Here is a 70977-nt window from a genome sequence, read left to right on the forward strand (position 1 = left end):
ATTGATCACAAACCCCATCTGACTCAATGATAATCTTCATCATCTTCTCATGATAAAGAATCTAAATCCGACGATGGCAATGATGAAGAGGAAGTGGTGGAATTTTTACAGAACTCAAAGCAGTTCTCCTCCATTCTCTCCAACACAAAATGCCCCAACGAGTCCACAGTCTCAACCAAATTCTCTTGGCACAAAAACTCATCGCTGCACGTCCTCTCCACCTCTCTGTCAAAGTCGTGCACGAACACATGGGTCCGTGACCGTGACCCGCCGGCCCTCTTGCTCCTCGCCAGCACGCTCGCCGTGAATATCGCTGACATCCTCCCGGGGGCACTGGGGAAGTACCCACGTGGCCCGTCGACGAGAATCACGTCCCACGGCACGTCGTATATGTGATTCGGCAGGTCGTTGATCCCGAGCACGCATTCCGAGAACAAGAGGTTCTGCACCGGCCTGCAATCGTTCCGGACCTGGGATTTCGTTCCTTGAATGAGCTCCGGCATTTCGGAGACCTTGGTGGAGAACGACACGTCGTAGGCTTCGATTCCCGGGTGGGACTGTTCGAACTTGGACACCAAGAACTCGTTCTCGTCCAAGTAAACCGTGCGGGCGTTGAAGTTGAGCGCGTGCCAGAGGAGGGACTCGTGGGTCAGACCGAAGACTAGAAAATTGCAGCCGGGAGAGCAGCGGGTGAGAGCCGCGGAGATGGAGGTGAGCTCGGCGGAGGACATGTGGGGAGAGCCGGCGGAGGAGTTCGAGGCCGTGGCGGCGTAGTGGAGGAGTGCGTCGGAGATGGGTGGCGGGAGAGGCGCGGTGGTGAAAGCAGAGGTTCTGCTGGTGGGTCTGGATGAGGGGATGGTGGAGCTGAAGAGGGTTACGGTGAAGGCTAAGGTGCATAACGTGGTGACGAAGAGGAGCCAGAGACGGTGAGCGTTTGAGGAGGAGGAGGAGCAGGAGATTGCGCCGTTTTGTTTGTGGATTGAGGAGGGGTGGTGGAGGAGTACGAGCTTTGTGTTGGCGGCGTTGTTGGCCTTCATTTTAGGGGAGACAGAGACGCAGATAGAGAGGGATGAGAGACTATGAGAAAAGATTATTTTCTTTTCTTTTCTTTTTTGTTTTATCTTGTTTTATTGCTCCTTGATTTTCTTGGGAGTTTGAGAGGAATCACGGAAGGGATTGAGAGAGAGAGCCACGAAGACCGAGGGATGAAAGAGATGGAAGCGGTGGCCGTTTGGGGATGACGAGTGGGGCCGGTGTGAGATTGGACAACCATCCTCCACTTTTAAATGAAATGGATCCTATATTTGTTTTTCAATTCCTAATTTAAAATTAATGCATTATATAATTTTTTTAAAAAAATATGTTAATATTAATTTCATGTACATATATAAAACCAAAACGACGTCGATAATTACTTAATGGTTCGGTTGCGGCCTTTGAAGGGGCATTGAGAAAATCTAAGCCCCAGTTGAAACTTAGATTGAGATCACAACAATTAGTTGTCTAAATTGTTCATATTGTCATATATGGAATTTACTTATTCAAATAGGTGATCGGATATTTCAAAATTTATTTGAATATGTAAATTTTATATGTATTCTCTCACATTAACTGCATAAATTACTAGCAATTTAAATATCCGATAAGCATATAAAAAGAAATAATGCAATTAAAAGGAAATGGGGCAGAAATTTAGGAATGTGGAAAGGGGGAGAAAAGGATTGGTGGGAATTAACTTTTTGCTTTATAAGGAGAAGATGGTCGCAGTTTGAGGTAGCTACAGCCTACAGATCAAGGGATGGATGTCTAACCAGATTGGAAAAAAGGAAGACTTGGGTGGTATTTATTTTGTCCTAAAAGGTAGGTTCTCTAATTCTCTTCTCTTCTCACTTGTATCTTACTATCTTGTGCTTGTGCTATTACTATCATCACGTGATATGTTATATGTCATAGTTCATATACACAAAATGGAGTGAATCAAGCCTATTCATTTATGGTGGATTAATGTTGTATTCTATCATACAAAGAATCCAGATACTACCTTGGTTGGTTAAAGGAATTTCATGGCTGGCAAATTTGTATAAGATTCACTAATTCAATACAAAATTAATAGGTAAAAGTTGATGGGTTTGATCTGTTTAATTAAATGGGTCAAGTTACGATTGACTTCTATAATTTTATATTCGTGCCTCGGCATGATCTGAACCAGACACGCGACATTAAGGCTGACAATTTTTTACACGACCCGCGAACTTGATATTAACCCAATACAAAATTATCTCATTAAGATTAAATGGTTTGACCCATTTAATTAAATACAGAAATTTCTTACAAATTGATTCGTATGAAACTCATACAAACCATTTTATAAAAGCGACACATGTCCTATAAGCTATTAAAAAAGTATGTCAAATACACATGCTATTAAATATGTCGAATTAGGATGGACTTATATAATATTATACCAATACTTCAACACGATCTAAACTTAACACACTAAAATGAATTGCCGCCCCTAAATTTCATATAAAGTCCACCCAATGAATGTTGTATGAATCTTTGCATTTCAAAATTGTAGGAGACAAGGATAGAAAAAAAAATTGTACTCTGTCTGTTCTATTGTGTTTTTTTTTTTAGTAGTCTTGTAATAGATGAAAGTTTTTAAAACTAAAAGTATCTATTTACCATTCGGGGTGGTTCAGTGGCCTCAAGGTAATTCTTAGATGGTTGGACATGTATTAGGTGAGAGTTTGACTCTCGAAATAGAAATCTTCAATCCTATTAGTATTTGTCATATTGAAAATGCATGCAGTTCACGCCCAAGTGGAATAATTACTGTTAATCTCTCTTGTTGCCTTTTTTATTAGAAAAAAAAAGTATCTATATGTTTAACTTTAATATTATTTTTTATTTTATTTTTCTAATTTTTTAAATTCACCTATTTTCAAATTTAAATCCATATTTTTTTACCAATCTAAAGGAGGATTAGATATATGTTCCTGGTCTTATCTTGTGGTAAGTTACAATCACTATGAAAGAGGTACCATAGGTTCACACCTTACTCATTGAAAAGGAAAAGAAAGAAAACAACATCAAAGATGTAAATTTGTACTATGAATAGGATTTTAAGAGCAATGAATGATTCGATTTAGGGGAGGCTAATGAAAAGGGACAAGGATCCTAATCATTTCAAATCCATATCATACCTTAAGTTTGTGGGGACTAGTCTTTAATACCAAAATCAAAGTCTCAACAAAATGCATGAGCTAAAAAGAAATCATCGATAAACAGAAACTGGCTATCAAAGTTTTGCTATTTAATTTTGTTAAAATATATTTAAAATATATTATGCTTACCTTCATGAGTGGTAATGCTACTCTTTATACTCATTTCAGTCAGCCACTTTAAAATTAAAAAAAAAAAAAAAAAAAAAAAAAAAAAAACAACAAGGAGAGTTGTAATTTGTTTAAAATTTCTTTAAACCAACAATACATCCAATTAATAATTAATGCAAATTAGCTCTGATTCACCTAACAAGGGCGACAAAGTGTTCATCTGGTTGGGTTGGGTGTGACAACTTTAACCTAAGCAGTGTGAAAAAAAAGGGAGCAAAGTTACCTAGAATACATGGGAGTGGAGAGACCTTAAAAGTTTCAATTTCTCAATCAATGTTGTTAGAGACTACGTACCTAACAAGAGCCCCAATGGTCACTATGGACATGATAAGCACACCCATTCCGCATTTAACGGCCATGGTTGGTACTTTGTAATTTGTATCAACAATTATAAAAGTAAGAGCATGCACGTTGAATAAATTCTTTCAATTTTTTGAACCAAGTGAGAGGAATTTTTAGCTTCCACGTGGATAGACCTACTTTTAACGATTATGGATAAACTTGATTTGTTCATATAGCTATATACATGGATGCAGTGGCACAGTTGGGTAAACTATTTCAATTTTTCAAAAAGGTCTAATTTTTTATTTTTTATTTTTTATATCGTACCAATAATTTTTTTTTTTTATTTAGCCAAAAAATTATTAAAAAACACAACTTTATCACTTCTTTTCACAAAAAAAAATTCAATTTTTTTTTTCTACTTTATATCACATCAATAACTTTTTGAGAATAATTGCACCACTAGTCATTGAAATTAGCATAAATTACAAATCTGTGGTACAAAAAGTTCATAGAGGGTTATTGTGATAAATTATAATTACAAATCAATCTCTGAACCCGTTTTTCGTCTACTAAGTTAAAAGAGTCCGTTAGTAGATTACAATACAAATGATATTTAGAGGTCGTCTCACTATTTATACTACGTGATAAACTAACAGATTCTATTAACTTGGTGGACGAAAAACAGGTTCAGGGAGTGATTCGTAATTATAGTTTACCACAATGACACTCCATTAACTTTTTGTACTACAATGAGTGATTTGTAATTTTGGCCAACCCCAAGGACCAGCAGTGCAATTACCCTCACTTTTTACTACCATTTAAACAAAAATTCTCTACAAATTTTTTTTCCAAACATACCGAGGGTCTCCCAAACTTCGGTCCAAAGGGGTATTGATTAGTCTCTTCCTTATAAATAAATCTATAACTATTATATATAAGTTGAATCATCTTACTTTAGAAAGACAAAATAATATTATAAGGTCATGGATGACGTTACCACAAGTCAACCACCCTCATAAAGAGGAGGTTGCATGCATCTGGGTTGTTCGGAATAGGCGGGCCCCATAGTTTTCAGAAGATATCAAATTGTTATGTAATTCAGACAGTCAATTATAAAAAATTGTCATCTCTAAGTTATAAGATGAGTATTGCCGTAATACTATAGGTTTCAAAATTGTCCATATTTGACTATATGAAATATTGTTTTGTATTAAAAAAAATTATAAATATATATATTTATATAAAAAGTAATACTATATACTATATTTTTATTTCACTCTTATTTTATTTGGCTAATATAAAGTGTTCATCAACCTTTAAATTTCATTTTTATTTTTTAAGTAGTTGCTAATCTAAGGGCTGATGTTCAAACCTTTACAAGGGGTATACAGATGGGAATTGGGAGTGGCCAATTGGCCATTACTTCGTAGCTACTTGTACTAATTTCCATGGATACAATCATCCAATCATCCAGCCTGCTTGCCTGCTTAAAGGGGGTCGGGTCGGGGCCCAACCTTAATGATAATGGGATTGGAGACATTATTGTCCAATTTGTCCTCAAGCCACCGCTGCGTAAATTAACGTTGGTCCCAAAATTATTTCTGTCGCAACTTCTCTTTCCAAATGTGTGTCTGAGTGGGAGCCACAGAGAGAGAGAACACCCTGTCAACTGAAAATCAAAAGTTGTCCTCCGCCTAAAATTGTCGGGAATGTGTTATTCTTACATCGACCCACATTAAATTTGAAACCAATGTATATGGAATTTACATGTATAGTCTTACATCCTATGTGTCTTAGTGTAGAGTTGATATAAAATAATGTGACGTAGAAAAATTATTTCTCAATTGTCCATTCTCACTAAACACTATTTGAGTTCAATTTTGTTTATTAAATTTATTGTGTAAAATAAATTTATATAATTAGTATAAAATATATATAGACTTGAGATTCGATTGTTTAAGAGTTGAGTTAACTAATTTCATTAATTCAAATTATAAAATTTTAACAATAATTAACTAATTAACTCAAATGTTAAGTCATTATTTCTTTTGGTGAAACACACCTATGTTTTACTATTCACTCTGAATCTTTCATTTAAATGCTAATTTTTTTTTTTTTTTAAAAAATATTCCTTTGTTTAAATTGGTATAACAAAATTCCTTCGTTCTTAATTAGCTTTTTCAAGTATTAGAGAGAGGTCAAGGTACAACTCCAGCCATGAGTTTGGGGATGGAATTTCTTTATTGAATAATGTGTGTTTGTGAATATGACTTTTCATCTAAATATCATTAAAAATCTTATATTAGAGAGAGGGGTCAAGGTACAACTCCAGCCATGAGTGTGGGGATGGAATTTATTTTATTGCATAAAATATATTTCTGCCACAATCCAAAGCCAAACCTTAACTTTTTAGGTCCATAACTGGTCTTCTTGGAAAAGTAGAAAGATTGAGATTTTTTTTTATTGTATTTAACGATATATATACAGTGCGACTTTATTTAAATATTTTAAATGTCTTTTTAACATATTTGCTGTATGATAATATATAAACTATCAAATTTATAAATTTTAGGTAAAAGTACACATAACCCCCTCAAACTACCACTTAATTGTCAATGTACCCTCCAAACTACCAATTGTGTCAATGTCCCCCCTTAAACTACCAAAAAATGTTAATGTCCCCTCTAAGACCAACAAAAAGATAAAAATGACCTTAATTTTTTTTGAATAAGACAAAAATGTCATAAATTCAAAAAATTAAAACTAGAACTAAAAAATTAAAAACTAAAAACTAAGGGGTAATTACCTTTTCCCCCCATCAACTACCAGCCATTGTCAACATGCCCCCATGAACTGACACCTCGACCAAAAGAGAGCATCCAACTACCATCGTTACCCACTTTGCCCCCATCCGTCAGAAGATTCCGTTAACTTGGATGGAATATTCCATTTTTTTGCGTTAATTTTTGTTTAATGACCAAAATGCCCTCTACAGTAATTAATAAAAAATATTAAAATTAATATATTTTTTTGTTTTAAAAAAATTAATCTAAGGGTGGCGCCCTTTTTCAGTTTTTTTTTAAAAAAAATATTAATTTTAATATTTTTTATTAATTACTGTAGAGGGCATTTTGGTCTTTGTGTGAATTAGATTGACGGATGGGGGCAAAGTGGGTAACGATGGTAGTTGGATGCTCTCTTTTGGTCGAGGTGTCAGTTCATGGGGGCATGTTGAAAATGGCTGGTAGTTGATGGGGGGAAAAGGTAATTACCCCAAAAACTAAAAATTAAAATTAAAAAAAAAAAAAACAACGAAAAAGGAACAGTTTTTTTTTTAATTATTTTTTTAAGAAAAACAAACAAAAAATAACTGAAATTTATTTTTTTAAAAAATAAAAAATAAAAGAAATGAAAAAAAGAAAAAGAAAAACCAATTTTTATTAAATTAAAAAACGAAAAAGAACAATTTTTTTTTAAAAGAAAAAAAAACGAAAAACAAAAAATAACAGAAATTTATTTATTTTTGTAAAAAATAAAACAAATTAAAAAAAAATCAGTTTTTATTAAAATAAAAAAAAACGAAAAAGAACAATTTTTTTTTAAAAAAAAGAAAAAAAAAAAACGAAAAAAAAAAAACTGATTTTTTTTTTAAATAAAAAATAAAAAACAGTTTTAAATTTTTTATTATTTTTTGGAAGAAATTTTTGTTATTTTATATTTTTTTAGTTTTATTTTATTTTAATAATTTTATAAAGGGCATTTTTGTCATTCGGGGGACATTGACACAATTGGTAGTTTGTGGGGTACATTGACAATGAGGTGGTAGTTTGAAGGGGTTATGTGTACTTTTACCTAAATTTTAATATGGATCATAAAATAAATCATCTCCATTTCACTTAAAATGAAGAGGATGCCAATTTGTCTGTTGAGTCTTTTCTTAATATAAGATCTAGTTAATGCTTGAAACTTTTGAGATTCCATAACTAGATCGAAATTCAAATTGTAATTTCTAGCTACTAAAAGGCATGGGGATCAGCTTTGCATTAGGAACAAATCTACAATCTTCAACTCAAATTTTTTTTAAAAAAATAATAATAATAAATAGAAATGATTGCCCAAAGGTGTAGCCATCAAAGCAACTTTTACAAAAGTTGATATTCTCCACCCATTAAACTTTATCATTTCAATTGCTTAAGATATACTTTTTCCAAACACTATGTTCTTTATTGTTAGTAAAAGCTATTCATAATGTTGAATTGAGTTGGACTGAATCATGATGGAATCTCTAGATTAACTATATGATTATTGAAATGATATGGACCATTATGATGCTCCCATGTCCTACCCTTTGCAAAAGTGGCAGTGAGCCCAAGCTCCTCCGAAACCCTAGCACCGCAGGCTGAGGAGCAAAATAAATTCGTACAACTTGTCGACACGTGTCAATATGTAATTAGAGGATATTAAAATTATATTTTTAGTAACGGCCGTGGCTCTAATCAATATTAAAATACTTTGTGTAGCATCCGGCTATTTTTTAAGATTGTTTTGGGATTTATTAGTAAGGAAGGAGACAAGTAAGAAGCATACACGTGTTTGAACATTTTGCATTTAATACTATAAATTTTCTTAATTTGATATCTTTGAAATTTTCCTAACAAATCCGTTTTACAAATTCAATAATTTCAATGGGCAATCTCTTTGACTTTGATGCATATCTTTTGATGATTTTATCTATGATTTGTTTTTTTATTCATTTTCTCCAATTTTTTTAATCTGTTCGGTTTTGTCGGATTCTAGATCAATCAAACAATTTAGAGTTTTTTTAGCCACCTAATTTTAAAGGTCAAACACGTGATTTTAAATAAATTTGTAAAAAGTGTCTTATTTAAGAGTGTTCGAAAAAATGGACGATTTAAAAATGTGAAGAAAAAAAAATGTGTTTTTGCACAGCATGCAAGAGTTTAAATGCACGATTTTACCAAATACTTAATTATATTTTAAGAATCGTATTTTCAGTAATTGCATTTTGATATCATTGGTTTTAAAACCATTAAACCAAATAAATAAAATAAAATAAAAGGGAGAGGGAGAATAGCTTGGACAATGGACATAGATGACTTTGGTAACCACGTCTTGTGTCGACGTGTCAAAAAAAAAAAAAAAAAGAGTTTGGTAACCAATTAGACAAAAACCTACCTTAAAGTGGAAGGAGGAAAAGGTCTTAAACACGGGTTAAGATGACAGTAAATTTCAATTGGTAATGAGCCGGGCCTCAGAAGGCCCATTGCATATTGGATTCTTTCCAAGTGTAAGGCTTTGTTTATTTGATTATTTTTTTCTCCTTTTTTTTTAAAAAAAAAACTAAAATATTAACAAATAACAGAAAATACAAAACGCTTAAAATTATTTTCGCTCTTATGTCAAACAGAGCACATTTTCAAAAAAAATAAATAAATAAAAAATACGGTCCGAAACTCATTAACAAACGGACCTCACAACTGTTTGCGGCGCGCATTACTTAATCAAGTTGTGATTGTTAATTTGACTAATGGTACTGCAGTTTTTATTCTAATAAGTTGTGGGGCCCACCTTCCCTATGTAGATGGGTCTCGTATTTCAAACTGCCTAGGATAGATGGGTATGCAGCCCCTTCTATTAAGCTGCTCGAATTTCATAAAAATTTAGATAGTCTATTAACCAGAATTTTAAAAGTATTTTGTAGTGAACTCGTCAAAATTTTAACAAATTTTTTTAAAAAATATCACTTCTGTTATTTTAGCTACATCCTTTTTTAAAGCTCTAAATACCAAACTCTTCAAATAAATACTAATTTTTTTTTATTAGTTTTACAAAAATGAAATTAAAAAAATAAAACCCTCTAGTAGATCAGCTGGATTTTAGACGACAAAAGCAGATGCGGCCGGATTATCAACGTTGGGTATCGAATTTTTGACATCGGGAGCATAATTGGCCGGATTATCAACCCTGGGTACCGGATTTTTGAGGGTCGGAGCAAAATCGGCCAGATTGTTGATGTGAAAATTTATTTACTCGCAAGCGCATGAATCATATGTAGCATAGAACATGCAAGTGTGAGGTCGAATCTGCAGGGAAGTGTGTGAAAGAAAAGAAAATCAATTTCTATTTAAATAAATTTTGTTTTAACTTAGAGCCAAATATTTGAAAGATTTGTCAAACAAAAAAAATAAAACTGAATAAAACAATTTATAAAAACACTAAGGTATCGGAATTCACCAAATCAAATCAAACACTCTACTCTTGCATTTTATTCATAAATTCAATTCAATAAACTCGATATTCAAATTCTTGAGTAACAAAGCATGAAAATATTTGAAGAATTCAACCCAACAAATCACAACAATTATCCGTTTTTAATCAAAATCATCTATTGTATCCGGAAATCACAATAGATATCACAATCTCAAAGAAATCAATCGATGTATCCATCGATTGAATTACAACAAACATCAAATAAAATCATCAATCTAAAGAATATGATTGACATCGAATTTGAATATATATATAAAAACATTGAATTTATGAATATCATGACAAGAGCATAGGTGTTATCATTGATGAGATTTCATCCACAACCTTAGTTGAGGATTTTAGCCTCTCATGATTGCAAAACACCAAAAACTCTTGAAATGAAATCGTGAAATAATAAAAGCGAAAAAGATAAAAAGAAGAACAGAAATTTAATAAAAGTAAAAAGAAAACAATAAATTAAAACGAAGGGGAAGAAAGGAAGATCAGATAAGAAATAACAAAAAACAAAAAGATAAGTAACAAAAAAAAGAAGAAGAGAGAAGAACAATTGAAAATTAATTAATTTTAAATTAAGCGATGAATTAAATAACAAAGAAAATAAAGAAGAATGAAAAATTTAAATGAAAAGAACTAAGAACAAAGTAACTTACAAAAGAAAAGAGCTAAGTCAAGTGCTCTGAAGAAAAAAATTGATGCTTTAAGTGATGCCTAGCATGGGGTATTTATAATAGAAAATTAGGTTAAACTTAATTTTTACAAAATGACACCTCTACCCCTCTAAACCCTAATAGGAGAAAAGAACGCTAGGGTTTAGGGTCATATTTTCAAAATGGTACCTCTACTCCTCAAAAACCCTAATAAGAGAAAAAAAAAAAATGCTAGGGTTTGGAGTGTCTGCAGTTGCCAGGAGTAAGGAAATTCGCGTTCTTATATTGCGGGGCACTTATGACGTGGCAGACAATCGAATTAGGAAAATTATATTTCACAATGATTTGTATCATTTTGAATTAGCTTTTCAACGCCACTAATTTCACTTTAATTTGATACTTGAACTGAAAGTTATGATCAAAATACTATGACTTGCGCAGAACTTGAAATTTAATCCAATTCGATTTTCATTTCCAAAATTTGTATTTTTCACTTTAAAAATACGGTTTTCTCTCCATGATCTGCAAAATACCAAAATACAAAAACTAACTAAAAACATTAAAAAATAACAAAGCTAAAGGTTTAACAAATGTGAATTTAGGGGTCCAAATATAGAATATTTGGCACTCATCAATTGTCATGCTGGGTACCTGATTATCAATGCTAGTAACGCCGACGGGAACTGGGTCAGTCACACCGTGGTTCGCCGACGATTTGTTGTACCTTCGCTTGAACAGCTCGCCACACCAGTTCTCCGCGCCCAACCAGCCATCCACATGACCTGTCGAATGGAAGGATCCTACTCCGGTCGTTGCATCTGAGACGGTGATGAATAAGAAAGTAAGAAAAGAGATGGAATAAAAAATTAGAAAAAAGCAAGAGACGATTGACGAAACCCTCGTCTGATGACAATCCTCAATTTGACGATGGTGTTGACGAGTTCGTTGGAGACGAGATTTTGAGCAAAATCATATGATTTTGGTGATTTCGTCTATTTGACGAATTCACTAAGAATGCTCTAATACCCTTATAATAGACATATAACTATTCATCCCACTTCAAATAGGAGCAATGCTTAGGAGAAGCATTTTTTCTGGATTTCATCCGAAAAAAATGGTTCTCCATGGCATTATTGTAATTAAAATATTACAGTAATGCCACTTTTAATTACAATAATGCCATGGAAAAGCATTTTTTCCGGATGAAATCCGGAAGAAATGCTTCTCCTAAGCATTAGCCCTTCAAATAGTGGTCATGAAAGATCCGAAATGCTGTTTTGAAACCATTAAATCAAATAAATAAAATAAAATAAAAGAGAGAGGAAGAATAGCTCTTGGACTCAGATGAGTTTGGTAACCAATTGGACAAAAATTAAACCTACCTTAAATTGGAAGGAGGAAAAGGTCTTAAACACGCGTTAAGATGATAGTAAATTCCAATTAGTAATGAGCCGGGCCTCAGAAGGCCCATTACATATTGGATTCTTTCCAAGTGTAAGGCTTTGTTTATTAGATCTTTTTTTTTCCTCCCTTTTTTTTAGAAGAAAAAACAAAAATATTAACAAATAACGTAAAGCACAAAACGCTTAAAACTATTTCCTCTCTTATGTCAAACAGAGCACAGTTTCAATCCAAAAAAAAAAAAAAATACACTCCAAAACTCACTAACTAACAGACCTCATAACTGTGTGTGTGCACGCATTATTTAATCAAGTTGTGATTGTTAATTTGACTAATGGTACTAGAGCTTCCATTATAAGTCATTTACAAATTAACTTGGTAGTCCCAATTGATGAAATGATAAAGAAAAAAAATTAAATCGGTCAATTTAATTAGTTAGTGACTGACTTGTTAATATATCATATATTCTTAATCATTTCATCAATTAAGGATTGGAGCCATATATCCAATCATTTCGACCATATAAGTTTGTAAGGAGATTGGAGCAAAAAATGTAATACTCCAAGTATTTTCAAGTGTTAGTTGTAGCTTTTTACCCTAAATTGCATAGTTATTTGGAATGTAACATGCATTCTGAACATATATTAATTTAATAAGTTGAATCGAAAAAAAATTCACCATATCCAGTTCCGAGAAAAACTTTATTCTTTACTATATCCATGAATTGTCCAACGCAATATATTTGGAAAAAGTAAATATACAATTATAAAAAATGATATTTAAATTAGAAAAACTAAAAACTTAAAAAAAAAAAAAAAAGGGATGGTTTTCAAACCACCCCAGTAGGCCACCACCCTTTTTAATTTTTTATTCTTTTTCGTTTTTATTTCTTTTTCTATTATTTTATTATTTTTTTATTCGGGTTGAATTTTTGTTGAGTTGGGTTAAAAACGGGCCGGATAAAACCCAATTAGAATTTATATTTAAAAAACCGAACCAAACATATTTTAAAGAATAATAAAAAAATGAATGGTTACCAAAACATGCATAAATTGATACTGATTTAGACGCTAGAAAAGCATATTATAAATTGATTAATGGCATTGATCTTTGCAGAATATTTCAAGACCATTTCCAATAATTTAATTAATGTGTAAGTACTCCTTATGAAAGAACTCAACCACCGAGAGCCCAATTATGAATTTAGATTGCTTCCTGGCCAGCTTCCCTCACATTCAACATGTCACTCTACATTTGCACTTTCTGCAATATGAGATTTTGAAGTATTATTATTATTATTATTATTATTATTATTATTATTATATTTAAGGAAGGGAAGAGGGTGAGCATCTCCATTGAGCTATCTGAAAGCGATGTTTAGCCAAATTTTAACTACAATTAATTCACAAAAACTATCATTTATTAAGCTCTCTTTTCATTTTATATTATAATATTTGTCAAACTTGTAGATTTAAAAAGTTTATTGCGTAGTACTTTTGTAAAGTTGTTAGTTAAACTAAAAATGTGAATTTTTTAACCTGATTTTAGCCAAAAAAAAAATAAATATAGAGTTCACTAGGGATTCTTCAAGAGAATATTTAATTGAAAATAATGAATTTAATTATTTAATTGATATTTTAACACTTTCTTTCATGTATGGACTCAAATTTTTTCTTAATAATAGAGACCAAGCAAGTGAAATATTTAACTAAAAAATGGAAATTAAACTGTAGAGGTAGAGTCCAAAGTCAAAACTTCTCTAATGATGTTATTTTAAACTGTCATTTATTTCAAAAGTTTAAACTAACAAAATAATAATAATAATAATAATAATCATTTAAAAGTAACTTTATATTGTCAATAACTAGTCATAACACCTTCCTTGAACAATGCTCAAATAGTTAATAAGATTGCGTTTGTGATTGCGATTTCGTATGTAATAAGTGTGATTTTAAACTAAATCGCAGAACATATATAATTTAGAAACTGCGTTTTTAAAAATTGTAATTTAAAAACGTAGAAAATTTACTTTTTCAAAAATTGCAGGTAAAATAATGTTTTTTTTTTTAAAACGTAGAATTTTAAAAGCTAAACTATGATTTTGCCAAACGCTTAACTGCGTTTTTAAAAATTATTTTTTTTCAAAACGCACATTTTAAAATTGTTATTTTAAGTCGAACTTTTTAAAATCACAAACTCAAACAAACTCTAAATCGAAAAATTGGGCTCCGGGCCAGTTTTTATATTGCTTTTGGGTTAAATCATATTTTGGTACACGTTCTTAGGGCCATTACCTAACAGTCACTTCAGTTTAAAAAAGTATCAAACGTAGTATTTTGGCCGAGCAGTCTTCTTCGTCAGTCGTCTTCTTCGTCGATCCTTGAAAATCCTTCACGAAAACGAACCCGGCCCGGCCGTTTTCCTCAATGGCGTCGTTTAGGTTGCCGGTGTTGTTGCTACCATAGAGCTTGTTCTTCTTCTCTGGAGGCTTCCTCATGGATTTGACGGAGTTGAGTTCCTGAGAGCGAGTGGACGGCGTCGCTCAGCTTGTCGTGGAGGACGGGGATGGGCTCGGAGAGCTGGTTGGCGGCGACGAAAGGTTGGAGAGGAAGCGCAGATGGCCGAGGTTCGGCGAGAGCCCGCCGGAAAGATTGAACTTGGAGAGGGACGACAGCTCGCTGGCGATTATCGCCTTGTTTTTTTCTTGGCTCTGCTGGAAAGGGCTGTATCGACAGGCAATGAAGTGGAGGAACCATGAATCGGTGAAGTGGCGGTGGCTGTGAGAGTGGACAGGCGCATCTTGTTGATGGACAGTGTTGCAGTGGCGGTGGCCGCGAGTGTTGCAGTGGGCTACAAGTGGGAATTTGGTGAAGAAGAAGAAGGAGGAGAAGAGGGAAGAGGATCCAGCGAGTGCAGTGAGGGTACAGCTGCAAGAGAGTCAGAGAGAGAGAGAGGTGTTTTTTTCTATTAAAATATTGGATTGGGTAGCTTGGGTAACACTGTAGCTACCCAAGGATGAAGATGCATAATCTACTGTGACATACTTTTTTGTAAATTTTTTCAAATATTCCCTATTTTAGGGAATAGAACTACTTATAGGGCATCTATTACAAGTGCTCTTATCGGGCTTCTCAAAAAGAGCATGACCCCAAGCTCACAAGTCACAGCTTCAGGTGGTTTGAGCTCTTTAGTAAAGGAGATCCCCTCCCATTTCCAAATATTGGGTTTGAAGTTAAAACAGAGGATTTCCCTTTGTGTTTTGTACTTGTTTTTTTAGCTTTTGATGCCCATTATGATGAGGGTATAGTAATTAGGACAAGCTGCACTAAAATGATAGCATCATCAACTTCAAGCTGTACAAAGATATGTTCGAAAAGAGAATGTTAAACATGACAATAATATGTTTGTGCTGTGGCTACAAGAAGATCTAAGCCTATGCCCAAACACAGGGTTCGATAATGTTGTCTTAAATAGGCTCACGCATAAGAATTAAGAGATTACATATTTCTATCCAATAACAATTACGATTTACGTGCATAAGAGATAGACTGAAACATAACTTAATCTTGCTTGCTTAATGACCTATACGATCTCAATTCTTCAATTAAAGCGCCCAAATCAGAGTACGATGAGCCTCCTTCTTCAACAGCCCTCCTAGCCATTTCCCCAAACACCTTGGCTCTGCTTCTCATTTCCTCGGCCCTCTCCCCCACCGTGATCTCCTTCACTGCCTTCTCTATGGCTTCCCTTTTGATGCGATCACCCACCAGCCTAACCCATTGCTGAACGCCAACGCCAACTCCAATCTTCAGAACATCGGTAATCAGCTTCTCGTTGTAGAACTGTTCGGCGAAAACCGGCCATGTCACCATTGGCAGCCCAGCGCTGATTCCTTCAAGCGCCGAGTTCCAACCACAGTGAGTCACAAACCCTCCAACTGCTTCGTGATCAAGAATCAAAACCTGGGGTGCCCACCCTCTTATTATCAGTCCCTTACCTGAAGAATTAAAACCATAATGAAATTGAGAGGGAAGGAAGAGAGAAACACAAGAATTACGCCCTACATCTATCGGAATATAGGAAATAGATTGTAACATTACCTTCCATTCTTTTCTCATACCCTTCAGGTAGCCACTCTTCGTTATTTTTTTCTTGCCCGTGATCATTCTTGTCCTTCCTCACAACCCAAATGAATTGCTGCTCAGAAGCCTCAAGGGCTAATGCAATCTCCTGCAACTGAGAAGGTGGGAACTTTGAGACCGTTCCAAAGCATATGTAGACAACGGAATTGGGTTTCTTGGAAGCAAGCCATTTCAAGCACTCATGCTCATCAATGGAGGGTGCGTTAACGTTTCCTCCTCTCTGGGCTTTATCTTCAGCATTCTTATTGCAAAGAGAAAGCGGGCCTATATGCCAGGCCTTCCTTCCTATAACCTTCCTGTAATGATCAACATAACGCGGTTCGAGCTCGTAAAAGCTATTAACAATCATCCCAAAGCTTCGCTTTTCCGCTTCTCCAGCTCTACCTAGCAACCTTGTTAAGGTGTTCTCCATTCCTAGCCGTAGATGATCCGCGAGTTGCATTCTTGTCAACTTGATTTGGTCCGGCAGGCCGGGCAGGACAAAAGGCTCTGTGTCGGAGGAGACAGATTTGTGAGGTTCGTGTTGTTTTATGCTTTCCATAGCGCACATGGAGACGAAGCTAGTTCCGTGGAAGACCAACCTCGGGATTCCGAACTTGGATGCTGTATCCGTGGCCCACGGGAAGAACATGTCGGCGACGAGGGCGCGCGGGCGTAGTTCCTGTATGAGATCTTCGAGAGGTTGTTGGAGCAAGGAAAGGGCGTCGAAGAATTTGCGGTGGAGCTCTTGGTTGGTGACTGAATCCAGATTCTCGAGGCCTTCCGGGAGGCCGACCTCTTTTGCGGGGAATTTGATGAATTCGAGGGTGATTTTGGAGGGAGAGTTTTGGGTGCTCTCGATGGTTTTGGTAAAGAGAGGGGCGTTGTGAGGGGTGGTGACTATGGTGGTCTTCACGCCTCTGGCTGCAAAGAGCCTGACCATGTCTAAGGTTGGTAAGATATGGCCTTGTGCCATTAGAGGGAAGAATAGAACATGAAGCTGATCAATTTCAGTATCCATGGCGCCTAGCTAGCTACAACAATACTGGAGTTGCGTTGAAGGAGAAACTGGAAAGCGTGGTTTGAGGATCAGGGAAAAAGTAACGGCAGCTGCTTTTAGACGATTGATAAAGCAGCAAAGACTAAAGAGTGGCTGGAATATATGCGGAGGAGATATATAGTTGGACCTTAGTTGCTGCACTACAACACCCCTCACGTGAGGGTGAGCTCACTGCACATGTTGTGCTGGTATAGTAAAAATAACATTTTCCTTTATAATTTACAACTTTTGACTGTTGTATAATTTTGCGATAACTTTGATTAATTGTTAAATTTATTTTTCTATGTGTAAGCCCTAAATATTCAATATATTCAATTGTTAATCTTAAAAAAATGTCGTTAGAGTTGTGCAAAAATTGTGTAAGAGTTGTGCAAGAAACATTACTCATTTTCAAAATGTCTTACACAAGGGTAGCTCAATCAAATTGAGACTACGCCTCATGAAACGAAGGTCGCTAGTTCGAATCCTCCCTTCCCCTCCTGTGTGGACATGTCAAAAAAAAAAAAATTAAAATGTCTCAATAACAGATATTCTGTTAGGTGTTGATCAGAATTTAATGGAATTTACAAAAATACCTATGCCTGAATCTTTGAAATTTTTTATAATTTTTTCTTTTAAAAATTAAACTCATAGGTATTTTAAAAATTTTGGTAGGATTTAACAGCAAAACCTAACGGAGTACCTATTATTGAAACGCTTGGAAAATTGGATCCCTTAGTTTGAGACATTTTGAAATTTACTACCCTTAAGTCAAATAGGCCGATAGTTTGGTACTCTTAAGTTAAGTTCTCCCTATAATTTTTGTACAATTTTAACAATTCTTTTTAATCAATTACTGGATATGTAGGACATACATGCATGAAAACAAATTCAATAGTTAGTTTGAAAAAAAATTGTTAGAGTTGATTAAGATTTGTACAAAAATTATAAATGTATCATATTTATATGATAAATAATCCACTTACATCTCTAAATCACAAATAATTAAAATAAAATAAAATAAAACATTTGCCTGCTCCAACACTTCTTCTTATTAGAGCGTTCTTAGACTTACAGGCCTAACGAACCAAGAGGTGGCACCTAATTTTCTCTGAAAAGGACAATTTACCTATCGTTTTTATTAAATATTTCACATTTTAACACTTTTTTTTATTATTTTTTTTTTTCCTTCTATTAGTTTAAATTTTTAAAATAAAATGTGATCTAGGAATGTATGATATATATGTATGTATTTCTTCACAAATTTCTGACAGGGTGAAAGAGATTCATGCATTTTGTGAAACAAATTTGGAATAAAATTCACCTTTGAAGACCGGTTTACAAGAAAAGAGTATCCAAAAACTTATATATACATGGTTAAAATTAAAGTTAAGCTACGTAAAACACTTATAATTGTAATATACAATCAAGCTCCGAAGCCGGTGTTTACGGTAGCTCACTTTTTTTACATTGATCTGATAGTAGTTTTTTTGTGCTTATTCTGTGACTCAACTACAAAATTAAAACCCATTTGATTCTAAAACTATTCTGATACGAAATAATACAAACTTTAAATGAAAATTACCTTTAAAAACCAACTTACAAAGGAAAAATACCCAAAAATTTATATAAACGTAATTAAAATTATTATTAAGCCACTTAGGATGGTAACATTTTCTGACTCAAGAATTACATATTGAGTTTTAAGTTCAAGACCTCACCCTCTTTTCTTCAAGTGTCGGTCATGAAAGCAAGATTTTTGTAATTCTTACTGACATTTTTATTTCTTTTTCTCCAATTATCCGTGAAATCGAGGTTTAGTCAACCTCTATAGCGCTTCCTCAACGGCTTCCTTGTCGTTTGTTGTGGAAATTAGGTTTGGGGAAAACGGTTGTTGGGAGACGGTAAACAAACTGGCTTTTTTATTAAAAAAATAATCTTTTTAATCAAAAAGTAATTTTTTATGTGACATTAGATGTTACTTTTGAAAGGGGACTTGGCAAAAGTCTCTCTTCAACCTGGAGAGAGAGAGAAAAGACCTTTTCCCCTTCCTCCATAAACTTCTCCCTTACTTTTTGATTAAAAAAATAATTTTTTTAATCAAAAAGTAATTTTTGATGTGACATTAGAAGTTACTTTCAAAAGGGAACCCAGTAAAAGTCTCTCTTCAACCCGGAGAGAGAGAGAGAGAGAGAAAAGACCTTTTCCCCTTTCTCTAGAAACTTCTCCCTTCTGGTACTTGTTGCTTGCCGGGGAAGGGAGGTTTCAAGCCTCCCTCCTCCCGGTTTTTGCTTCTTCTCTTAGCCCTTTTTAGGTTAGAGAGGTTTTGTTCCTTCTTGGTTTTCTCCAGCGGAGACTAGAGTCTCCCAGCCTCTAGGGCTGTTTGGAGTTTTGAGTCCTCCCGGGCTTGTTCCGGTGGTGGTTTTTAGTCCTTCTAGTCCGTTTGGACTATGGAGGTTTGTGTAGTCTTTTAGTTTCTTTTTAGTTTTCTTTGGTGTTGGCAGGAAAACATTTCAGAGAGGCGTCGGAGGGGGAGAGTCCGCCGATCGTGTCGTTGGAGGTAGAACTTGGCCGGGGTTTCAGTTTTTATCAATCTCTGAGGCCAGATCTGCTCTGTTTCGTAGCCCTCTAGTTGACACGAGCCCCCTAGCCTTGCTCATCTCCGTCCTCTGGTTCAGACGCTGTCTTCTACGGCCATAAAGCTCAGCGGTGATCGGCGCGTGGTATCCAAGCGTCAGGGTACACACTTTGGGCCGCGCGTGATGGCCACGTTTCGTATTTTTGCCGTGTCTGGTGGTGCCCAGGGGTTTTCTTGTTTTAGGCTGTCTTCGGTGGTGTTTCCTTTGACGACAATTCCTGCTTTGGGTGTTTTTTTGGTTTTGACAGATTGTATTAAACAGATTGCTTTGGATTTAATTTAGCCTGGTCATTACTTTTAAGCACAGGTTTGTGACCGACTCCATAGTGCAAGTAGAAGATCATATCTCAACGTAGAGACACATTTCTGTTGGTTAGGCTTATTGGAAACAGCTGTTGGTATAATCTGTGTTATGGGTAACTGTAATGGGGTACTTGTATTATAAGTCCCTGTAATCTGTATCTTTGTTACCCTTTGGATGTTATTAATGAAACCATTACACTCTCCCTTCAAAAAAGAAGAAGTTACTTTTGATTAAAAAAACTCTATTTTAATGAAAAGGGGACAACCGTCCCCTGCCAATCACTCCTCTAGGTTTGGTCCCCCTGCAAAATGTGTTTATTTTCACACCTAAAAGCTTGCCTATCACTAATCAGTCTAATCCCAAGTTAAACAAAGTCCAATTTGAAGTTCTCCCTTTGCTAGAGGACAATATTCACTTGACACCTTCATTGGTCCACCGCGACAACTTTTGAAACTCTTTTGGTGTGTTTGGGTATTGAATTTTTGAAATTAGAATTGAATTCTTATTCTCTTTACAAATTTCAAGGAAAAAAAATGTGTTGGGGTATTGAATTTTTAGATTGAAAAATATTATTTTTTAATTGTAAGAAATGATTGGAAGTTTGAAAAGTTGTGTATAATGATTGGTATTGTAAAAAATTGTGTGGAATAATAATTTATTATATATTGATTGTTTAATTAAAAAATAAATAAATAATTTTTTTTAAAAAAACATAATTAAAATTAAAAAAAAAAAGATGCAAGGGGGTGGCGCGCAGCCACCCCCAAGGGTCGAGGGAGGCCGTGTGGCCACCCCCAAGGGTCGGGGGTTGCCGAGAGGCCACCCTTAGTGGTCGGGGGTGGCGCGCGGCAACCCCTGGCCACCCCTAGGATCTTAGAGTTGTCGCGCGGCCACCCACAAGGGTCGGGGGTTGCTGAGAGGCCACCCCCAGTGGTCGGGGGTGGCGCGCAGCAACCCCCGGCCACTTCTGGGGGTGGCGCGAGGCCACCCCCGGCCACCTATGGGTGTAGCTGCCAACTAGCGGCCACACCTCTGTTTTTTTTTTTTTTTTTTAATTTTTTTATTGATTTAATTTTTTATTATTTTATTAATTAAATGTGGGATCCACACATTTTTGGGGACAACTTATCCTGCGCGTGGGTCCCATTCTACAAATCAGACTCATTATTATGTCAGTCTTGAATTGAAACACAACTCGGTTGAAATTCGAGCTTTTGGACGGGTAGGCGGGTTTTTCCTAAAATCTGAATAGAATAATGATTTCTGAATCGAAACAAACCATTCCATTCTTGTCGATGCCTTGATGAGAACGCTATCCCATACCCAAGCATTTCCCATATCATAATTGAAGTCAACAAACGGCTTCCCCACTATTCACAAACTTGGAGGCCACGGAAGTGCTTCATTTCCTTGGGCAGTTGACTGATTGATGTAGGGATCTAGGTAGATTTTATTTTAATTTTTCTTGTATATTTTAAAAATTAAGGGAATTTTTATAATTTTGTATTTTTGGCACTCAATTTGTTCATTGAATAATTCGTATTCACACGTCGCGTCAAGTTTAGATCGTATTAAAACGTGTATAAGAGTATATATGCCAATCTTAATCCGGTTTATTTAATTAAACGGTTATACCCATCAACTATAACTTGTCAATTTCACAAATCGGGTAAAAAAATATCAGCCATACTTTTTACCTCTTAGATTTTAACAAAATGCTTTTATTCCAATTTGTGAAATGAGTTACCTTCAATCCATCTTTGTCCGGCCAGCAATCTCAGGACTGACATAATCGAATTGGTTGAGGGAAACGAAACCAAGCAACCATTTCTTGTTGAGTTGGTTTCGACAAGCACATAAGGCCTAATTACGTTAGCATCATATCGAATAGAGACTCGATAAAATAGACATGTTCATAAGATTCAAATATAAAAATATATGAATGGTAGGTTCAAGTCCATCATATCCTAGCATAGTTAAATGGGAATTTACAAAAATAACTTAGTTTTATTGGGGAAGTTTAAATCTTTTGCAAAAACCCAACTGAAAAAGTAGTAGCATACACAAAGTCAAAGAAAATAACTCAAACAGATAATAAGCTGGCAAAAAAGAAACCCAAGTGCCAGGAAAAATATGTCATAGGGATAAATATATTAAGTGAAAAACTAGTTGTTCTCGGTTGCTTCACCAGCAATGGCGTGTGATCTGAGGTCGTCAATTAAGGCATTCAAATCAGAGTAAGAGGATCCCCCTTCTTCAACAGCCCTGTTTGCCATCTTCCCAAGCTCTCTTGCTCTGCTTCTCATTTCCTCTGCTTCTTCCCCAACCATTATTCGAAGCAGCGCCTTCTCTATGGCTTCCCTCCTTATGCTATCTCCAAAAAATCTGGCCCATTGTTGAACGCCAACACCAACTCCTATTCTCAAAACTTGGGTCACTAACTTCTCATTGAAAAACTGCTCGGCAGCCACCGGCCATGTAACCATGGGCACGCCGGCAGCCACTCCTTCCAGCGTCGAATTCCACCCACAATGAGTCACAAATCCTCCAACTGCTTTGTGATCAAGAATCAACACCTGGGGCGCCCAGCCTCTTATAATCAGACCCTTACCTTCCACTCTTTTCTCAAACCCTTCAGGCAGCCACTCTTCTTTTCCTCCATCACTCTTTTCTTTCTTCACAACCCAGATGAACTGCTGCTGAGAAGCCTCCAGACCCATTGCAATCTCCATTAGCTGAGAATCATTGAAGTTTGCCATACTCCCAAAACATACATAAACAACAGAATTGGGTTCCTTGGAATTAAGCCATTCCAAACACTCGTGGCCGTGAATGGAGGCTTCCTTTCCCCTTTGTACTTTATCTTCAGTCTCCTTATTGCAAAGTGAAACCGGGCCTATATGCCATGCCTTCCTTCCAAGGACCTTCCTGTAATAATCTGCATAAGCCGGCTCAAGCTCATAGAAGCTGTTAAAAATAGCCCCATAACTTGTCAGCTCTGCTTCTATAGCTTGTTTAAACAAATTCGTAAAACCCGTTTCAACGTTTCGTGTAAATAAATCCGGCAGCTGCTTTCTTGTCAACTTGATCTCATCAGGGAAGTTGGGGATGATAAATGGCTCTGAATCTGATGATGGAATATTTTTGTGGGGTTCGTATAGCCTAAGACATTCACAGGTAGATACAGAGAAAAAACTGGTTGCATGGAAAATAAGCCTTGGTATGCCGAATTTCCCAGCAAGATCGGTAGTCCACGGGAACAACGCGCTGGCCACAAGGCAATCAGGGCGATGTTCTTGAAGAAGTTTTCCGAGTGGGTTCTCCAGCATGGCGGCAGCCTTCATGAATTTCTTCCGCAAATCAGGTGAAGTAACCATGTTGTAGCTCTCGCATCCTTTGGGTAAACCAACCTGGACAGAAGGGAATTCGATGATTAGAACATCCAGTTTGAACCCCAAAGTTTTGCTTTTTTCGATTGTTTTGGAGACCAGGGAAGCATGGAGAGGAGTGGTGATTATGCTTATTTTCAAACCTTGCGAAGCAAATAGCTTGGCCATGTCTATGGCTGGGATCATGTGGCCTGGGGCCAAGTATGGAAAGAAAAACAGGTGAAGCTGGCGCCATTCACTATCCATTGGCGTTGCTAGAGAAACTTGTTCAACTATAGAACTACAGAGAATGGTGACGAAGAAGAACAAGTAGATAAGAACGAAAACATAGTCTAAAAGGCTAATTAATGACTAGACATTGGATGTATATGTTGACCACTTGATGCAAAATAGGGTATATATAGGCTTGTCTTTGGCTCTAATTCGTCCAGAAAAATATTAAAGTAAATGGCTTAGATTAAACAAGATATGCAGCAGCCGTACCAAAATTATATATATATATATTAAAATTTTGGGACGGCTAGTGCCCCAATTTCCAATGAGTTCGTCTATACGGAGGACGAGGGTCAGACCCTCGTCCGACCCTCGTCCTACGTGGCACTATAATTTTTTTTTTTTTTTTTTTTTTTTTTTTTTATTCTTTGATTAAAAAAAAAAAAAAAAAAAAACGAAAACTATGGTGTATAGAAAACGCATCTGCCATTTTCTTCCCCCCATTTTCAGAAAACTTTCATCCCAAAATTTCAAAATCCACTCAAAACTCACCCCATCTCACCGCCCACTGCAGTTCGCCGGCCACTGCTCTTCACAGCCCACCAGCTCCGGCCACTTCCCAAATCTTCCCCTCTCCACCGTACAAAACTCACCCCATCTCCAACGCCCACTGCAGTTCGCCGGCCGCTGCTCTTCCCCTCTCCACCGTCCAACGGACCGGCCGCCGCCCACCAAGACGACAGGCCCACCCGACCGACAACGTCTCCCAGCTCTCTCTCTCTGATTTATTCATGGATTTTTTTTTTTTGGGTATGGGTAGGTAAGAAATGGGTTTGTTTATGGTTATTGATGGTTGGGATTTGGTTTTTTTCTTGTTTGAATTTTTTTTTATCCCCTTTTCTCTAAAATTCGTGCTTTTTTTTTTGCCCATTTAGTCACTGTTCAAAATGGGTGTTTGAGAGGAGTGATTTTGTTTAATTTGGTGTTTGGGATTGTTTATTTTTTGAAATGTTTGGACCTAAACTTTGATATAGTTTCTGAGTATATTTGAAGACTGCAATTTTCACTTCAAATGTTCTATGATTGGCTTGTATTTGAGGTGTCGGTTTGTTGAATTTACTAGGCAAGTGTTTGATAGAATGCCAAAGTGGGAGTGAGCAATCAAAGATGGGCTTAATGTTGAATGGGATTTATTTGAGAGAATGCCTGCTGGAGACAAGGCAAATGAGATTAGGATTGAAAACTAGGCAAATGAGTGCAGAATCTCTTTTGTTCCTTTCTCTGATTTTGAAGAGAGGGAAGGGAATCCAACTTCATTCTGGTTCTGGTCACCATATTGTCCTTTTACTTTTACTTTTTTTTTTTTATTTTACTTTCATGTTTGTAACAAAGGTTCTAAATTTGGGAATAAGCTTCCCCTCTGGGTTTGTACAGTTGCAGTCAAGAAAAATGGGGAGAGGGGTGTTATTTGCTTTATTCTATCTTTATTTTGTACAATTGCAGTCAAGAAAAAATGAGCTCATGGAGCTGTTCCACTATGAAGTGGGGAAAAAGTTAGAGCAGATTTGAACATTTGGTGGGCCATTCGAAATCATCATATCAAATATGCCATGATGATAATAAATTCCTTGCTTTCCAAATGGGTGTAATTTCTTTTGACTATTAGTATGAATTTGTTGATAATCAAAAGGCCCTTGTAATAATTTTGTTTGAGACCAAACTAGTATCAGAGAGGAATTGTGGACCCTGTGCTGCTAAAATATTGCATATGCAGCTTGGAAGCACTCACTCTTCTTTGCTTATTAGAATATCAAGCCTATATACATGTCTTCCATTTTGCTAGCCAATCTCTTTCCAAACAAGAAAACAACTACCATTGATGATCTCTATGCATAAATGGTAGGATGTACATTAACATAATCTTAGGGATGGTGACTCAAAAAATTTCTCATCAATTCACCTGTATTTTACCCGAACAAGTAGTCAAACTCTGAGTGACATGTAAAGAAGAGTTTGAATCAAAGCAAGTACTTGGTCTTCTGATTTCGAATAAAGGCTCCATCGAGATCATTTTGACCCACATCAATATAGCAGCTAGCAGGAAAGCCTTTATTCATCTAAAATTCCATAGACTGATTCCAATGAAGTACAATTCCATCTTCTTCACATCATCCTGTTCTTCCACATTCAAAAGAAAAAAGAAAAATGGTCGATCCTAACCAAGTTGGAAAGACACAAGCCATTGAAGCCAACCAGATGATTGGTAATTCACCTACAACTATCAATCTGTAAGAATATTGAGACCCAAAAACAATGAGCACTCACTCCATCGGAACATGGATGTATCATCTCAATCTTGCTCTAAAACAAAAATCTCACTTAGAAAATGACAATATACTCTAAAAGTCTGAAACTATTCACAACACTTGTCACTAAATTACATATTACTAGAACATATTACAAACAACACTAGGTTATGTCCACAAATTCCTTCATCCCTAGCCATTCCATAACTGCAAAAAAAAAAAAAAAAAAAAAAAAAAGAAAAAAAAAAAAGCATTAAAATAGACAACAAGCTTTTCCTCATCACTTACAATTAAATAAGTGTTCTATATATATGCTCCCCATACAAAATATCAATATGACAATAGAGAATATCAATAATAATAATATTCTTGTTATGGATTAGAAAATAAATGCATAAAAGTTTTGAAAGTACAAGCATATAATATTCTCCTAGATCCTAACTCCTCAACTTTACAATCTAATATCCAATAGCTTGTTCTTCATTTACCGCTTGCTCCATTGCTTCCACCAAAAGATTAAGACCCTCGGCTGGATTATTTTTCCTGGCACAAGACCAACACGACTTAGAAACTAAGTTAATTACACAAAAAATACTACTCAAGTCAGTTAAAATTTTACATTTTCCTGTTGTTCCTCTTTTTTTGCATCTACCTCTCTTTCAATTGAACATATTGACTGTGAATTCATGAAGCTCTGAAACAAATATTACTCAATATTAAATACTTTTAAAGGAGATGTCATTTAAAAGGTAATATTAAATATTACTCAGATTGAGTTCCATCAATACCTGTGTAACTATACTATTTTGAGTTCCAATTACTTGGTCTTGTTGTACATCAGTTACACAAGCTAACAGATCTTCACATGTGTCAAGTTCATCAACTAACGATCTTTGACATATCTTCAACTCATAAAATATTCAAACATGTTAGATAAAATATTAAATACTACTCAAATATGTGCAAATAATGGATACTATGCATAGACATAAAACCTAAAATAGCTCAAGTACAATGAATACCTTCTTCTTCTTTTTTCACCTGTTGATTGGGATTTGTATCACTCTGTTTCTTCTTGTTTCCTCCTGCCTTTTTGACAACCGCTTTTTCAACTGCAGACATCGTCCTATTTGATACTCGCTTCCCTTTAATTCGAGCCACGTGAGGACTATGAATCTCCACCGCCGTACAATCAATGGCCAAACTACCGGTTGTAGATGCACTTGGGAGTAATTGGAAAGGTGGACTTGGTACACAACTTAAATCACTAAATTTCTTAGTTAGCACATCAATATCATTCTTCAATTCCGTGTAATGGTCCACGTTTGGTGCTGCGATTGCAGCTAACGCACACATATATTTGCACAATTCAGCATATCGATCTGCACTAGGGTTGCCACTCAAAGGATCATAACTACTTTTGATTAACTTATATGGCTGCTTCAAATCCTTCCTCCATCGTTTTAAAAAATATTTTTCTGGCAACAACAAAACATCATCAAGTTTGCTAAGTACAGATATGACATGTCTGCACAAAATTCCTCTTGATTCAAACAAACAACAACTGCAATTCACTTCACATGAAGGTTCACTATAGTAAACGGTAAAGCATAATTTCTTCATGTAGGAGCTATTAATTTGTACTCGTTCAATCACTTGATATGCACAAATTCCACATTCACTTTTTAGAAGAGAGCAATCACAATACATCAACTCCCTTATCTCATCCTGAACTTCTTTAAACTTGTTATGCGTGTAAAGTTCTTGAAATTGCTTCTCAAAGGAAAATCTGCTCACACACTGAATCGTGGAATTAAAAGAATTGAAATCAGCAACATTCTCACTCTCAACCCTCTTTCGCAAAGCGTTATCGTATTGATCCGCAAATTCCTTCAAAGAGGTTGATGAGTGCACATAACCATCAAAAAATGAATTTATACTTTCACTCCTTTGTGTGGTAATCATGCCGGCCCAAAATACACTTTTCAAATATGCCGGTACCCAGAAAGTTCGTTCCTTGTATAAATCACGCAGCCATGCATTATCCTCCAAATTATAACTCTTAAGTAAATTCTGCCAGCTTGCATCAAACTCATCACATGTCTGAGAATCATACACACAACTTCGTATGGCACTCTTAATGGCATTGTACTGTGAATGTGATCCAAATTTCTCTGGAAGTTTTTTCAATATATGCCATAAACAAAATCTATGTCGGGCATTCGGGAAGACCTTATTAATTGCATTTTTCATAGCCCTATCTTGATCTGTAATAATTGCCATTGGCGCTCGGCCCTTCATGCATTTCAACCATGCCTCAAACAACCATACAAATGTCGTTGTGTCCTCACTTGAGATTAATGCCGCCCCAAAAAGTATTGATTGACCATGATGATTTACTCCAACAAAAGGAGCAAATGGCATATCGTACTTATTCGTCAAGTATGTTGTATCAAATGTAACCACATCCCCGAAAACTTCATACGATGCCCTACTTCGTGCATCAGCCCAAAACACATTTTTCATCCTACATTCATCATCCATGTCAATATCAAAGTAGAAATCATCATTAGCTTTCCGCATTCTACAAAAGTAGTCATACAATGCTGCAGCACCTCCTGTGCCAAGGCGTAGATGTCTTGCCTTTGCAATATAATTGCGACAATCTTTCTCTCCAAAAGTAAGATTCTCATACCCCCCCGCTTCAACGGCTAGCGAGTTATAGATCTTGTTCATGCGTATCCCAGCTCTATCATTAATCTCAAGCTTTCGCTTCGTACAAGGATCCAAAATCTTGTGGCTTCTAAAATATCTTGCTTTTCCAGGGCTTAAAGCATGATTATGGGCAATAGTTACACAAGTCACATACCACTTTGTGTCAACTAACTTTGCATTCAAAGTAGCCTTACACCCTGTTCTAATTGTTTGAGAAGGCTTGCAAAAGCTATTACTTGAGCTGGATTGTCTTTTGCCTTGACGAGCACATCCTAGACTTATATAATGTACATTTTTATCTTTATTCTTTTTCTTCTTCTTCTGTACCACACCAAAACCCTCTTGCTTTGCATAACTCCTATAATACTCATGAAGTTCCTCTATGGAGCCAAATAGCATCCCTTCCTTAGGTTGCTCAACATTTTTAACTTTATCTATGAGCTTCAACTTGGAACTGCAATTTTCCACACCATCTTGCAACTGTTCATCAGCTACTGTTTCTATTTCATCTTCATCTATGAGCTTCAGTTTGGAACTGCAATTGTCCACACCATCTTTCAACTGTTCATCAGCTACAGTTTCTATTCCATCTATATTAACATAAATAAAACATTATGTGAAGAACCCAACCATGTTTTCTAATATTCACTCTACTACGATATGTTACAAAAATTAAAAGTAAGAATTAAAGGCCCAATATACCATTTTCAAGGTCCATGTGAATGGGCACAACATCATCAAATTGTTCATGTATCAACGAACAATCTTCTTGGCATTGTGACTTCAAGGCTGATTGCTCAAAGTCCATCTAAGAGTTATTTTGCATAAAAAATTTAATCAATCAACTATATTTAATCACTTGAGTGAATATAAAGCATATGGTAGAAACAAAAAATATATACATATACATAATATAGATCTTATCATAAGGAAGAACTAAGATGTTATGTGCATATAACCCGATCAAACAAAGCAGCACAATCTTAATTTATACCATCATCTTTAATTTATTTTTACACTACTTGAACAAAATTTAGGAAAAATTTCACAAAAAACACTAACCACAAGATTACACAAACCAAAAAAAAATCTCACGTACCCATGTACCAAAACACAGACTAAGAACAAAAATTCAATTAAAAAGTATTGCTATGGAGAACACAAAAATCTAATGATTGTTCTGTCCAAAGGTAAAAAAAAATGTAAAATCGTTTTGCAATGAAACGAGAGATCAAATTTTTTTCAACCACCGATTTATTCCCAGTAATCACAAAAGAAAAAAAAAAAAAAAAAAAAAAAGGGAAAAAAAGTGATATTCCCTCCACCACAAACCAAACAAGGCCAGGAACAAAAAAACATAGAGAACAGCAAGAAGCAAGCATTGCACAAAAGAGAAAGCAAATATTTGAAAGTATACGAATACAAAAACCAAACCAGATTTCAGACCCATCAAACCAGATTTCAGAAAAATCAAACTCTAAAGAAAGAGATGAGAGATTGGGAAAACCTGAGATTTTGTTCACACTGGGAGAGAAGGAGCGTCGCACAGGGAGGGGAAGCCCGGCTTTGGCGCTCCTCGTCAGAGATCTGCGGAGAGAGGGAGACTAACCGGAGATCGGCGGTGCTCGTCGTCGGCTCTGGCGCAGCTTCTCGTCGGACCTGGACGGAGATCCGCAGTGCTCGTGGGCCGTCGGTCTGCTGGGTCCGAGAGAGAGACAGAGAGAGTTGGGAGAGGGATGGTGTTGGTAGGTGGGCCGGTCGTCTAGGTGGGAGGCGCTCGGTCGGTGGGCGGCGATCGGTCCGTTCTGCTGGGTCCGAGAGAGAGAGAGAGAGAGAGAGAGAGAGCTGGGAGAGGGATGGTTTCGGTCGGTGGGCCGGTCGTCTAGGTGGGAGGCGCTCGGTCGGTGGGCGGCGGAGCTGGGAGAGGGATGGTGGTCGTCTAGGTGGGAGGTGCTCGGTCGGTGGTCGGAGAGGGTGAGAAATGGGGGGAAATTTTGGACCCCATCTTTGTCTGTAAGCCTCTTGTCCCGCGTTTTCATTGTTTTTTTTTTTTTTTAATCAAAGAATATAAAAAAAAAAAAAAATATAGTGCCACGTAGGACGAGGGTCGGACGAGGGTCTGACCCTCGTCCTCCGTATAGACGAACTCATTTCCAATTGCGTACCCACCAAGGCGTCTTTTTTATAGTCAACCTTTTTTTGTTGTTGTTGTTGTTGTTGTTGAGAAATAAGAATATGATTTGTGGGGTAGTGTTTGTTCAGAGTGGCCATCCTTATGCGTTATAACAACTTTATGTGATTGAGACTCGGGATAGGGGTTGCAATTGTGCTTGCTTGCCGGGTTTGTGTCTTAAACTGAACAAATTCATTGATTATAATCTGTTAATTTTATGTTGGGTTCGTATCGAATTCGTCGATCGTATAAAAAATTGTCATTTTTAAAAGTCGCATGTCGGGTTCGAATCATGTCAATGTATGATGTATAAGACTATATATGTTAACTCTAACCGGACCCGTTTAATTAAACTGGTCAAACTCCTCAACTCTAATACGCTAATTTTATATTAGATTCATGTTGAATTTACGAGTCACGTCAAAAATTGTCAGTGTGGCACACAATTTCACTCCAAAAGCTTGTATTTTATCCCATACTTGTATAAAGAGAATTTAGCAGTCAATAGTAACACACTGATTGATTGGTTTGGAAGTTCTAAGGATGAAACAAATGTTTAAACTGCTGCATTTGGGAGCTGACTAAAATGAAATAGAATCCTATAACCCAGGCCATGAGACAAGATTTAATCATCTGGGCAGGATTCAAAACAAGAAAGTTTAGCAAGTGGCTGTAGGATTATTGAACAAAGACGCGAGAGCTCTATGCAGTTTAAATGAAATATTGACAATATTCAAAAAGTGCCTGAAAAAGAAAGAGAGGCCTTCCTGTTAAGATTTTCCGTTTTCTAGGGGTATTTAACAGTGTACTAATCCAGGTCACCCTATTGTGTTGTCATAATGTTGAAAATTTATGTAAATTATAAAATAGGAAAATAATAGCCGAAGAAAAGAGAGAAAATAGACAAAGAATTTGAGGATGGTTTAGCCTTAAATGTCTAACTCTAGGTGCGCATTGATAAAGGCCTACATCTTGGATAATTAGCTTGAAAAGTACATCCTTAAAAGCGGCTCTAAGGAAGTAATTTTTAACGCCTAGACATCGTTTAGTATATGGAATGAGTATTCCATAAAAAAAATAAAAAAATAAAAAAAATTGTTATTACTGAAAATGAAAGAGGATAGAATGAATAGTTATTCTTAAGCTTTAGTTTGGCGGCAATAAATATGCTTTAATTGGAATCGAAGCCTCAAGGGCTAATGCAATCTCCTGCAACTGAGAAGGTGGGAACTTTGAGACAGTTCCAAAGCATATGTAGACAACGGAATTGGGTTTCTTGGAAGCAAGCCATTTCAAGCACTCATGCTCATCAATGGAGGGTGCGTTAACGTTTCCTCCTCTCTGGGCTTTATCTTCAGCATTCTTATTGCAAAGAGAAAGCGGGCCTATATGCCAGGCCTTCCTTCCTATAACCTTCCTGTAATGTTCAACATAACGCGGTTCGAGCTCGTAAAAGCTATTAACAATCATCCCAAAGCTTCGCTTTTCCGCTTCTCCAGCTCTACCTAGCAACCTTGTTAAGGTGTTCTCCATTCCTAGCCGTAGATGATCCGCGAGTTGCATTCTTGTCAACTTGATTTGGTCCGGCAGGCCGGGCAGGACAAAAGGCTCTGTGTCGGAGGAGACAGATTTGTGAGGTTCGTGTTGTTTTATGCTTTCCATAGCGCACATTGAGACGAAGCTAGTTCCGTGGAAGACCAACCTCGGGATTCCGAACTTGGATGCCGTATCCGTGGCCCACGGGAAGAACATGTCGGCGACGAGGGCGCGCGGGCGTAGTTCCTGTATGAGATCTTCGAGAGGTTGTTGGAGCAAAGAAAGGGCGTCGAAGAATTTGCGGTGGAGCTCTTGGTTGGTGACTGAATCCAGATTCTCAAGGCCTTCCGGGAGGCCGACCTCTTTTGCGGGGAAATTGATGAATTCGAGGGTGATTTTGGAGGGAGAGTTTTGGGTGCTCTTGATGGTTTTGGTAAAGAGAGGGGCGTTGTGAGGGGTGGTGACTATGGTGGTCTTCACGCCTCTGGCTGCAAAGAGCCTGACCATGTCTAAGGTTGGTAAGATATGGCCTTGTGCCATTAGAGGGAAGAATAGAACATGAAGCTGATCAATTTCAGTATCCATGGCGTCTAGCTAGCTACAACAATACCGGAGTTGCGTTGAAGGAGAAACTAGAAAGCGTGGTTTGAGGCTCAGGGAAAAAGTAACAGCAGTTGCTTTTAGACGATTGATAAAGCAGCAAAGAGTGGTTGGGATATATACGGAGGAGATATATAAGTTTGAGAAAATGCTAGACATCCGAATTATTTTTTCAAAAATTGGTTCCAAATGATGTATTACAAATTTCTTTTCCAAAAGTTCAACTTTTGGCTTTTGTATAATTTTGGGATGACTTTTTGACTTAAGGTATGAACTTCAAAATGCTTCGAATTAGGTATCAAATTTTCAAAATGACGTAATATCATGTATTTCGTTAGGATTTGTTGTTAAATTATGCTAAAATTTTCAAAATTTTCTTTATGTTTTTTTTTAGGATTTAGGTGTTGGACAGAATTTAACGAAATTTACAAAAATACCCGTCCTTCAATCTTTAAAAATTTTTATAATTATTTTTTGAAAATAAACAGAGAAGTATTTTAAAATTTTTGGTAGGATTTAAAAAGCAAATCCTAACGAAATATTTGTTATTGAGACGTTTAAAAAATTGGATGCCCTAGTTTGAGACGTTTGAAGTTCAGTACCCTTAAGTCAAATAGGCTGATAGTTTGGTACCCTTAAGTAAAATTTTCCCACTAATTTTTGTACAATTCTAACAATATTTTTTTAAAAATATATATATATATATATATATATATATATATTAATCATTAAATATGTAGGACATATATGTATGAAAACATATTCAATAGTTAGTTTGACAAAAGTTGTTAGGGTTGTACAAAGATTATAAATTTATCATATTTCTATAAGAAATGATACACTTAAATCTCTTCGAATCACAAATAATTAAAATAAAATAAAACATTTGCTTGTACCAAACACTTCTTCTCATATCGTTTTTAGACTTACAGGCGTAACGAACCAAGAGGTGGCACCTAATTTTATCTGAAAATGATAGTTTTTGCAAAAGGTACTGACTTCCGATCTTATTTTCACAATTTACTTCTTGTTTCTATTAAATACTTCATATTTTAAGACCCCATTTTTTTTTTTTTTCTTTTTCTTCTTCTTCTTCTTCTTCTTCTATCAGTTTAAACTTTTAAAATAAAATGTGATCTATGAATGTATGATATATATGTATGTATTTCTTCACAAATTTCTGACCGGGTGAACAAGATTCATGCATTTGTGATACAAATTTTAGGTAAAATTATTTTTAAAGACCGGTTTACAAGAAAAGAGTATCCAAAAGTTTACATATACATGACTAAAATTGACGTTAAGCTACGTGAAACACTTAAAATTGTAATATACAATAACACTCCAAAGTTACATTTACAACAGTTTACTCTTAGAGCACTTTCAATGGCTTATATATATATCAATCTAGAATAACTAATCAAAACACACTTTATCTAGTTTAGCTAATGGATTTTAAAATGCACCATACATACAATTATCTATTCTCTATTTTTAACTTTATATTCTTTCTTTATTCTTTTTTATTATCGTATTTTTTGTCCTTTTTTGTAAATAGTCATATTTGTTGACCGAAGTTTTGTTAAAACGGTCATTTCTCTAATGTAAATTTTTTTCGGTCATTTTCACCATTTTTCTAATAGTCATATTTTTTAACGATCGTTTTGTTAAATCTGACATTTTTCTAACACAATAATTTTTAAATGATCATAAAAATTTAAAGAAAAAGATTATCCTTTTATTATTACTAGTGATTAAACAAATGAATAATTTTAAAGCATCTTCGAATATTCTCACTTGTGCAAGTAAAATATCACAACTAATTGAGATATTTATGGAATCTCATTGGCAGTATGCTTCATGTAGAGCGTGGAGTGAAAGAAAAAAAGAAAAAATCAAAAGAACGTGGAGGGAAAAAAAAAAAGATATGTGAATAGTGCAACCCTACATGTATTGTTGCACTATTTAAGGAATTAAGTAAAATCTATTCTAGAGTTTGAATAGATAAGCCAATGGAGTCTCTTTTTAGCACTTTGGTTATTTATTCTACCCTAAAGGTGAAAATACATAAGCCATTGAGAGTGCTCTAAAATGGTTCCCTTCCTTATATATAGGGAAAATTTTATATAAAAAAAAATAATAAAAAAAATAAAATAAAATCAAAAAACACCCTCCACTAGACACCCTAAATTTACATAATCTCCTTGGGAATCTACCGTAACCATGTAGATATACATGGTTACTATAAATTCACAACCTAATATTTTAATAAATAAATAAAAATCTCTCTCTCCTCTCTCCTTCGACCTTCCCTGTCCTCCATCGTCTCCACCCCGTCAAAACTCAAACTCAATCAAAATCAAAAATTTCTTCAACCCCGGCAGAGCTCCAAGCCTCAGGATCACAGGAAAATTCACAGTTCAGAATTCCACCGAAAATTTCCACAGGAATTTCACAGTTTGAAATGTCCAGAATTCCATAGGAAATTTTCTCTTGTTTCACCGGAAGTTTGCACCTCAAGCCACTAGAATTGCGCCCTCAACTTCGACAGTGTTGACCCAGCATCACCCATCGAAGATTGGACCTTCCTCTCACCGTGTCTCTTCTTAGGCCACCGGAAATCGGACCCACGAGTCTCTTTGCATCTTCGGTTCTCTCTCTGATTCGATCTCTCTTCCTCAAGCTCTCTCTCTCTCTCTCTCTCTCTCTCCCTAATTTGGTCTCTCTCCTGGGTTCTCTCACTCTACTTATTTTGGGTCACAGAGAATAGAGGAAGGAAGGATTGGAGAAGATGAAGAAAGGGAGAAGAAAAGAAGCGAAGAAGGGGTGGTGGTGGGTTTTGAGAGAGATAGGATGGAGATGACAAGAGAGAAGAGAAGAAAAAAATGAATAAAAAAATAAAAGTAGGAAAGAGAAAAAATAATAAAATAAGAATAAAAAATAGTATTTGATTGATATGGGAAAAATTAAAGAAATTTGTTGTGGGGTGTTTTTTTATAGGGAAGTAAAAAGTAGTTTTGTTTCTTAAATATAAAAAAAATAATTGAAAGACCGATGGGAGTGCTCTTACGATATTAACTTGATAATAACTATTTTTCTTTTTTCTTTTCGTGGGTCAGTCACGAAAGCTAGGGGCCTATGTGTTAAATAATTGTATTGTAGAATATTGGTGTGTTGTATAGTAAGAAGTGGTTGATATGATATGAAATTTGAGAATATTTTATAGAATTATCATTCTCCCTCTATTTCTTTTCACTTCTTTCAAAAATATCAAATAAAAAACATTCTAACTTTTTTACACTTTTTATATCACATCAATAATTTTTTATTATTATTCAAATAAAAAAATCTACTACAAAACAAAACTTTTTCACTTTTCTATAAAACATTCTCAAATTTTATATCACATCAATCACTTTTTACTATACAATACACAAATATTCTCCTACCCAATTACTTACCAAACAGACCCTTAATTTTGTAGTGGGTCTTTTTATTTGAATAGTAATAAAATTTGATTGATGTGATATAAAAAGTATAAAAAAAATTATAATGTTTTTTATTTAATTTTTTTTTGAGAGAAGTGAAATGAAAATGGAAAGAGTTAAAGAATGGTTTGTCAAACAACCCCTACTTACATTTTTGTTTTTTTTTCTCCAATTATCCATGAAATCGAGGTTCAGTCAACCTCTTGAGCGCTTCCTTCACGGCTTCCTTGTCGTATGTTGTGGAAATTAGGTTTGGTCCAAAAGTCCAATTTGAAGTTCTCCCCTTTGCTATAACCGTATAAAAGTATATGTATATATATATATATATATATGTCAATTCTATCACACAACCTTTGAAACTCGTCGATTCTTGTCGGTGCCTTGATGAGAACGCTAAGTCGTATCATAATTGAAGTCAACAAACTTGGAGGCCACGGTAAGTGCTTCATTTCTTTGAGTAGTTAACTGATTGATGTAGGATCTTGGAAGATTTTATTTTAATTTATCTTGTATATTGTAAAGATTAAGGGTTTTTTTTTTTTTTTTTTTTTTTTTTTTTTTTTTTTAATTTTGTATTTTAGACACTCAATTTGTTCATCTAATTCGCGTGTTGCGTCAAGTTTAGACCATGTCAAAACATGGGTATAAAAATACATATATGTCATCATAATCAGATTTATTTAATTAAATGAATCAGGCACATCAACCGTTAATTTTATATCAAGTTTGCAGGTCTTATCAAAAAATGTCAGCCATACTTCATACCTCTTAGATTTTAGAAAAATGCTAGAAACCATTCACAAGTTACCTTCGATCCATCTTTGTCCAGCCAGCTCATAACAAAATGTTAGAGCAATCTCAGGGAAAGGAAACCAAGGAACCATTTGTTGTTGAGTCAGTTTCTACAAGCACAAAAGGCACAAAAGGCCTAATTACTTTAGCATCGGATTGAAGAGAGACTCGATAAAATAAAAATGATAATAGGATCCAAAGATGAAAATGTCTGAATGGTAGATTCAAATCCATCATATCCCTAACATAGTTAAATGGGAATTTTCAAACAGAACTTAGTTATTATTGGGTAATTTTAATTCTTTTGCAAAAAGCAATGAAAATATAACTCATACACATAATAGGCTGGAAAAAAAGAAACCCAAGTGCCAGGAAACTAGTTGTTATCGGTTGTTTCACCAGCCATGGCGTGTGATCTGAGGTCATCAATTAAGGCATTCAGATCAGAGTAAGAGGATCCCCCTTCTTCAACAGCCCTGTTTGCCATCTTCCCAAGCTCTCTTGCTCTGCTTCTCATTTCCTCTGCTTCTTCCCCAACCATTATTCGAAGCAGCGCCTTCTCTATGGCTTCACTCCTTATGCTATCTCCAAAAAATCTGACCCATTGTTGAACGCCAACACCAACTCCTATTCTCAAAACTTGGGTCACTAACTTCTCATTGAAAAACTGCTCGGCAGCCACCGGCCATGTAACCATGGGCACCCCTGCAGCCACTCCTTCCAGCGTCGAATTCCACCCACAATGAGTCACAAATCCTCCAACTGCTTTGTGATCAAGAATCAACACCTGGGGCGCCCAGCCTCTTATAATCAGACCCTTACCTTCCACTCTTTTCTCAAACCCTTCAGGCAGCCACTCTTCTTTTCCTCCATCACTCTTTTCTTTCTTCACAACCCAGATGAACTGCTGCTGAGAAGCCTCCAGACCCATTGCAATCTCCATTAGCTGAGAATCATTGAAGTTTGCCATACTCCCAAAACATACATAAACAACAGAATTGGGTTCCTTGGAATTAAGCCATTCCAAACACTCGTGGCCGTGAATGGAGGCTTCCTTTCCCCTTTGTACTTTATCTTCACTCTCCTTATTGCAAAGTGAAACTGGGCCTATATGCCATGCCTTCCTTCCAAGGACCTTCCTGTAATAATCTGCATAAGCCGGCTCAAGCTCATAGAAGCTGTTAAAAACAGCCCCATAACTTGTCAGCTCTGCTTCTACAGTTTGTTTATACAAATTCGTAAAACCCGTTTCAACGTTTTGTGTAAAAAAATCTGGCAGCTGCTTTCTTGTCAACTTGATCTCATCAGGGAAGTTGGGGATGATAAATGGCTCTGAATCTGATGATGGAATATTTTTGTGGGGTTCGTATAGCCTAAGACATTCATAGGTAGATGCAGAGAAAAAACTGGTTGCATGGAAAATAAGCCTTGGTATGCCGAATTTTCCAGCAAGGTCGGTAGTCCACGGGAAAAACGCGCTGGCCACAAGGCAATCAGGGCGATGTTCTTGAAGAAGTTTTCCGAGTGGGTTCTCCAGCATGGCGGCAGCCTTCATGAATTTCTTCCGCAAATCAGGTGAAGTAACCATGTTGTAGCTCTCGCATCCTTTGGGCAAACCAACCTGGACAGAAGGGAATTCGATGATTAGAACATCCAGTTTGAACCCCAAAGTTTTGCTTTTTTCGATTGTTTTGGAGACCAGGGAAGCATGGAGAGGAGTGGTGATTATGCTTATTTTCAAACCTTGCGAAGCAAATAGCTTGGCCATGTCTATGGCTGGGATCATGTGGCCTGGGGCCAAGTATGGAAAGAAAAACAGGTGAAGCTGGCGCCATTCACTATCCATTGGCGTTGCTAGAGAAACTTGTTCAACTATAGAACTACAGAGAATGGTGACGAAGAAGAACAAGTAGATAAGAACGAAAACCTAGTCTAAAAGGCTAATTAATAACTAGACATTGGATGTATATGTTGACCACTTGATGCAAAATAGGGTATATATAGGCTTGTCTTTGGCTCTAATTCGTCCAGAAAAATAATAAAGTAAATGGCTTAGATTAAACAAGATATGCAGCAGCCGTACCAAAATTATATATATATATTAAAATTTTGGGACGGCTAGTGCCCCAATTTCCAATTGCGTACCCACCAAGGCGTCTTTTTTATAGTCAACCTTTTTTTTTTTGTTGTTGTTGTTGAGAAATAAGAATATGATTTGTGGTGTAGTGTTTGTTCAGAGTGGCCATCCTTATGCCTTATAACAACTTTCTGTGATTGAGACTCGGGATAGGGGTTGCAATTGTGCTTGCCTGCCGGGTTTGTGTCTTAAACTGAACAAATTCATTGATTATAATCTTTAATTTTATGTTGGGTTCGTATCGAATTCGTGGATCGTATAAAAAGTTGTCATCTTTAAAAATCGCATGTGGGATTCGAATCATGTCAATGTATGAGGTATAAGACTATATATGTCAACTCTAACCGGATCCGTTTAATTAAACTGGTTAAACTCCTCAACTCTAATACGCTAATTTTATATTAGATTCTGTTAGAGGATCTTCCCCTGCCCTGCAAGGGGCTGCCAAATCATCCTCTGCAGGTGCTGCCATGACAGCACCTGCAGACATCTCTCCTTCATCTGCAAAGATCACATCTTGCAGAACTACCCATACTGTTGCAACATCAACTGAAGAATGCAGTAACTCTACCACAAGTAATGGCCATACCTGAAGAATGCAGTGATCCTTCTACTACAAGTAACGGCCATACTGTTCAGCCAACAGACCATGCTTCCAGACAGAACCATACTCCACCTCATACTGCATATCTCATGGAAGATTACATGTGCTTATCTTCATTAATGTACTGACCACAATTGTATTATTTTATTCTTCATACTCATGTATATAAGAGTGCTCTTAGCACCTCAGTAATGTAAGGAAAAACTTTGAGTTATACAACTTCCTTTTCATGGTATCAGAGCATTAATAGGCCACTGCCTTATACCACACTTTCCTGATCCGATGGCTTCCTCCTCTTCCTCCTCTTCCTCTTCCTCCACTCTCTCCTACACCTTACCAAATTACTCACAATTTCCTTCCCTCAAACTTGATGAAGGAAACTACATGATGTGGGAATCCTTAGTAGTCCCTATTCTTAAGAGTCATGATCTACTGGGCATAGTAGATGGTTCTGAACCATGCCCCTCTCAATTTACCAAAGATGATGAAGGGAAAGACATCCCTAATCCTGACTATGCTGTCTGGACCAAGAAGGACCAATTCCTTCTTAGCTGGATAAACATCTCACTCAGTGAAACTATCCTGCCAACCGTCTATGGTCTCCAAACCTCTCAGCAGGTGTGGACAAATTTGGCACATCAGTTTGCCTCAGAATCCAAAGCTCGAGTGTCACAGTTAAAAAGACAACTCCAAAGCCTAACACAAGGATCCAAATCCTGTGCTGCATATCTCCGATCTGCCAAGGCAATAGCAGATCAGCTAGCCGCAATCCAGAAGCCAGTTAGCGATGAAGACCTGATATCCTTCATCATTAGTGGACTGAATCCCACTTTTAATACCTTTGTCACTGTGTATACTGTTACTACACGGGACAAATCTCCTTCCTTTGCAGATTTTCAAGATGAGATACTCAATCATGAAGTTCTTCTTACCCAACAACAACAATCAGCCCCTGATCCTAGCAACTTTGCATTTTTCAGCAACACTACCTCCAAACCAAGTCCTCAGACCTTCAACCGAAGAGGTAGATCTCCTTCCCAACAGAATCGTCCATTTGGCAGATATGGTCCTCCTCGGGGTTCCCCATCATCTAGAGGATTTTCTGGATATCATCAGAACATGTCAAGCCACTTCCAAAGCCCCAGACCATACCAGAATGCTCCTTTTTCTCCTCAACAATTCACTGCACCTCGATTCTCCTCTGCAACAACTGGCAGACAGCAGCACAACTTCTCCAACAACACTGGCGCCTCTTACAATCCTCGTATTCCATGTCAGATTTGTGGTAAACTTAATCACTCTGCTCTTGACTGTTTCCATAGAATGGATTTTTCATTTCAAGGCCGCCATCCTCCATCTCAACTTGCTGCTATGACTGCACAAACCAATCCGGACCTTGATGAACAGCAGTGGTTTGCTGATAGTGGAGCAAATGCTCATGTTACTACTGAACTTGAGAACCTGACAGTTCAGCCACAACCTTTCCAAGGCACTGACTCTGTGGCTGTTGGCAATGGTGCTGGACTAGCTATTGAGCACACTGGTTCAGCAACTTTTCTCTCAACTTCTCCCTTATCTAACTCATCTTTTCATCTTAAGCATATGTTACATTGTCCATCTGCTGCCACCAACTTATTATCTATCCAAAAACTTTGCCAAGACAATAATTGTTACTTTATACTTACTGCCACTCATTTTTGTGTGAAGGATCTCAAGACACATGCACTGCTACTGGAGGGCAGAAGTGAAAATGGTCTCTATCCCTTGAAGCTGAGAAGATGCTCTCTCAAACGTACTCCTACATTTACTGCTTTCTTAGGACTAAAAACCTCTATCTGTATTTGGCATTCTAGGTTAGGTCATCCTTCCTTCAAAACTGTAAACCATGTAATCAAGGCTAACTCCCTGCCTACTCTTCAATCTAATGAAAATCCAGTTGTCTTCTGTGATTTCTGTCCTCTTGGCAAAAGCAAACAATTGCCCTTTCACTCTTCTACTAGAATCACCACACATGTTCTTGAGTTAATCCATACTGACTTGTGGACATCACCAATTTACTCTCTAAGTGGCTGTAAATACTATATCATATTTGTGGATGACTTTACACGTTATACTTGGTTCTACCCCCTTCATCACAAGTCTGACACCTACTCTTGCTTTGTTAAATTCAAAACACTTGTTGAAACTCAGTTCTCAAGAAAAATTCAGCAGCTGCAATCCGATGGTGGGGGGGAATACACCTCCAATCTTTTTCAATCCTTTCTAACAACACATGGAATTTTACACCGCAAATCTTGCCCTCACACATCTCAACAAAATGGCTTGGCAGAAAGAAAACTTCGTCACATTCTTGAAACAGGCCTCACCCTCCTTGCTCAATCCGGATTGTCCAAACATCATTGGGTGGATGCCTTCCTTACCTCTGTGTTCATAATAAATAGACTTCCCACTCCTGTTTTGAATCACATTTCACCTTTTGAGAAACTCTTCCTCAAGTCTCCTGATTACACTATCCTCAGAGTCTTTGGCTGTAAATGCTTTCCACTTCTTCGGCCTTATAATTCCAACAAGCTTCAATTTCGTTCAAAGATGTGTATCTTCCTTGGTTATAGCAGTGCAGGTTATAGGTGTTTGGATCCTATTACAAATCGTGTTTATCTCTCAAGAAATGTAGTGTTTGATGAGCATTCCTTCCCAGCCAGAGAGAAAGAAGCCAATTCACCATTGTCTTCCAGAATCAATGCTGAATCCCGAGATCTTTTCACACTACCAGTAAGTGTTTTCTCTCCTGCCTCTTCTACTGACCCAGACACCTTACCTCTTTCTCTTGCTGAAATTCCATTGACTACTTCTACATCACCTGCAGTCTCCGGACCTACTCACCAAGATTTTCAACAACCTTCCTCTCCTCTCTGTTCTGATATTATAGCAACACCTCAAGTTTCTCCAACTGATCAGCACCATCACATATCCCCAGCTGAACCCTTGCCTTCAGCTACACCAGAATCAGCACCTCCTACTATCTCCAGTCACCCCATGCTCACTAGATCCCGAGCTACTGCAGCCAGTGTACCTTCCTCTGAAATAATTTCACCAACAGCCCCTCCACCTCACTTAATGGTAACAAGATCTAGGACAGGATCCCTTAAACCAAAACCATTCCCTGATTACAAACTCTACCATAGTACCAAACATCCACCTCCCATGGCTTTACTCACAGTTCTCACTGAGTCCGAACCTACCACCTTTGCCAAAGCCATTCTAGATCATCGATGGCAATCAGCCATGGCAGCTGAGTTTGCAGCCTTACAAGCCAATCACACCTGGACATTATGCCCTCGACCCTTCCATAGACATGTGATCCGGAACAAATGGGTATACAAAATCAAACAACTTGCTGATGGCTCCATTGACAGGTTTAAAGCTCGCCTTGTTGCAAAGGGATTTGAACAGAAAAATGGCATTGATTACACAGAGACTTTCAGCCCGGTTGTCAAGTCCTCCACTGTTCGGATTGTTCTCACTTTGGCTGTACAATTTGCTTGGCCTATCAAACAACTTGACATTTCAAATGCCTTTCTACATGGCACCTTGCAGGAAGAAGTATACATGGAGCAGCCACCCGGGTTCCTTGATGCTGCTCATCCTGATTTTGTGTGTAAATTACACAAATCAATTTATGGACTCAAGCAAGCTCCCCGAGCTTGGTTCCATTGTCTCTCAACTGTTCTTCTTGATTTTGGTTTTACTCCTTCTCGTGTTGATACCTCTGTCTTCTCATTTATGCGAGATCATATCATTATTATCCTCCTTGTTTATGTTGATGACATTTTAGTCACAGGAAATAACATTTCAGCTATCCACTCCTTAATAATCATGCTGCAAACACAATTTCCAGTTAAGGATCTTGGAGACCTGGGCTACTTTCTTGGCATCAAAGCCACACGGACAGCTGACTCTCTTCATTTGAATCAAGCCAAATACATTGCTGACTTATTGCAAAGAACTCACATGTTAGGAGCTAAACCTACTGCCACTCCCTGCTCCTCTGTGATCAAACTCTCAAAGTTTGATACTGATTTACTACCTGATCCGACTGAATATCGTCAAGTGGTTGGAGCTCTTCAATACTGCACTTTAACACGGCCAGACATCTCCTTTTCAGTAAATCAGTTGTGCCAACATATGCACAACCCCTCAGCCACACACTGGTCAGCAACAAAAAGAGTCCTTCGATACTTAAAACATACTCCAGACCACGACCTACTCATTTCAAAGGGACCTTTGAACCTTCAAGCCTTCTGTGATTCAGATTGGGCAGGAAATCCGGATGATCGACGCTCCACATCTGGCTTCTGTATCTTCCTTGGTTCCAGCTTAATTTCTTGGAGTTCAAAGAAACAAAATGTCGTATCCAGGTCTAGCACAGAAGCTGAATACCGATCTTTGGCACACACTACTGCAGAACTATTTTGGATACGTATGCTACTCAAGGAACTGCATGTGTTCCTCCCCACCCCTCCCACCCTATGGTGTGACAACGTGAGTGCACTAGCCTTGGCTTCCAACCCCGTATATCATGCCCGCACAAAACATATTGAAGTTGACTACCACTTCATCCGTGAGAAGGTTCTCAATGGGGACATTATAATTCGATTCATCTCCACCCTTGATCAAGCTGCCGACATCTTCACTAAAGGACTCTCCTCCTCGAGGTTTGCTCAGCTCCGTTCCAAGCTCAGGGTGCTTCCCACCACCCTGAGCTTGCGGGGGGATGTTAGAGGATCTTCCCCTGCCCTGCAAGGGGCTGCCAAATCATCCTCTGCAGGTGCTGCCATGACAGCACCTGCAGACATCTCTCCTTCATCTGCAAAGATCACATCTTGCAGAACTACCCATACTGTTGCAACCTCAACTGAAGAATGCAGTAACTCTACCACAAGTAATGGCCATACCTGAAGAATGCAGTGATCCTTCTACTACAAGTAACGGCCATACTGTTCAGCCAACAGACCATGCTTCCAGACAGAACCATACTCCACCTCATACTGCATATCTCATGGAAGATTACATGTGCTTATCTTCATTAATGTACTGACCACAATTGTATTATTTTATTCTTCATACTCATGTATATAAGAGTGCTCTTAGCACCTCAGTAATGTAAGGAAAAACTTTGAGTTATACAACTTCCTTTTCAGATTCATGTTGAATTTACGAGTCACGTCAAAAATTGTCAGTGTGACACACAATTTCACTCCAAAAGCTTGTATTTTATCCCATACTTGTGTAAAGAGAATTTAGCAGTCAATAGTAACACAATGATTGATTGCTTTAGAAGTTCTAAGGATGAAACAATTGCTTAAACTGCTGCAATTGCTGCAATTGGGAGGTGACTAAAATGAAATAGAATCCTATAACCCAAGAGACAAGATTTAATCATCTGGGCAGGATTCAAATTAAGAAAGTTTTGCAAGTGGCTGTAGGATTATTGAACAAAGACGCGAGAGCTCTATGCAGTTCAAATGAAATATTGACAATATTCAAAAAGTGCCTGAAAAAGAAAGAGAGGCCTTCCTGTTAAGATTTACCATTTTCTAGGGGTATTTAACAGTGTACTAATCCAGGTCACCCTATTGTGTTGTCATAATGTTGAAAATTTATGTAAATTATAAAAGAGGAAAATAATAGCCGAAGAAAAGAGAGAAAATAGACAAAGAATTTGAGGATGGTTTAGCCTTAAAGGTCTAACTCTAGGTCCTCTACCATTGATAAAGGCCTACATCTTGGATAATTAGCTTGAAAAGTACATCCTTAAAAGCGGCTCTAAGGAAGTAATTTTTAACGCCTAGACATCGCTTAGTATATGGAATGAGTATTCCATAAAAAAAGAGAATTGTTATTACTGAAAATGAAAGATGGTAGAATAGATAGTTATTCTTACTTCTTAGTCTGGCGGCAACAAATATGCTTTAATTTGAATTGAATCACAATTACTAAAATAACCCACATTATTTTTTTTTAAAAAAACTAATAGTTAAAAAAGCAAAGGCAAACCCTGAATAATGTGGCTGACCACCCAATTGGCCACCCACAACAAACCACCCCAAATGCACTGGAGGTGGTCACACCACCCCTGACTTCTACTATGGCTGGTCGACCACCCTCAAGGGGCTCAGGAGTGGTTGTGTCCACCCTCGACTCAATGGGTGGTTGGTCGACCACAATATTCATGTAATTGGTTTGTATTTTTTATTTTATTTTATTTTTAAAGTTTAAGAAAAAATAAAAAAATAATGAGTGCCTTTATTTTTATTTTTTTTGAAAAATTATAGTCTATTCCTTTACGAATGCTTATTCCTCTTATTCCAATGAGAATAGACCCCACCAAAAAATTAGATCAGCCCATTATAGGCCCAAAAAATTAAATGACTATGCTGGTTGATACAAATAGAAATACATACAACAAATTAAATTCATAGTTATTATTTCAAAACCCACATGATCCTGCGATTCCAAACAAGCAGATCAAAGAGAGAACATAAAAGTTATGGCTTACCCTTGTCTTGTCACTGAGTAATTTATCAGTTGAGTCATCCAAGTCCCCCCCATTGTGCATCAACAACCAATGGACTTCAGATCTTCAATTCCAGCATTCAAATCCAAGACAGACGATCCGCCCTCTTCAACTGCCCTCCTTGCCAGCTCCCCAAGCACCTTTGCTCTGTTTCTCATTTCCCCTGCTTCTCCCCCAACCATTATCCGACTCACTGCCTTCTCTATGGCATCCTTATTAACGCTGTCCCCTTCCAAACTAACCCATCGTAGGGCACCAACACTGAGCCCAATTTTAAGCACCTGAGTTACCAACTTCTCATTGAAAAACTGCTCAGCAGACACCGGCCATGTAACCATGGACACTCCTGCAGCCACCCCTTCCAATATGGAATTCCACCCACAATGAGTCACAAACCCTCCAACTGCTTCATGGTCAAGAATCAACACTTGGGGTGCCCAACCTCTTATGATCAGTCCTTTGCCTTCCATTCTCTTCTCAAACCCTTCAGGCAGCCACTCTTCTTCTCCATGATTCTTTTCTTTTTTCACAACCCAAATGAATTGCTGTCTAGAAGCCTCAAGACCCATTGCAATCTCCGTTAGCTGAGATTCATTGAAGTCTGCGATACTTCCAAAACAAATATAAACAACCGAATGAGGTTTCTTTGTATCAAGCCACTTTAAACAGTACCCATGTTCATCTATAGAACTTTCCTTCCCCCTTTGTGCTTTGTCTTCAGTATCTTTGTTGCATACTGAAAGGGGCCCTATATGCCATGCCTTCCTTCCCATAACCTTCCTGTAGTGATCTACATAGTCTTGTTCAAGCTCGTAAAAGCTGTTAACAACAACACCATAGCTCCTCGCCTCTGATTCTCTACATCTTTTAAAAAACTTGGCAAATTCTGTACTTTCCACATTTTCCTTGAGGTAATCTGGTAATTGCTCTCTTGTCAACTTGATATCGTTCGGCAAATTAGGAATGGAAAATGGTTCTGAATCTGATGACACGTTCTTGTAAGGCTCGGATAGTCTGAGGCATTCTAAAGCACATAAGGCGAAGAAACCGGTTCCATGGAAAACAAGCCTCGGAATACCATATTTAGTAGCAGTGTCAGTAGCCCACGGAAAGAAAATGTCGGCGAGAAGGCAATCAGGAGCATGTTCTTGCAAAAGCTGCTCAATCTGTGGTTCAAGCATGGTGGTTGCTTTGAAGAACTTCTGTTGCACTCCATGCGAAGAAGCCATGTGGAAGCTCTCACATCCTTCAGGCAATCCAGCCTCTATAGTAGGGAATTTGATAACAAGAACTCCAATTTCGACACCCAAATTTTTGCTTCTTTGTATTGTTTTGGCTAAGAGTGGCGCGTTGAGAGCAGTGGTAATTATGGTTGCTTTTATACCGCGCGAAGCAAATAGTTTGGCCATGTCTATGGTTGGTATCATGTGGCCTTGAGCCATAAAGGGGAAGAAGAACATGTGTAGCTGACGGTTCTCGTTACCCGCCATTTCTAAGAGAATGAGTTGGTCTAGAGGAGCTCGTTTTTCTTTTGGACGAGTCTAGAGGAGCTGGTGATGAACACGAAGCAAAGGAAAATATGGGCTTGCTAATTCTTGGGATTATGCTTCGGGTATTGAGATTCGGTTCATTTTTCTGGATAAGACCACCGCTTGAAAGAGTTTGTAGAAACCAAAACAGTGAAGCAACGGTTGTATATATAGCCAATAAAGGCAGATCAGTCTTACAGTGAATTTGTAAGAACCGTACAAAAGAGTGAAACGTGTTACTACGAAGAGAGAAAGAGAAAGAGACTTGAGCTGCTACATAAAACATATATGGGTGGCAGTCGGCTGAAGGAGGCTGCTGCTGAAGTCATTGGAGGAGGTAGGACTGCTGTAGCCTTCCCTGAGTGGATTTAGCTTACATGCCGTAGGAAGAATTACCGGATGTCTGTTGTGAAAGAAATCTAAATCTAAAAGAAATAAAATGCAGAATAATAAAATAAAATGCAGAATAATAAAATAAAAGAGACAAGAGATTTATGTGGTTCGGTCTATGATCTACATCCACAAGATAAAGTCCAAAGGGCTACATTATGCTTTTATTGAATGAGTTGAATACAATGAGTGTTCTCTTATTTATAGAGACTAGAATAGAAATGAGCCTTCTATCTTAACAATGTGGGACAAGAGGATGAAGCTTTTATATAAGCTAATGGCCAAAGCTTCTCCTCACTTAGGTAATGTGGGACAACCAACATATTATCTCTAACATTCCCCCTCAAACTCAAGATGGAAACTTGTGAAAACTTGAGTTTGCTTCTTGATGACGTCAGATTTGGAAGCATCGGCAGCTCTTGAACAGCAGCAACTTTTGGGCCGGAACGGGCCAACTATGACCTTACATGGAAGCCAACTGTGGGCTAAATAAGGCATGATAACACTTTTCAAATGCCAAAATAGAAGGGGCCAACTATGGGCCAAAGAAAGTGAAAGGAGAAGAAAGATGGGGCCAACTATGGGCTAAATAAGGCATGATAACACTTTTCAAATGCCAAAATAGAATGGGCCAACTATGGGCCAAAGAAAGAAAAGAAAGATGGGGCCAACTATGGGCCAAAAGAAAGTGAGCCAACTATGGGCTGAAAAAAGGCATAGGTTTTAAAGAAAAGAGAGATAGGGCCAACTATGAGCCAAAAGAGAATGAGCCAACTATGGGCAAGAATAATATGGGCAACTTGGCCTCTTTTGATTTTGATTTTGATTTTTTTTTTTTTTTGAAAGAAAACATGGGCAACTTGGCCTCTTTTGATTTTTTTTTTTTTTCATCTTCCCGAGACTATCATTGGGCATTTACTACCAAAACTACATCCTTTTTCTTCTTCTTCTTCTTCTTCATTTTGATTTTTTTTTTTTTAAACAAACTGAATGGGTTCAGATCTAGTGCATGCAGGAGCACCTTAAAACTTGTGAGCCTTGAGGGCTGCGATCTGGTGTGGCGCAATTCAGGTGGAACCGCGGGCTGGGTTCAGGTGTGGCGCAGGTACAGGTTGGACAAACAGGCTGGGATCTGGTATGACGCAGGCGCATGAGGAATTGCGGGCTGGGATCCGGTGTGACTCACGGAAGCTGGACATGTGAGAATTGACGTGTAGAGGACACGCTCAGCAAGTAGAGGTGGCGCGTGGAGGCGCGTGGTTGATGCATACCGCGCATGGTTGAGAGGGTTAGATGGATCGGTGGATTCTGATCCCGGAACTGGTCTGTACTGCGGAGGATGAATGGAGAGGTGGCGCGTGCTGGCCGGTGGTGGCGCGTGGAGCGCGTGAGAAACCTGCAGGAACTTCTGGAGGCGCGTGAAAGCACGTGGATGGTTGGAAGGAGGTTTTCTGGGCATATTTGGGACGAACGGAGGAGGATCTGTCTGATGGAGTGACTTTCGATGTGGTTGGAGGACTGTGGTGGTGCTTGGCTGAACGGACAGATTTTTTTTTTTTTTTTGGTTCCTCTAATTGAACAGCAACATAAAAGACACTAATAGCATGGGTTGGATGAAAGTTTATCTCCAACTCATGCACACCACTATTTGACAAAATAAAAGAAAGAACAGAAGAAAAACAGAGAATGAAAATAAAAGAAACAGAGGGCATTGATCGATGAATGATATGGTGAACCATAAGAAAGAGAGAGGAAGAAGCCACGACTCAAAGAGACATGGGCAATACAGTACTAAAAAAAAATCCAAAAAAAAGAAATAAATAAAAGAAATTACAGAAAAATAAAAGAAAATGAGGATTTCATGATTGTAAAACAATCTGAACCAAAACAAAAGAAAAATAAAAATAAAAGAACTAAAGAAAAGTAAATAAATTACAAAAAAAAAAAAATATAAAGGAAGAAAAAGACTTAACCCAGAATTTAATAATTGGCGTTAGCCTATTAGCTCTGATACCATGAAAGAAATCTAAATCTAAAAGAAATAAAATGCGGAATAATAAAATAAAATGTAGAATAATAAAATAAAAGAGACAAGAGATTTACGTGGTTCGGTCTATGACCTACATCCACAAGATAAAGCCCAAAGGGCTACATTATGCTTTTATTGAATGGGTTGAATACAATGAGTGCTCTCTTATTTATAGAGACTAGAATAGAAATGAGTCTTCTATCTTAACAATGTGGGACAAGAAGATGAAGCTTTTATATAAGCTAATGGCCAAACCTTCTCCTCACTTAGGCAATGTGGGACAACCAACATATTATCTCTAACATGTTGTAGTTTAATGCTCTATTTGTTTCGATGTTAAATTTTTTTGTTCTGAAATATTTTCAACGAAATTATTTTTTTGAAAATATTTTTCGGTGTTTGGCTTGTACGAAAAAATCACTAACGGCGTAAAATGGAATCCAATGACGTTCGGCCACCGTCCCCAGATTTGCCGGATTCCGACAAAAATTTTCAGATTCCAGCCAGTTTGGCCAAAATTCGAAAAAAAAAACCGACCGAGATTCGGAGACGTCACTAGATTCCAGAAATCTTATACTAAAATTCGGGGATCTTCGGTGGTAGAGTCGGGTTACCAACAAACTCCAGTGTCAAGCGGTGTCGGATTCTCACAACTGTGCATGCAAAAGTGAAAAGTTTAAATCCAGAAAACGATTTACTGTTTTTCCAAAAATTAAAGAAGATTTCAAACTAAAACTGATTTCTGTTGATCATTATTTTTTCTCCACCAAACACTGAAAAATGCTAAAAACATTTTATACCGAAACAAACAGAGTATAAATGATCGGCGAGGATTAAAACCCTCATTAAAAGCATTAAAGTCATGGCGTCCTTCTAAAAGTGTCTATCGCCTAACGGTGAGGTTTAAACAGCGTTTGTTGTCAAGCCCAACTCGAAATTTAAACCACGTTTGTTGCAGAGCACCAAGACAATAATGATTTAACTCTTTGAAAATGGTGGCTCGAGTTATGTACTATTAATTTCTATTTGGTCTCCTCTCCTCTAGCTTTGAGAAATGAAAGATTTATATGTATCATCATTTGTTAGACTAATTCTTCTTCTTCTTCTTCTTTTTGGGTTCAGAAATTATAAATGAACTCATGGCATCTCAATTGAAATGTTAGGTGTTTGAAGGCATATGGGGGCTGACAGTTCAATTTCTGTTTGCCTTCACTTGATCCCACCATACTGAAGAAACACTTAAGGGAATGGAGGTTGTTAGCCATAGCAAATCTGATGAGTCCCAGTTTTTTGGCACACAATTGAGTGTCCATATTAGTTAATTAACTTGCAGAAAATTAATTTCTAAATCCAATATATAGTATTGAGTAGAAAACAGCTGCCTGCAAATTTTCCTCAAAAGCGGGAGAATTAATTTATAAATCCATATTAATTAATCAACTTATATTGCTAGACTTCCAAAGTTTTTTTTTTTTTTTTTTTAAATATCTTATTCAGTGGTGATTTTTACTATTTTTTTGGGAAGTGATTTTCTCTTGTGGCATGGGTTGGCCTGCAACAGTACGGGTGCTTATCATGCCATTTTGTGAGGTGCGACTGAATAGTTTGCAAGGGAAGGGAAACAAAAAAGGCGAAAAGGTTGTCATAAAACATAATAACTGTTTTTCATTTTATTTTCTATGCACAAACAAACTTGGAAGACTTAGATGACTTTAGGAAATATATTGCAGTCCAGTCCGCATTTGTATTTGAACGTTAGCCGTGTTGCTCGAGGACCAAGATCCTCTCTAGTTGAAAGGAACCAGAAAAGAGCCAATCTTTTGTATATAGAAGCATTTTTGTAATTTCACATCATATCAACTGGAGAGAATCTGATGCGTTGCTAGAAGGTGAAGGACTTACAGAAAGATGGGAAGCTTCTCAAAGAATGGAATCAACCAAGTGCAAAATCCATGAATCTACAATCTTTAGGCTTCGTTGTTGAGCGCTTGACAAAATTTATTGAGAACTTGATGTAATCAAAGAGTTCAATCATTCTCGTTTAGGTGCCCTACAACAAACACGATTTATTTTCATGTTAGATTTGGCAACAAATGCCGTTCAAACCTCACCATTAGCCACATTTAAAAAAAATGACATGGTTTTAATTTTTTAAAAGGGTTCTAATCTTAGCCGTTCAATTAAACTACATTAGATATGTTGTTATTTCACTACAGCATGGAAGCCCAATCCCTTCATAATAGCTTGATTGGCTTTCACTTAAATGCTATTTTTGGAATTTGTAGTGCATATATGTTAAAGTATATGATTAAATAAGTAAATTTATCTCTTCCTATTAGTTTAAACTTTTGTGTTAAGTTGTGATTTAATATGGTATTAAAGCAAAGGTCTTTAGTTCGAACTTTATCTCTTTCATTTATCTGTCATTTCAATTAACTATTTCACATGTTAGGTTTTACCTATTAAAAAGGAGTTTGAACCTACGTATGAGTAAGAATATTAAAGTATAGAGATATGATACATTTATAATTTTTGTACAACTCCAACAAATTTTTTTTAAAAAATCAACCATTGATCATATATATATATATATATATTCGATACATGTGTCACTTATATTAAAAAAAAAAAATTACAAAAAAAAAGAAGAAAGAAATATATATACATATATATATTGATTATGGGCGTGTAATATCAATTATTGTGCCAATTGCTGAAGCCTAAAAGACAAAAAAAGGTGATATGGTTGATGGGTTTTTTTTTTTAGATACTTGAAAATTAAATTATATTAACTAAGGCTTGGCAACCCAAAAAATAAACAATAAAAATGCAAGTACACGGAAACAATGTATCAAATTAAGACGCGGGCCTATTGATTCTTGACACGGATGCCAAAAACCCAAGCCACCAATTAAGGTGGTTAAAGGTGGTGTATATAGAATCCAGAGGACTCAAACACTGATTGTGTAACAATTACAGGAGAAACAGAGGAAATACAAAAAACAAAATACCTAAAAATACAAAAGTGAGAAAATAAAAACTACACAGCATCTGTAGGAAGTCGTTGGGGCTAGGGCTGGGAGTCGTCGGTGCTGGCGCATGGTCTAGCACTGGAAGACCTTTCCTGAGCCATGAATGCCGCAGACGACCATAAACCACCAATAGCAGAGGTGGGGAAAGGCATGGAAGAGAATCGTGGCCTTCACGTGCTAGCTGGTGTGAATCACTCGCTGACACGTGTAAGCCACACTCTAATGCGTGGGTGGCTGGTGTCGGTGGAGGCAGAAGAAGACATCAATCACAATGGAGAGGAGAGTCTAGTGCTACATTTGGAGGATGAGATTAGATCTAGGTTTAAAAACTTTGACCTTAGATCCAAACCAAACTCGACGGAAAACACAACAGAGGAAGGAGGAGACCCATGAGAGTTGCGTTGACAGATACAAAAGCATATAAAATGCCTCCAAATGAGACACAAATAGGGCTAAAGTAAACTCTAGAATGATAGGAACCTCATGAGAGGTCTTTGGAGCCTCCAAGGAGGCGAGAAGGGTAGGGGGAAGGAGGAGGAGGGGTCGGTAGCCATGGTTTGCAGGGAAGGTTTCTTTAGAGGAGAGAGAACGGAAAGAATATCAGTTCAAAGAAGGTTTTTCTAGCAGTAACTCCCTGACATGGTTGATGGTTCATGAGTAGGGACACTTTCTTCTTGAAGTGTTTGGCTCCATTGTAAAATGGATGAGAAATGCTACATATTTCAAATTTTTTCTTCAAAAGATTATTTTCAAGTGATGTGTTACCATTTCATGACATTTATTATTTTGGAAAATGTGTCATAATCTCATGGGATGGTGACATGCATATCACTTAGAAACCAACTTTTGAAAAAAATAAAAATTGAGATGTGTATCATTTTGTAAAAGGCAACACACTCATATTTTGTATGAGACCTATACATGTGAGACCCATCTCATATGCATAAGTCTCGCACCAAATTTGAGTGTATGTACAAAATGTGTAAAAAAAATATGAACGGGCATATATAAGACATATTTGTCATTCTCATATAAGTATCTTGAGCAGCTGACTTTTTGTCTTGGTCAAAAAAAAAAAAATCACTTGTGTCATGGATCCGGATCCCTTGGGGGCACCCCTTAAGAGCACTCACAACGAACTCTTCATATTTAATTGTTTTCTACATTTTTAACAAAAGCAACAAAAATGCTTAAATAACATACTCTTTAGCAAATGTTAAACTTAACATTTGTCAAATTTTCTCTTTAGATTTAAAGAGCCAAAAAGGCAATGTTTTAATTTTTTTAATAATATTTTTTGCAAACCATGCCAATATTCTCCATTTTTCTAATAAATAAAAGCTGCTCCATGTGACGATGTTATTGTGAATGATTAAAAAATATTATTTACTTAGGAAAATTTTTAAAAAGCTCACTGAACTAAAAATCGATTTTAGAATAGCCCCCATAACTTTTTAATTGTATTAACGTGACCCATCAAACTATCCAAGTGTGCCAAAAATGTCACTTTTGTCGAAATATACCTATAATACCTATATTCTCTTAAAAACTAAACTAAACTATTTAAAAAAAAAAAAAAAAAAAAAAAAAAAAAAGAAAAGAAAAGAAAAGAAAAGAAAAAGGATAAATGCAAAAGCAATCCAAGAAGTTGGCATAAATTATTAATTGTTCACTGTGAAATAAAAAATAATTCAAAAGTTTTCAAGGTAGGCAAAAAATAACTTTAGTCTTTGTAGTCAAATTCTGTCAAAATACTTGACGGATTATGTTATTGTCAACGTTAATACCAATAAAATGATAACATGCGTCACTCTTACTAAAAAGAAAAGATTAATTAATTTTTTTTTAATTAAAAAAATTAATTTCTTAAGTTTATAATTTCTTTAAATTTTTTAGTTTTATATTAATAGTTTTTTTTTTTAAAAAAAAATCTTTATTTTTTTTTAAAACAGTTTTTTATCCATTTTTATTTTACTTTTTAAGAGAATAAGGGTATTATAGGAATATTTTGACAAAAGTGGCATTTTTGGCACATTTTAGTAGTTTGATAGGTCACATTAGTGCACTTAAAAATTTAAGAGGCTATTCTAAATTTGTTTGTTTGTTCGGGAGGCTTTTATATTTTTTCTTATTTATTTAAAATAGAGAAACATTTAAAGAGTTTGTTATTCGATAATTTAAAAAAGTGGCTAATTAAAACTCTTAAAATAAATTTTAAGAGTTAACTTTAAAAATATTATGAAGATGCAAAAAAGGAAAAATAAATAAATAAAAATAAAATGCTCACCTTGGTTATTTATTTATTTATTTTCATTTTAGGGTATCCACATTTTAATTTTTTTCATTTTCAATTCTCCGTTAAAATTTTTTGTTAAATTTTGTCAAAATTTTCAAAATACCCCTCATTTTTTTAGGAAAAAAAAATGATAGAATTTAGGTGTTGGTCATAATTTCACAGAATTTACAAAAATACCCGTACTTGAATATTTGAAAATTTTTATATATTTTTTTTTATTTTAAAAAAAATGGTATTTTGGCAATTTTGATAGGATTTAACAGAAAATTGAAACGGATGGTTGAAATTGAAAAAAAAAAAGTTGAAAGATGGATACCATAAATTGACACTTTTTAAAGTTTAAGTAAACTTTTTCAAAATCAATGAAAGATGAGGGATTATAATTGAAGTTTTCCTCTTCTTCCTTTTTTTTTTGGGGGGGGGGGGGGGGGGGGGGGGGTGAGACTTGGTCTTTAATTTTTATGCATTACAACAACTTTATGAGATTGGGAATTGGGGTTGTCTTTTTCCAATAGCATAAAGAGAATTTAGTAGACAATAATAACACAATGATGTTACGTGCCTAATTACTCAAACACGTAATGAATAAATATGGGCAGTTTGAGGAATCTTAATACCTCTTAAATCAACTCGAGAACTGAATATTAATAATCTTTGTTTACTATGTTCATTAACCCAACAGGCTTATATAGAGTTACAAAGAATTGTTTCATAGAGATGTATCATATGACTATCTTATCACCAACGACTATTAATATTTTTTTTTTTTTTTTTTTGAACGAACTAACAACTATTAATAAAGAAAATAATAAAATTAATGCACAACTACTTAGAGATAACATATATACTATCCCTTCATTCTCTACTATTATCTACTACTAAAATCTTAGTAGAAATAATACTCCCATTAGATAAATAACATCCATTTTCATATGATTGTAAACTCGTAATATTCTATTCCCCTGAAATTAGACCTTGTCCCCAAGGTCCTAGCTAGGAAAACATATAGATTATGGGCTTATGAGTTATCTGTGTTTCAAACGCTGCCGAGGTATTTCAAACACTGCCGTGGTGATCGCTCGTCCAGTGGCTTTTCTTCCTTTTCCGCAAGCTGTCTCTCCCAATACTTCTTATCGTTGCCTTCGTTGGGCTTCCATGTGCTTTGTGGCACGTACACGATGGGGGTTGAGCAAGTGGGTTGTTAATTTTGAAATGAGTAAAAAGTGATGATGTGATATAAAATAAAAAGAATTTGTATAGAAAAGTGAAAAAATTTTGTATTGTAGTGAATTTTTTTATTTGAATAGTAATAAAAAATTATTGATGTGATATAAAAAGTGAAAAAAGTGAGAATGTTTTGATGTTGATTGGTATTTAAAAAAAAAAAAAAAAAAAAAAAAAAAAAAAAAAAAACGTGGACAGTAACACGCATTACTGTGTTCTGTTATGCTCTTTAACAAACAAGGCCTTGGGGTTGTTTGTCAAGGAACAATACATTACAGTATTGTTCATATACCTTTTTTTTTTTTTTTTTTTTTTTTTTTTTTTTCATTTTTTTATACTTTTCACTACTAATCAACATCAAAACATTCCCACTTTTTTTCACTTTTTTTATATCACATCAATAATTTTTTATTACTATTCAAATAAAAAAATTCACTACAATACAAAACTTTTTCACTTTTTTATACAAATTCTTTTTATTTTATATCACATCATCACTTTTTACTAATTTCAAAAACCAACAACCCATTACTCTGTTCTGTTCTGTTCTGTAATGTCACTTGCCAAACAAGCCCATTGACTGGATGGTAACTAGATTCAATGGAAGATTCTGATAGGGAAGGGTGTCGTAATGTGACTGGTTGTGGTAATTAATGCATTGAATGCTTTTAGAACATTCTCATAAGTTTTTTTAACCATTTTCTTTAAATATGAAAAACAAAATTATTTTTTACTTCTTTATCAAAAAAATACCTCACAACAAATTCTCTTCATTTTTTCTTATATCATTAAAATATTATTTTTTTACTTTTACTTTAATTAAAATATAAAAAAGAAGATAAAGTAGGAGAAAGATAATATATTTTGTAAATAAATAATTGAATGGGAAGTGAATAGTGCTTTCCAATGCATATTCACTTCTCAAGGAAACGAAAATTTTAAGAAAACTGTTGTTGAGGGGTTTTTGTAACTTTCTTGAAATTTTTCAAAAAAACTTAGGAAACAGACCTCATTTAGGGAAGCTGTGAATGCTCTTAGTAATTAACTTCATCAACAAAAAAAATAATATTTATTTAAAGTAGAAAAATATTTGAAGAGTTTATTATTTAATAACTTTAAAAAGTGACTAGCTAAGGCCATCTCCAGCGGATGCTTTACTTTAGCCAAAAAGTCAAATTTAACTATTTTTTGCCTTTTTTCTTCTTCAGCACATTAGCTACTTTAACCATTTTTTCTTAACAATGAACAGTAAATAGCCAACAATAGCTATTCACTGTTCAACACTACAAGCATTTTTTATTAATATTTTCTCAATCTCCCACTCTCCCTCTTCGTCCCTCCCGGTCCTGATGCCCAACGAAACCCACCACCCCTCTCGGTCAACACCACCAACCCCTTCCCTCTCATTCACCGCCGCTGCACTTCTTTCCTCCGTCCCCAGCAACGTCGTCATTCTCACCCAAAACCTCGCCGATGAGCTTGTCATCGTCGACACCAAGCCCGACAAGCTTCGGGGCGAGATGCTCAACCTCCAGCACACTGTTGCCTTCCTCCCCCACACCAAAATCCACGCCTCCGTCGACTACGCCGTCACTATCGGATCCGATCTCTGCATCGTCACTGCCGGGGCCCGCCAGATCCTTGACTCGTCCAGGTTTTGGTTCCTTGTCGCCGATCATCTCGTTGCTCGCCAATCCTCATCGCCGATCCTCATCAGCTCAAGAAATGAGACGGGTTGGGGTTGAGGAGATGGGTTGGGGTTGGGGGTTGGGGGAGACCGGAGAGTGAGAGGGAGAAGTGAAAATAATAATAATAATAATAATAATAATAATAAAGAAAAAGATTAAAAAACAATATTTTAAGAAAATGAAGAGTGGAATAGAGATTATTGTTGGAGTGTTTTTAAGATAGCCAATGGTTAAAGTAGAGATTTGTACTTTTTGAGTAATTATTTTAATTCTAACTGCTGGAGATGGCCTAAACCAGTAAACGGCCTATTGTGAATGCTAAATAGTCAACCAAAAAAAAAAGAAGGAAGAGGAGAGAAAAGAAACAAAAACTTTATGGTGGTTTAGTCTTAGAGCATCTCCGACCAGCAACATTTTATTGTTAGAGAATATATTGATACCGTATATTACGGTACTTTCCATATATTGTAGGATTTGATTTAATCCTCATTAATTGTAATTGATTATAATCAAATCAGATTTGAATACATTCAATTCTGATTTGATTATATTCTCTTTACATATCATTTTGTATTCTCTCTATATCCCTATAAATATGGATAATTTGTATTGTAAATCATTCAAGCAATAAGAGCATAATGTAGCCTTAGGACTTACCGAACCACGTAAAATTCCTTTGTCTATTTTATTATTCCGCAATCTTTATTTGTCATTTGTTTATGTTTTTTATCATGGTATCAGAGCTATAGGCTAACGCCAGTGTTTGATCCAATGGTCCTGTGATTTATTTCTCTTGTTTATTTTTTTTTTCAATTTCTTGTATTTCAGTTTTCTCATCATTCCTCTGTTCGACCAATGTCCTCTGTTTCTTTTCTTTTCATTCTCTGTTTCTCTTTCTTTTCTTTCTTTTGTTTTGTCAAACAGTGGTGTGCGTGAGTTGGAGATAAACTTTCCTCCAACCCATGTCACTTCTGTCTTCTATGTTGCTGTTCAATCAAAAAAAAAAATCCAGTGCTTGCCTGTGTCTCCATTGGAAACAAAACAAACCATTTTTCAAATGGTTTTCTCTTGCGTTTTCACGCACGGATCTGGATTTGATCAACGATCCCAATGAGTTCTTACTACCAATCGTTTCTGCCGCCGCAGCTGTCCTCTTCTACAGATCCGATTCTGGTCTTCGTCATTGTCGATCTACAGCAGCAACACCAACCTTGGCCTAGTCATGCCGGCGCCCCCACCAACTGTGCACGATCTGATCATCATCTCATCCGTGCTTTACATCTCACGGCGAATCTACGCCACCAAGCCCCCCTCCAGCGATCTGCCCTGCTAGCAGCCCATAAAGATCCACCAGCTTCATTTGCTTCTCAGCCACTCACCGCAGATCTGTCCAGATTCGCTCTTGCAAGTCCTTTTTTTTGTGTGCGTTTTGTTATCTTGTTTTGGGTTTATCTTCTATCCAGAAGGTTCAACTTTGTTTCTATGTATTGTGTACTCTCTATCTAAAAGAGAAATGGGTAATTACCTTTTCCCTCCATGAACTACCAGCCAATGTCATTTTTCCCCCACGAACTACCACTTCGACCAAAAGAGAACATCAAACTACCATTTTTATACACTTTGCCCCCTTCCGTCAAGAATTCCGTTAATTTTGGATGGAATATGCCATTTTTTACCGTTAATTTTGACTTAAAGACCAAAATACCCTCTACAGTAATTAATAAAAAATATTAAAATTAATATATTTAAAAAAAAAAAAAAAAAAAAAACCAAAAACCAAAAACCTGAAGGAAAAGCCGCCACCCCTGAGGTGGCAGGGTGGCTCGCGGCCCACCCCGGCCTAAGGGGTGGCCGCACAGCCTCCCCAGAACCTGGGGGGGCCACGCGGCCACCCTAGGTCATTTCTAGGTGGCCGCGCGGCCACCCAGCTTTCGGGGTGGGCCGCGAGCCACCCCAGAGGTGGCTCCGGCCACCTCTGGGGTGGCTCACAGGCCACCCGGCCACCTTAGGGGTGGCGGCAGCCACCCCTTTTCCTTCAGTCTTTTTTTTTTTTTTTTTTAAATGAGGGTATTTAAGTCATTTTTGAAATTGAGTTAGGGCATTTACGTCTTTGCATGAATTAGACTGACAGAAGGGGGCAAAGTGTGTAAAAATTGTAGTTTGATGCTCTCTTTTGGTCGAAGTGGTAGTTCATGGGGGCAAAATGACACAGGCCGGTAGTTCATGGGGGGAAAAGGTAATTACCCCAAAGAGAAAAGAATGTGTATTGTGTACTCTCTCTCTCTCTAAAAGCAAAATATATATATATATATATATATATATATATATATATGATGAGAGAGAGATAAAAGTGTAGTTTTGGTAGTGAATGGGTAGTCGTGGAAGATGAAAAGGTTTAAAAAAAAAAAAAAAAAAAAAAATCATTAAAAGAGGCCAAAGTTGCCCAAATTGTTTTTGGCCCTTTGTTGGCCCATTATTTGTATTTGGCCTTTGCGGTATTGTTTCAAACCAAGGTCTATTTCAGCCCATAGTTGGCTCTGGCCCCATAGTTGGCCCATATTATTTGACATGTGGTATTGTTTCAACCCATGTCCATTTCAGCCCATAGTTGGCCCTACATATTTTTGGCTCCTGTGGTATTGTTTCAAACCCAGGCTCATTTCAGCCCATCGTTGGCTTTCATATTTGGCCCATAGTTGGCCCATTATTTGTATTTTGGCATTTGTGGTATTATTTTAAGCCCATGTCCATTTAGCCCCCAGTTGGCTCGAAGAAGAAGAAGAAAGAGGAAGACGAAGAAGAAGCAGAAGAAGGAAGATGAAGAAGAATAAGAAGAAAGATGTTCTCCAAACTGGGTTATATCTGACCCAACATAAAAAAATTAAAAAAAATTCAAACTCAAGATTTCAGAATCTTCCACCTTGAGTTTGCAGGGGGATGTTAGAGAATATATTGATACTGTATATTACGGTACTTTCCATATATTGTAGGATTTGATTTAATCCTCATTAATTGTAATTAATTATAATCAAATCAGATTTGAATACATTCAATTCTGATTTGATTATATTCTCTTTACATATCATTTTGTATTCTCTCTATATCCCTATAAATAGGAATAATTTGTATTGTAAATCATTCAAGCAATAAGAGCATAATGTAGCCTTAGGGCTTTACCCTGTGGATGTAGGTCATAGACCGAACCACGTAAAATTCCTTTGTCTATTTTATTATTCCGCAATCTTTATTTGTCATTTGTTTATGTTTTCTATCATTTATCTAAAATGCCTAATCAAAAAGTATAATTTTCTACTTTAATTAAGACTGATCAGAAGCTGTCCACGAGCAACTTCTTTGCCATTCAAAGGGATTGAGCTCTTGACAAGATTCGTCAAACACAACAAATGATGAACACTAGTTATACTTTGTATACCAAAAAACAGACTTTGTTTAAAAGTTTTTAAATTCAAACACAACAAATATTTCCAGAAAACATTAACACATTGCAACAGTGTTTATGGTTTGCTCTTCATTTCATTATTTACTTTCCTGCCTGCAGTTTACCACATGAGAAACTTCATTGCTCTTCATTTCACCCAATTCGATCTTGTACCATTTTCCTCCATGAGAAATTTCTTCCTCATGTGCTTACCACATACTTACATAAAGGAAACCATTGCAAATTAAATTCACAAGAGTCATTATTTCAAAACCCACATTATCCTGTGATTCCAAAATCTTGGACAACACAATAACTTTACATCAGATGGGATTCTACCAAACAAGCAGATCAAACAGAGAACATAAAAGTTAGACCTTTCTGTTTAAGGCTTACCCTTGTTACTCATGAGTAATTTATCAAGAACCAATGGCCTTGAGATCTTCAATTACAGCATTCAAATCCAAGTAAGACGATCCGCCCTCTTCAACTGCCCTCCTTGCCAGCTCCCCAAGCACCTTTGCTCTGCTTCTCATTTCCTCTGCTTCCTCCCCAAACATTATCCGCTTCACTGCCTTCTCTATGGCATCCCTATTAATGTTGTCCCCTTTCAAACTAACCCATCGTTGGGCACCAACACTGACCCCAATTTTAATCACCTGAGTTACCAACTTCTCATTGAAAAACTGCTCAGCAGACACTGGCCATGTAACCATGGGCACTCCTGCAGCCACCCCTTCCAATATGGAATTCCACCCACAATGAGTCACAAACCCTCCAACTGCTTCATGGTCAAGAATCAACACCTGGGGCGCCCAACCTCTTATGATCAGTCCCTTGCCTTCCATTCTCTTCTCAAACCCTTCAGGCAGCCACTCTTCTTCTTCTTCTTCTCCTCCATGATTCTTTTCTTTTTTCACAACCCAAATGAATTGCTGTCCAGAAGCCTCAAGACCCATTGCAATCTCCAATAGCTGAGAGTCATTGAAGTCTGCCACACTTCCAAAACAAATATAAACAACCGAATGAGGTTTCTTTGTATCAAGCCACTTTAAACAGTACCCATGTTCATCTATAGAACTTGCCTTCCCCCTTTGTGCTTTGTCTTCAGTATCTTTGATGCATACTGAAAGGGGCCCTATATGCCACGCCTTCCTTCCCATAACCTTCCTGTAGTGATCTACATAGTCTTGTTCAAGCTCGTAAAAGCTGTTAACAACAACACCATAGCTCCTCGCCTCTGATTCTCTTAATGCTTTAAAAAACTTGGCAAAAAATTCTGTACTTTCAACATTTTCTTCGGCCAAAACTGGCAATTGCGCTCTTGTCAACTTGATATCGTTCGGCAAATTAGGAATGGAAAATAGTTCTGAATCTGATGACACGTTCTTGCCAGGCTCGTATAGTCTGAGGCATTCTAAAGCACATAAGGGGAAGAAACCGGTTCCATGGAAAACAAGCCTCGGAACACCATATTTAGTAGCAATGTCGGTAGCCCACGGAAAGAACATGTCGGCGACAAGGCAATCAGGAGCATGTTCTTGCAAAAGCTGGTCAATCTGTGGTTCAAGCATGGTGGTTGCTTTGATGAACTTCTGTTGCACTCCATGTGAAGAAGCCATGTGGAAGCTCTCACATCCTTCAGGCAATCCAGCCTCTATAGTAGGGAATTTGATAACAAGAACTCCAATTTCGACACCCAAATTTTGGCTTCTTTGTATTGTTTTGGCTAAGAGTGGGGCGTTGAGAGGAGTGGTAACTATGGTTGCTTTTATACCTCGCGAAGCAAATAGTTTGGCCATGTCTATGGCGGGTATCATGTGGCCTTGAGCCATAAAGGGAAAGAAGAACATGTGTAGCTGACGCTTCTCGTTACCCATTTCTAGGAGAATGAGTTGGTCTAGAGACTAGAGGAGCTGGTCTGGTGATGAACACGAAGCAAAGGAAAATTTGCTTTGCGCTTGCTTCTTGGGTTAGGCTTCGGGGATTGAGATTCGGTTCATTTTTTTGGATAAGCCACCGGGTGTCATACGTTATATATATATAGATATATTTGTTTTAAAACAAAATATTTGAACCATTCATTTAAAATTGTACGGAGTGTCATATATTTTATTTGAATAAAATGAATTGATTATATCATGAGTTCATCATGACAACAAATAAAAAGGAGGGAACTTAAGGGTGTTTAGAGGTGATTTGATCACTTCTATCGATTAGTCTGGGAGTGGCCGAACTATATCTTATTAGGGGTGCAAAGCTAGCTTGTTATAACCGACAAATCGGTTGAGTACCCGGTTGAAAATAACCGGTAATCAACTCTACCGGAGCTTCTATTTGGGATCCTCCTATGCAATGCAACTATTATTGATTTTGCTTTGAATTTGCTTAATTCTGAAGTCAGAAACATTGAAGAAGAAAGACAAGCACTCCTGCATTTCAAACAAGTGTAATATATATTATATTTATATAGTATATATTATTCCTTTTTGGTTGTGGCCTTTATATCACATTTACGGTGTCTATTATGTTTATTATTTTAATAATAAACATATACGGTATTAAAGATATTTCTATTAATTAAGATTACCGTAAATATAGAATCGGTATTATGGTTAATTCTATTTATTTAGATTACCGTAAATATGGAATCGGTTAATTGATTTTAAAATCAATTAACGATATTGTTTCCTTGATGGAAGGAGACAATTAAGGTGTTTACCATTTTGAGGGTCCCTGACCTAGCCTATAAATAGAGTGCCTGTGTACACCATCAGTACAGCCATCAAGCAATAGGCATAGGTTAGAAGATCTCTCATATTTGTTCCTAGAAGTTCTGAAGAAAGTGCTTGAGCAACAATGGCCGGAGGTATGCCGAAACTCTACTTTGTTTTTATTTTTCCGCTGCGCATGTTAGGTTAAAATAATTCATGTCTAAATTATTTCTAACATGTGGTATCAGAGCCAACCTCTGTGCTATTTTGCTTAGCATACAATTTTTTCTATGCGTTATCAATATTGAATCCAATATTTTTTTGTTGTCAATATTGAATAAGGTTTATTATTATTTGTTATTATTCATCATTTTTGTTCACACAATATTGCAATTCAGAATATTGTGTATACTGTGATACTGTGATGAAACGCATGATTTCTGTGATTTACTGTTCATTGTTTAATATGACTGTTTTGCCCCTGCTGGAAACCCCTATGCTGGCCATTTTTTGCCCCTACAGTAAAACGGCGACCCTTGGGCCGCCGTTCTGGCACCACAAGCAGCGGCCGAAAGGCCGCTGCTCCTGCAGTGAACGGCGACCTGGGTCGCTGTTCCAGCACCTAAGCGGCGGCCCCTTGGCCGCTGCTTCTGGGTAAACGGCGACCCTGGGGTCGCCGTTCCGGTGCTACAAGCAGCGGCCGAAAGGCCGCTGCTAATGCAGAAAACGGCGACCCTTGGGTCGCCGTTCCAGTACCCGGGCAGCGGCTCCTCGGCCGCTGCCTCTGCGGGAAACGGCGACCCTTGGGTCGCCGTTTCGGCATCCTGGGCCGCTTGTGCAGTGAACGGCGACCTTTGGGTCGCCGTTCCTGCTATCCCAAACAGCAGCGGCCCTTTGGCCGCTGCTTCTTCAGCTCACGGCGACCCACAAGGGTCGCCGTGGTCGTCAAGGGCGGCGGCCTCTCTTGGCCGCCGCATAAGGGGCGGCAGAAAGGGGCGGCGGCGGGAGAGGACAGGGGCGGCGGCTGGGTTCTTTTTTTCTAGCCTTAGGGTTTCTCAACCCATCTTGAAAAAGACGGGTCGGGTCGGGTTGTTAATCGGGTAGGGTTTAAAACCCAATCCCACATCAAGTGGGCTGACCCATACGGGTCAGCCCAATCCAGAACCCAACCTGACATTAAGTGGGCTGACCCGTGGGTCAGCCCAATCCAGAATTGGGCCTGTTCAAAAAAAAAAAAAAAAAAAAAAAAAAAAAGGGGGGCTTTATGGGGTTTAGAACTTGGGTTCACTTAGTGTAAAAGGGCCTAAAGCCACATTCTAAACCATTAGGCTAGGCTATAAGCTTAGTGTGTTATCTTAATATCTTTTATTAGGATTGAAGTTTAAATTATTATGTATTGAAATAATTTGTTTAATACATAATTGTATATTTATAAATTGTTTGATGCCTAGACCTAAGGGATAATTAGCAAAACCTAATATGTTAATGTGGGTTTATGACGCTATCTGAGAATGCAATGTCGGGGAAAGTTCTGGCAAGGAAAGTCTTGGGATTTAAGTGTGTCCGGTGTGACCCCCCTCACTTTCCTGGGAGCTCATCTGCTTGCACCTTGGAGAATGTTGTTTACCTCATTTACGTGTTGGTTTGTTTTGTTCCTAGGGTCATTTGTGGGCATCTATAAAGTTATTAGATGTTAATGAAGTCGCAATTATTATGATAATTTGAGAGAGCCAAAGCATCTCAATTTTGAATAATAATTGCATCAAGTTTAATTATATGAACTTCATATGGAAAAATTAACATCGTATTGTAATTAACTCATAAATTTAATTACCTATCCCCAAAGGGATGGTTTTTATTTTTATGACTTAATTAGAATAAGATAATAAATTTAGTATTAAAAATAAAAATTATCTCGGTTGCCCAAAGGTACGGGGAATTTTTATTTATTAATATTTTAAATTTATTGGTCTTATTAATAAGGAGTAAATTTCATGCGTGATGCAACCTTTGCCCAAAGGTAGGTTGAAATTTACTATTTAAATTAGCATTGGCTGATTTAAATTAAAGTAACTTCATAGCACTTAAGTAGTTTTGTTTTTCCTTGGTTCTTGCAGCTATACCTGCTGGATTATTTGACGGTACTTTTCATGTTCCAAAACTCAATGGCAATAATTTTGCTGAATGGAAAGAGAACTTACTCTTTACATTAGGGTGTTTGGAATTAGACATGGCACTCCGGACGGATGAACCACCCGCTTTAACGGATACTAGTACTACACTAGAGATGGCTAAACATGAAAGGTGGGAGCGATCCAATCGCCTCAGCTTAATGTTTATGAAATCTCACATTGCCAAAGGCATTCGGGGTTCTATCCCCGAATGTTCTAAGGCTAAGGATTTTTTGAAAGCCGTTGAAGCACAGTTTGTGAGTTCAACTAAAGCCATGGCCAGCACTCTAATGAAGAGACTATCAAGTCAAGCCTTCGACAGTTCCAAAGGTGTGCGTGAGCACATCATGGAAATGAGGGATATAGCAGCTCAATTAAAGTCCCTTGAGGTTGAGATTTCCGAATCCTTCTTGGTCCATTTGGTTCTCAACTCTCTTCCTCCTCAGTATGGTCCCTTTAAGATTTCATACAACACACATAAGGATAACTGGTCAATTAATGAACTCTTGACCATGTGTGTTCAAGAGGAAGAGAGATTGAAACACGAGAAACCGGAAAGTGTTCACTTGGTTGCTCGTACTAAGGCAAGGACTAAGAAAGGCAAGGCTGCCCACCACTCTAAGAAAGGAAACAAGTTGTCAGTCAAAGGCAATAAGGATGCTTGTTACTTTTGCAAGAAGGAGGGGCACATGAAGAAAGAATGCCAGAAATACATTAAATGGCTGGAAAAGAAAGGTAATCTCATCTCTTTTGTATGTCATGAATCTTTTTTTGTTGAGGCTCCTTGCAATACATGGTGGATTGATTCTGGTTCTACAATCCACATTGTGAATACATTGCAGGGATTTCTCAAAACAAGGAAGCCGATAAGAAGTGAGCAACGTGTTTACTCAGGAAATAAATTGTTCTCACCGGTCGTAGCAGTTGGGACCTACAGACTTATTTTGAAAACTGGATATGTACTAGACCTTGAGAATGTTTTTTATATTCCATCATTTTCTAGAAATTTAATTTCTATTTCAAAACTTGATGTATTTGGATACGGTTTTTGGTTTATTAACTCAATTTTCAGTATTTTTAGAAATAATAATTTTGTTGGTGGTGGAATAAAAATTGATGGTCTATACAAACTTTCTTTAGATCCCAACTTTGAGAACAATTATTTATCGTTGCATACTGATATTGGCATAAAGAGAAACCTTGTAGATGAGAACTCCGCTTGGCTATGGCACAGGAGATTAGGACATATCTCCATAGAGAGAATCAAAAGATTAGTAAGCGATGGAGTTTTACAAACTCTTGACTTTACTAATTTTGGTACTTGTGTGGATTGCATAAAGGGAAAGCAAACCAACAAGACCACTAAAGGTGCGAGAAGGAGTTCTGAGATTCTAGAAATCATACACACAGACATCTGTGGACCTTTTTCTACTCCTTGCCTCAATGGTCAAAGATATTTCATATCTTTTATTGATGACCATACGAGATATATGTATCTCTACTTCCTAAATGACAAGGCTGAAGCGCTCAATGCCTTCAAAACCTATAAGGTGGAAGTGGAGAAACAAAGGGAAAAGAGAATCAAGATTGTAAGATCTGATAGAGGCGGAGAGTACTACGGTAGGTACACAGAAAAGGGACAAATGATCGGTCCATTTGCGCGATTCCTTCAAGAAGAAGGTATTGTTGCCCAATACACAATGCCTGGCACACCACAACAAAATGGTGTTGCAGAAAGAAGGAATCGCACACTTATGGACATGGTCAGAAGCATGCTTAGTAATTCTGAATTACCTTTATTTTTGTGGAGTGAAGCCTTAAAGACTGCTGTGTATGTATTAAACCGAGTTCCATCCAAGGCTGTCCCCAAGACACCTTTTGAATTATGGACTGGATGGAAACCAAGTTTAAATCACGTACACATATGGGGTTGTCCTGCTGAAGTGAGGATTTACAATCCGAACATGAAGAAACTAGACTCAAGGACAACCAGCGGTTATTTTATTGGTTATGCAGAAAACTCAAAGGGATTCAGGTTTTACTGTCCTTCTCACAGTACTAGGATTGTTGAGTCTATAAATGCAAAGTTTCTAGAGGATGCTGAACCTAGTGGGAGTGCTCATCCACAAAGGATAGAATTAGTGGAAGCACGAGAGTTGGCCAAATCTCCTCCTCACAGAGGAAGATTGATTGTATTCAGGGAAAATCAGATTGATTATCCTGAGCTACAATCAGTTCTAGAACAACCGGCTCATGAAGAACAGGGAGATCAATTTGATCCTCCTGAGCCACAACCAGTTCTAGAACAACCAACTCATACAGAACAGGTTCAGAATGAATCTACTCTCCCATTGCAAAATGCAGAGGAAGTAGAATTAAGAAAGTCCTCTAGAATAAGGAGACCAGCAATCTCTACAGATTATGTTGTATACCTCCAAGAGTCTAACTTTGATGTTGGACCTAAGGATGATCCAAGTATGTTTTCACAAGCCATGAGTGGGGATAACTCCACATTATGGTACGATGCCATGAAGGAAGAGATGGAATCCATGGCCAAAAACCAAGTCTGGGATCTCGTTGACTTACCAAAAGGAGCTAAAGCCATAGGCTGCAAATGGGTTTACAAAACCAAAAGGGATGCTTCTGGTAATGTTGAACGATATAAGGCTAGACTTGTGGCCAAGGGTTTCACTCAAAAGGAAGGCATTGATTACCATGAAACCTTCTCTCCAGTATCAAAGAAGGATTCATTTAGAATAATCATGGCATTAGTAGCTCATTTTGACTTAGAGTTACACCAGATGGATGTGAAAACAGCATTCCTGAATGGGGATCTTGATGAAGAGGTTTATATGAAACAACCTGAAAGCTTCGATGATGATAGCAAGAAAGCTTGCAAGTTAAAGAAGTCTATATATGGACTAAAACAGGCCTCCCGTCAATGGTATATTAAGTTTCACAAGGTTATTACCTCATTTGGATTTACTGAGAACCTTGTTGATCAATGTATATACCTTAAGGTCAGTGGGAGTAAAGTGATATTTCTAGTCCTGTATGTAGATGATATTCTACTTGCAAGCAATGATTTAGGTTTGCTACATGAAACTAAGCAGTTACTCTCTCAAAGCTTTGAAATGAAGGATTTGGGTGAAGCCTCTTATGTCATTGGCATAGAGATTCACAGAGACAGACAACAGAAAGTTTTAAGACTGTCTCAGAGGGCCTACATTGAAAAGGTTTTAGAGAGATTCAAGATGAGTGACTGTAAGTCTAGTGTGGCACCTATTTCTAAAGGAGAAAGATTCAGTAAAGACCAGTGTCCCAAAAATGAGTTGGAACAACAGCAAATGAAAAGTATCCCATATGCATCTGCAGTGGGAAGCCTGATGTATGCTCAAGTCTGCACCAGACCTGATATTGCATTAGCGGTTGGAATACTGGGACGGTACCAAAGTAATCCGGGATTAGAGCATTGGAAAGCTGCCAAGAGGGTCATGAGGTACTTGCAAGGAACCAAGGGTTACAGTTTGACTTTCAAACAAGCTGATAGTTTGGAGGTCTTTGGATATACGGATTCAGACTTTGCTGGATGTGTAGATAGCAGAAAGTCTACTTCAGGATATATCTTTCTTCTAGCTGGAGGAGCTATATCTTGGAAAAGCAGCAAGCAAACTATAGTTGCTACATCTACCATGGAGGCAGAGTTCATTGCATGCTATGAAGCCACTACACAGGCATTGTGGTTAAGAAACTTCATTAGTGGACTAAAGGTTGTCGATTCAATAGCAAGACCCATTAAGATCTTTTGCGATAA

At 37.0% G+C, this 70977-nt stretch overlaps 8 protein-coding genes and 1 long non-coding RNA gene across 10 annotated transcripts in view; all 9 read right to left on the reverse strand.

Moving 5' to 3' along the window:
* Positions 1-1237, reverse strand: part of LOC133881949 (protein IRX15-LIKE-like) — a 1439-nt gene extending 202 nt beyond the window's left edge. The window contains exon 1 of the mRNA XM_062321026.1: positions 1-1237. This exon is cut by the window's left edge and continues 202 nt beyond it. Within this exon, the coding sequence (XP_062177010.1) occupies positions 48-1037 (990 nt within the window). The 5' untranslated portion in view covers positions 1038-1237 and the 3' untranslated portion in view covers positions 1-47.
* A 14148-nt stretch (positions 1238-15385) lies between these two features.
* Positions 15386-17282, reverse strand: LOC133882196 (scopoletin glucosyltransferase-like). Its single transcript, XM_062321311.1, has 2 exons — positions 16120-17282; positions 15386-16016 (listed from the first exon to the last, which is right to left on the reverse strand). The coding sequence occupies exons 1-2, from the start codon at positions 17159-17161 to the stop codon at positions 15580-15582; spliced, it is 1479 nt and encodes a 492-aa protein (XP_062177295.1). The 5' UTR covers positions 17162-17282; the 3' UTR covers positions 15386-15579.
* Positions 17283-22108: 4826 nt separating this feature from the next.
* Positions 22109-23885, reverse strand: LOC133881792 (scopoletin glucosyltransferase-like). Its single transcript, XM_062320826.1, has one exon. It carries the CDS (start codon positions 23754-23756, stop codon positions 22287-22289), a length of 1470 nt encoding a protein of 489 aa, XP_062176810.1. The 5' UTR covers positions 23757-23885; the 3' UTR covers positions 22109-22286.
* Positions 23886-25734: 1849 nt separating this feature from the next.
* On the reverse strand, positions 25735-26894 carry LOC133881010 (uncharacterized). The gene is made up of 4 exons (XR_009902484.1): positions 26818-26894; positions 26649-26723; positions 26518-26572; positions 25735-26236 (listed from the first exon to the last, which is right to left on the reverse strand). It is a non-coding gene; the product is annotated as an uncharacterized LOC133881010 (long non-coding RNA).
* A 140-nt stretch (positions 26895-27034) lies between these two features.
* LOC133881299 (protein FAR1-RELATED SEQUENCE 6-like) lies at positions 27035-29552 on the reverse strand. Its single transcript, XM_062320225.1, has 3 exons — positions 29447-29552; positions 29077-29334; positions 27035-28941 (listed from the first exon to the last, which is right to left on the reverse strand). Exons 1-3 carry the CDS (start codon positions 29550-29552, stop codon positions 27035-27037), a joined length of 2271 nt encoding a protein of 756 aa, XP_062176209.1.
* Positions 29553-32027: 2475 nt separating this feature from the next.
* Positions 32028-33136, reverse strand: LOC133882339 (scopoletin glucosyltransferase-like). Its single transcript, XM_062321482.1, has one exon. It carries the CDS (start codon positions 33036-33038, stop codon positions 32064-32066), a length of 975 nt encoding a protein of 324 aa, XP_062177466.1. The 5' UTR covers positions 33039-33136; the 3' UTR covers positions 32028-32063.
* A 4458-nt stretch (positions 33137-37594) lies between these two features.
* LOC133881811 (scopoletin glucosyltransferase-like) lies at positions 37595-39309 on the reverse strand. 2 transcript variants are annotated; one of them, XM_062320850.1, is made up of 2 exons: positions 39077-39214; positions 37595-38954 (listed from the first exon to the last, which is right to left on the reverse strand). In XM_062320850.1, the coding sequence occupies exon 2, from the start codon at positions 38919-38921 to the stop codon at positions 37710-37712; it is 1212 nt and encodes a 403-aa protein (XP_062176834.1). In that variant the 5' UTR covers positions 38922-38954; positions 39077-39214; the 3' UTR covers positions 37595-37709. The 2 variants fall into 2 exon arrangements, with proteins under 2 accessions (XP_062176834.1, XP_062176833.1); XM_062320849.1 differs by having other exon boundaries at positions 37595-39309.
* A 7383-nt stretch (positions 39310-46692) lies between these two features.
* Positions 46693-48141, reverse strand: LOC133881300 (scopoletin glucosyltransferase-like). The gene has a single exon (XM_062320227.1). It carries the CDS (start codon positions 48139-48141, stop codon positions 46693-46695), a length of 1449 nt encoding a protein of 482 aa, XP_062176211.1.
* A 14172-nt stretch (positions 48142-62313) lies between these two features.
* Positions 62314-64270, reverse strand: LOC133882267 (scopoletin glucosyltransferase-like). Its single transcript, XM_062321396.1, has one exon. It carries the CDS (start codon positions 64156-64158, stop codon positions 62698-62700), a length of 1461 nt encoding a protein of 486 aa, XP_062177380.1. The 5' UTR covers positions 64159-64270; the 3' UTR covers positions 62314-62697.
* Between the last annotated feature and the right edge of the window lie 6707 nt (positions 64271-70977).

This window comes from Alnus glutinosa, chromosome 11 (assembly GCF_958979055.1).
Source record: "Alnus glutinosa chromosome 11, dhAlnGlut1.1, whole genome shotgun sequence".
Lineage (NCBI taxonomy): Eukaryota > Viridiplantae > Streptophyta > Magnoliopsida > Fagales > Betulaceae > Alnus > Alnus glutinosa.

Excerpts from the sequence above, each read along its gene's own strand:
- LOC133882267 (XM_062321396.1), bottom strand. The coding sequence starts at position 64,158 with ATGGGTAACGAGAAGCGTCAGCTACACATGTTCTTCTTTCCCTTTATG.
- LOC133881811 (XM_062320849.1), bottom strand. The coding sequence starts at position 39,179 with ATGGATAGTGAATGGCGCCAGCTTCACCTGTTTTTCTTTCCATACTTG.
- LOC133882196 (XM_062321311.1), bottom strand. The coding sequence starts at position 17,161 with ATGGATACTGAAATTGATCAGCTTCATGTTCTATTCTTCCCTCTAATG. Across the intron at positions 16,017-16,119 it reads GTATGAGAAAAGAATGGAAG|GTAAGGGACTGATAATAAGA; the intron begins GTAATGTTACAA and ends TTAATTCTTCAG.
- LOC133881792 (XM_062320826.1), bottom strand. The coding sequence starts at position 23,756 with ATGGATAGTGAATGGCGCCAGCTTCACCTGTTTTTCTTTCCATACTTG.
- LOC133882339 (XM_062321482.1), bottom strand. The coding sequence starts at position 33,038 with ATGGATACTGAAATTGATCAGCTTCATGTTCTATTCTTCCCTCTAATG.
- LOC133881299 (XM_062320225.1), bottom strand. The coding sequence starts at position 29,552 with ATGGACTTTGAGCAATCAGCCTTGAAGTCACAATGCCAAGAAGATTGT. Across the intron at positions 29,335-29,446 it reads TCACATGGACCTTGAAAATG|ATGGAATAGAAACTGTAGCT; the intron begins GTATATTGGGCC and ends ATGTTAATATAG. Across the intron at positions 28,942-29,076 it reads TGCAAAGCAAGAGGGTTTTG|GGTGTAAGGCTACTTTGAAT; the intron begins GTGTGGTACAGA and ends CAATTAGAACAG.
- LOC133881300 (XM_062320227.1), bottom strand. The coding sequence starts at position 48,141 with ATGGCGGGTAACGAGAACCGTCAGCTACACATGTTCTTCTTCCCCTTT.